Here is a 72,089-nt window from a genome sequence, read left to right as displayed (position 1 = left end):
CGTAGACGGATTGAGACATTACACCCAGGGAGAAAAGTTCGCATGGTGCCTGTTGTATTCAATCCCGATGTAATTTCTGAGTTTCATCAACACTCTGAACGTCTACAGATCACTGGAAGACTCCACATGGGCTTCGGAAACTACTTCTGGTCTCCCAGGTATTTATCAAAAAGTAGACAGTTTGAGACATTAATCCCATGGAGAAAAGTCCGCATGATGCCTGTTGTATTCAATCCCGATGCAATTTCTGTGTTTGATCAATACTCTGAACGTAAGCAGATTACAGGAAGCTTTCAGATGTGCTTCGGAAACTACTACTGGTCTCCCAGGGACGATCAAAGCGTAGACAGTTCGAGACATTACTCCCATGGAGAAAAGTCCGCATTTGGCGTGTTGTATTGAATCCAGATGCAATTTCAGTGTTTGGTCAACACCATGAATGTCCACAGATAACAGAATGATTCCAGTTCTGCATCGGAACCTACTACTGGTCTCCCAGGATTCGACCAAAGTGTAGACAGTTTGAGAAATAACTTCCATTGAGAAAAGTCCGCATGGTGCTTGTTGTATTCAATCCCGATGCAATTTCTGTGTTTCATCAACACTCTGAACGTCCACAGATTACATGAAGCCTCCATATGTGCTACGGAAACTAGTACTGCTCTGCCAGGAATCGATCAATGCGAAGACAGTTTGAGAAATAACTCCCATGGAGATAATTCCGCATGGTGCCTATTATATTCAATCCGATGCAATTTTTGTGTTTCGTCAACTCTCTGAACGTCGACACATTACAGGATGCCTCCAGATGTGCTTCGGAAACTACTACTGGTCTCCCAGGGAACAATCAAAGCTTATACAGTTTGAGACATTAATCCCATGTAGAGAAGTCGGCATGGTGCCTGTTGTATTCAATCCCGATGCAATTTCTGTGTTTCGTTAACACTCTGAACGTCCATAGATTACATGAAGCCTCCAGATGTGCTTCGGAAACTACTACTGGTCTCCCAGGGAACAATCAATGCGTAGTCAGTTTCAGAAATTACTCCCATGAAGAAAAGTCCGCATGGTGCCTATTATATTCAAACAAGATGCAATCTTTGTGTTTAATCAACGCTCTGAACGTCGACAGATTACAGGATGCCTCCAGATGTGCTTCGGAAACTAATACTGGTCTCCCAGGGAACAATCAATGCGTAGACAGTTTGAGACATTACTCCCACAGAGAAAATTCCGCATGGTGCCTTGTGTATTCAATCCCGATGCAATTTCTGTGTTTCATCAACACTCGGAACGTCCGCAGATTATATGAAGCCTCCAGATGTGCTTCGGAAACTACTACACGTCTCCCAGGATTCGATCAAAGCATAGATAGTTTGAGACTTTACTCCCATGGAGACATGTCCGCTTGGTGCCTGTTGTATTCAACCCCGACGCAATTTATGTGTTTCATCAACACTCTGAACGTCCACAGATTACAGAATTCCTCCAGATGTGCTGTGGAAACTACTACTGGTCTCCCAGGGAACATTGAAAGCGTTTCCGAAGCACATCTGGAGGATTCATGTAATCTATGGACGTCCAGAGTGTTAATGAAACACAGAAATTGCATCGGGAATGAATACAACAGGCACCCTGCTTCCTTCTCTACATGGGAGTAATGTCTCAAACTGTCTACGCTTTAGTCGATTCCTGGGAGACAAGTAGTAGTTTCTGCAGCACATCTGGAAGCTTCCTGTAATCTGTGGACGTTCTGAGTGTTGATGAAACACAGAAATTGCATCGGGATTGAATACAACAGGCACCATGCGGACTTTTCTCCATGGGAGTAATGTCTCAAACTATCTACTTTTTGGTCGATACCTGGAATACCAGAAGTAGTTTCCGAAGCGCATCTGGAGTCTTCCTGTGATCTGTGGACGTTCAGAGTGTTAACGAAACACAGAAATTGCATCGGGATTGAATACAACAAGCACCATGCGAACTTTTCTCAATGGAAGTTATTTCTCAAACTGTCTTCGCATTGATCGATTCCTGGCAAAGCAGTACTAGTTTCCGTAGCACATCTGGAGGCTTCATGTAATCTGTGGACGTTCAGTGTGTTGATGAAACACAGAAACTGCATCGGGATTGAATACAACAAGTACCATGCGGACTTTTCTCAATGGGATCGATCAAAAAGGTAGACAGTTTGAGACATTACTAACATGGAGAAAAGTCCGCATGGTGCCAGTTGTATTCAATCCCTATGCAATTTCTGTGTTTGATCAACACTCTGAACGTCCACAGATTACAGGAAGCTTTCAGATGTGCTTCGGAAACTACTACTGGTCTCCCAGGGAACAATCAAAGCGTAGACAGATTGAGACATTACTCCCAGGGAGAAAAGTCAATCCCGATGTAATTTCTGTGTTTCATCAACACTCTGAACGTCCACAGATCACAGGAAGACTCCAGATGCGCTTCGGAAACTACTTCTCGTCTTCCAGGTATCGACTAAAAAGTAGATAGTTTGAGACATTACTCCCATGTAGAGAAGTAAGCAGGGTGCCTGTTGTATTCATTCCTGATGCAATTTCTGTGTTTCATTAACACTCTGGACGTCCATAGATTACATGAAGCCTCCAGATGTGCTTCGGAAACTACTACTGGTCTCCCAGGAATCGACCAATGCGTAGACAGTTTGAGACATTACTCCCATGGAGAAAATTCCGCATGGTGCCTGTTTTATTCAATACCGATGCAATTTTTGCGTTTCATCAACACTCTGAACGTCGACAGATTACAGGATGCCTCCAGATGTGCTTCGGAATCGACTGCTGGTCTCCCAGTAAACGATCAAAGCGTACACAGTTTGAGACATTACTCCCATGGAGAAAAGTCCGCATTTCGCGTGTTGTATTGTATCCAGATGCAATTTCAGTGTTTGATCAACACCATGAATGTCCACAGATAACAGAATGATTCCAGTTGTGCATCGGAACCTACTACTGGTCTCCCAGGATTCGACCAAAGTGTAGACAGTTTGAGAAATAACTTCCATTGAGAAAAGTCCGCATGGTGCTTGTTGTATTCAATCCCGATGCAATTTCTGTGTTCATCAACACTCTGAACGTCCACAGATCACAGGAAGACTCCAGATGCGCTTCGGAAACTACTTCTGGTCTTCCAGGTATCGACCAAAAAGTAGATAGTTTGAGACATTACTCCCATGGAGAAAAGTCCGCATGGTGCCTGTTGTATGTAATCCCGATGCAATTTCTGTGTTTGATCAACACTCTGAACGTCAACAGATTACAGGATTCCTTCAGATGTGCTTCGGAAACTACTACTGTTCTCCCAGGGACGATCAATGCGTAGACGGTTAGAGACATTACTCCCATGGAGAATATTCCGCATGAAGCCTGTTTTATTCAATACCGATGCAATTATTGTGTTTCATCAACACTCTGAACGTCGACAGATAACATGATGCCTCCAGATGTGCTTCGGAAACTACTATTGGTCTCCCAGGGAACAATCAAAGCGTATACACTTTGAGACATTACTCATATGGTGAAAATTCTTCATGGTTCCTGTTGCATTCAATCCAAAAGCAATATCTGTGTTTCATCAACACTCTGAACGTCCAAAGATTACAGAATGCCTCCAGATGTCCATCGGAAACTACTACTTGTCACCCAGGAATCGATCAATGCGTAGACAGTTTGAAAAATAACTCCCTTGGGGAAAATTCCGCATGGTGCCTATTATATTCAATCCCGATGCAATTCTTGTGTTTCATCAACGCTCTGAACTTCGACAGGTTACAGGATGCCTTCAGATTTGCTTCGGAAGCTACTACTGGTTTCCCAGGGAACAATCAAAGCGTAGACAGATTGAGACATTACTCCCAGGGAGAAAAGTCCGCATGGTGCCTGTTGTATTCAATCCCGATGTAATTTCTGAGTTTCATCAACACTCTGAACGTCTACAGATCACTGGAAGACTCCAAAATGGGCTTCGGAAACTACTTCTGGTCTCCCAGGTATTTATCAAAAAGTAGACAGTTTGAGACATTAATCCCATGGAGAAAAGTCCGCATGGTGCCTGTTGTATTCAATCCCGATGCAATTTCTGTGTTTGATCATTACTCTGAACGTAAGCAGATTACAGGAAGCTTTCAGATGTGCTTCGGAAACTACTACTGGTCTCCCAGGGACGATCAAAGCGTAGACAGTTCGAGACATTACTCCCATGGAGAAAAGTCCGCATTTGCGTGTTGTATTGAATCCAGATGCAATTTCAGTGTTTGGTCAACACCATGAATGTCCACAGATAACAGAATGATTCCAGTTGTACATCGGAACCTACTAGATGTCTCCCAGGATTCGACCAAAGTGTAGACAGTTTGAGAAATAACTTCCATTGAGAAAAGTCCGCATGGTGCTTTTTGTATTCAATCCCGATGCAATTTCTGTGTTTCATCAACACTCTGAACGTCCACAGATTACATGAAGCCTCCAGATGTGCTACGGAAACTAGTACTGCTCTGCCAGGAATCGATCAATGCGAAGACAGTTTGAGAAATAACTCCCATGGAGATAATTCCGCATGGTGCCTATTATATTCAATCCCGATGCAATTTTTGTGTTTCTTGAACGCTCTGAACGTCGACACATTACAGGATGCCTCCAGATCTGCTTCGGAAACTACTACTGGTCTCCCAGGGAACAATCAAAACTTATACAGTTTGAGACATTAATCCCATGTAGAGAAGTCGGCATGGTGCCTGTTGTATTCAATCCCGATGCAATTTCTGTGTTTCGTTAACACTCTGAACGTCCATAGATTACACGAAGCCTCCAGATGTGCTTCGGAAACTACTACTGGTCTCCCAGGGAACAATCAATGAGTAGTCAGTTTCAGAAATTACTCCCATGGAGAAAAGTCCGCATGGTGCCTATTATATTCAAACAAGATGCAATCTTTGTGTTTAATCAACGCTCTGAACGTCGACAGATTACAGGATGCCTCCAGATGTGCTTCGGAAACTAATACTTGCCTCCCAGGGAACAACCAATGCGTAGACAGTTTGAGACATTACTCCCACAGAGAAAAGTCCGCATGGTGCCTTGTGTATTCAATCCCGATGCAATTTCTGTGTTTCATCAACACTCGGAACGTCCGCAGATTATATGAAGCCTCCAGATGTGCTTCGGAAACTACTACACGTCTCCCAGGATTCGATCAAAGCATAGATAGTTTGAGACTTTACTCCCATGGAGACATGTCCGCTTGGTGCCTGTTGTATTCAACCCCGACGCAATTTCTGTGTTTCATCAACACTCTGAACGTCCACAGATTACAGAATTCCTCCAGATGTGCTGTGGAAACTACTACTGGTCTCCCAGGGAACATCTAAAGCGTAGACAGTTTCAGACAATACTCCCAGGGAGAAAAGTCCGCATGGTGCCTGGTGTATTCAATCCCGATGCAATTTCTGTGTTACATTAACACTCTGAACGTCCACAGATTACATGAAGCCTCCAAATGTGCTTCGGAAACTACTACTGGTCTCCCAGGGAACAATCAAAGCGTAGACAGTTTGAGACATTACTCCTAGGGGGAAAAATCCGCATGGTGCCTTGTGTATTTAGCCTGATGCAATTTCTGTGTTTCATCAACACTCGGAACTTCCACAAATTACATGAAGCCTCCAGATGAGCTTCGGAAACTAATACTGGTCTCCCGTGATTCGATCAAAGCATAGACAGTTTGAGACATTACTCCCATAGAGAAGAGTCCGCATGGTGCCTGCTGCATTCAATCGCGATGTAATTTCTGTGTTTCATCAACACTCAGAACGTCCACAGATTACAGGAAGTCTCCAGATGTGCTTCGGTAACTACTTCTGGTCTCAAAGGTAACGATCAAAAAGTAGACAGTTTGAGACATTACTCCCATGGAGAGAAGTCCGCATGGTGACTGTTGTATACAATCCCGATGCAATATCTGTGTCTCATCAAAACTCTAAACGCCACAGACTACAGAATGCCCCAAGATGTGCTTCAGAAACTAGTACTGGTCTCCCAGGAATCGATCAAAGCGTAGACAGTTTGAGACATTACTCCCATTGAGCAAAGTCCGCATGGTGCTGCTGTATTCAATCCCAATGCAATTTCTGTGTTTCATCAACACTCTGAAGAACCACAGATTACAGAATGCCTCCAGATGTGCTTCGGAAACTACTACTGGTCTCCCAGTAAACGATCAAAGCGTAGACAGTTTGAGACATTACTCCGATGGAGAAAAGTCCGCATTTTTCGTGTTGTATTGAATCCCGATGCAATATCAGTGTTTGATCAACACTCTGAATGTCCACAGATTACAGAAGGATTCCTGTTGTGCATCGGAACCTACTACTGGTCTCCCAGGATTCGACCAAAGTGTAGACAGTTTGAGACATAACTCCCATTGAGAAAAGTCCGCATGGTACTTGTTGTATTCAATCCCGATGCAGTTTCTGTGTTTCATCAACACACTGAACGTCCACAGATTACATGAAGCCTCCAGATGTGCTACGGAAACTAGTACTGCTCTGCCAGGAATCGATCAATGCGATGACAGTTTGAGAAATAACTCCCATGGAGAAAATCCCGCATGGTGCCTATTATATTTAATCCCGATGCAATTTTTGTGTTTCGTCAACGCTCTGAACGTCGACAGATTACACGATGCCTCCAGATGTGCTTCGGAAACTACTACTGGTCTCCCAGGAACAATCAAAGCGTCTACAGTTTAAGACATTACTCCCATGTAGAGAAGTCGGCATGGTGCCTGTTGTATTCAATCCCGATGCAATTTCTGTGTTTCATTAACACTCCGCACGTCCATAGATTACATGATGCCTCCAGATGTGCTTCGGAAACTACTACTGGTCTCCCAGGGAACAATCAATGCGTAGTCAGTTTGAGACATTACTGTCATTGAGAATAGTCCGCATGGTGCCTATTATAATCAAACAAGATGCAATCTTTGTGTTTCATCATCGCTCTGAACGTCGACTGATTAAAGGATGCCTCCAGATGTGCTTCGGAAACTAATATTGGTCTCCCAGGAAAAAATCAAAGCGTAGACAGTTTGAGAGATTACTCCCATGGAGGAAAGTCAACATGGTGCCTTGTGTATTCAATCCCGATGCAATTTCTGTGTTTCATCAACACTTGGAACGTCCGCAGATTATATTAAGCCTCCAGATGTGCGCCGGAAACTACTACACGTCTCCCAGGAATCGATCAAATCATGGACAGTTTGAGACATTACTCCCATGGAGACATGTCCGCTTGGTGCCTGTTGTATTCAATCCCGATGCAATTTCTGTGTTTCATCAACACTCGGAACGTCCACAGATTACAGAATGCCTCCAGAAGTGCTGTGGAAACTACTACTGGTCTCCCAGGAATCGATCAAAGCGTAGAGAGTTTGAGACATTATTCGATGTGACAAAAGTTCTCATGGTGCCTGTTGTATTAAATCCCGATGCAATTTCTGTGTTTCATCAACACTCTAAACGTCCACATATTACAGAATGAACCAAGATGTGCTTCGGAAACTACTACTGGTCTCCCAGGAATCGATCAAAGCGTAGACAGTTTGAGACATTACTCCCATTGAGCGAAGTCCGCATGGTGCTGTTGTATTCAATCCCAATGCAATTTCTGTGTTTCATCAACACTCTGAAGGTCCACAGATTACAGAATGCCTCCAGATGTGCTTCGGAAACAACTACTGGTCTCCCAGTAAACGATCAAAGCATAGACAGTTTGAGACATTATTCCCATGGAGAAAAGTCCGCCTTTGGCGTGTCGTATTGAAACCAGATGCAATTTCAGTGTTACATCAACACTCGAATGTCCACAAATTACAGAATGATTCCAGTTGTGCTTCGGATCCTACTACTGGTCTCGCAGGAGTCGACCAAAGTGTATACAGTTGAGACACAACTCCCATTGAGAAAAGTCCGCATGGTGCCTGTTGTATTCAATCCCGATGCAATTTCTGTGTTTCATCAACACACTGAACGTCCATAGATTACAGAATTCCTTAAGATGTGCATCGGTAATTACTACTGGTCTCCAAGGAATCGATTAGAGGTTAGAGAGTTTGAGACATTACTCCCTATGACAAAAGTCTTCTTGGTGTCTGTTGTATTCAATCCAGATTAAATTTCTGTGTTTCATCAACACTCAGAACGTCCACAGATTACAGGAAGCTTCCAGATGTGCTGTGGAAAATACTACTGGTCTCTCAAGAATCGATGAAAGCGTAGACAGTTTGAGACATTACTCTGATGTAGAGAAGTCCTCATGGTGCCTGTTGATTTCAATCCCATTGCAAATTCTGTGTTTCATTAACACTCTGAACGTCCATAGATTACATGAAACCTCCAGATGTGCTTCGGAAGCTACTACTGGTCTCCCAGGAATCTATCAAACCGTAGGTAATTTGGGACATTACTCCCATGCAGAAATTTCCGCATGGTGCCTGTTGTATTCAATCCCGATGCAATTTCGGTGTTTCATCAGCACTCTGAACGTCCACAGATTACATGAAGCCTCCAGATGTGCTTCGGAAACTACTACTTGTCACCCAGGAATCGATCAATGCGTAGACAGTTTGAAACATAACTCCCTTGGAGAAAATTCCGCATGGTGCCTATTATATTCAATCCCGATGCAATTCTTGTGTTTTATCAACGCTCTGAACTTCGACAGGTTACAGGATGCCTTCAGATTTGCTTCGGAAGGTACTACTGGTCTCCCAGGGAACAATCAAAGCGTAGACAGATTGAGACATTACTCCCAGGGAGAAAAGTCCGCATGGTGACTGTTGTATTCAATCCCGATGTAATTTCTGGGTTTCATCAACACTCTGAACGTCTACAGATCACTGGAAGACCCCAGATGAGCTTCGGAAACTACTTCTGGTGTCCCAGTTATCGATCAAAAAGTAGACAGGTTGAGACATTACTCCCATGGAGAAAAGTCCGCATTGTGCCTGTTGTATTCAATCCCGATGCAATTTCTGTGTTTGATCAACACTCTGAACGTCCACAGATTACAGGAAGCTTTCAGATGTGCTTCGGAAACTACTACTGGTCTCCCAGGGACGATCAAAGCGTAGACAGTTCGAGACATTACTCCCATGGAGAAAAGTCCGCATGGTGCCTGTTGTATTCAATCCCGATGCAATTTCTGTGTTTCATCAACACTCAGAACGTCCACAGACTACAGGAAGCTTCCAGATGTGCTGCAGAAACTACTACTGGTCTCCCAGGAATCGACCAAAGCGTAGACAGTTTGAGACATTACTCCCATGTAGAGAAGTAAGCAGGGTGCCTGTTGTATTCATTCCCGATGCAATTTCTGTGTTTCATTAACACTCTGGACGTCCATAGATTACATGAAGCCTCCAGATGTGCTTCGGAAACTACTACTGGTCTCCCAGGAATCGACCAACGCGTAGACAGTTTGAGACATTACTCCCATGGGGAAAATTCCGCATGGTGCCTGTTTTATTCAATACCGATGCAATTTTTGCGTTTCATCAACACTCTGAACGTCGACAGATTACATGATGCCTCCAGATGTGCTTCGGAAACTACTATTGGTCTCCCAGGGAACAATCAAAGCGTATACTGTTTGAGACATTACTCATATAGAGAAAATACTTCATGGTGCCTGTTGCATTCAATCCCAAAGCAATATCTGTGTTTCATCAACACTCTGAACGTCCAAAATTACAGAATGCCTACAGATGTGCATCGGAAACTACTACTAAACTCCCAGGAATCGATTAAAGGTTAGGGAGTTTGAGGCATTACTCCCTATGACGAAAGTCTCCTTGGTGTCTGTTGTATTCAATCCCGATTCAATTTCTGTGTTTCATCAACACTCAGAACGTCCACAGATTACATGAAACCTCCAGATGTGCTTTGGAAACTACTACTTGTCACCCAGGAATCGATCAATGCGTAGACAGTTTGAAACATAACTCCCTTGGGGAAAATTCCGCATGGTGCCTATAATATTCAATCCCGATGCAATTCTTGTGTTTCATCAACGCTCTGAACTTCGACAGGTTACAGGATGCCTTCAGATTTGCTTCGGAAGCTACTACTGGTCTCCCAGGGAACAATCAAAGCGTAGACGGATTGAGACATTACTCCCAGGGAGAAAAGTCCGCATGGTGCCTGTTGTATTCAATCCCGATGCAATTTCTGAGTTTCATCAACACTCTGAACGTCGACAGATTACAGGATGCCTCCAGATGTGCTTCGGAATCGACTACTGGTCTCCCAGTAAACGATCAAAGCGTACACAGTTTGAGACATTACTCCCATGGTGAAAAGTCCGCATTTGGCGTGTTGTATTGAATCCAGATGCAATTTCAGTGTTTGATCAACACCATGAATGTCCACAGATAACAGAATGATTCCAGTTGTGCATCTGAACCTACTACTGGTCTCCCAGGATTCGACCAAAGTGTAGACAGTTTGAGAAATAACTTCCATTGAGAAAAGTCCGCATGGTGCTTGTTGTATTCAATCCCGATGCAATTTCTGTGTTTCATCAACACTCTGAACGTCCACAGATCACAGGAAGACTAAAGATGCGCTTCGGAAACTACTTCTGGTCTTCAAGGTATCGACCAAAAGTAGATAGTTTGAGACATTACTCCCATGGAGAAAAGTCCGCATGGTGCCTGTTGTATGTAATCCCGATGCAATTTCTGTGTTTGATCAACACTCTGAACGTCAACAGATTACAGGAAGCCTTCAGATGTGCTTCGGAAACTACTACTGTTCTCCCAGGGACGATCAATGCGTAGACGGTTAGAGACATTACTCCCATGGAGAAAAGTCCGCATGGTGCCTGTTGTATTCAATCCCGATGCAATTTCTGTGTTTCATCAACACTCAGAACGTCCACAGACTACAGGAAACTTCCAGATGTGCTGCAGAAACTACTACTGGTCTCCCAGGAATCGACTAAAGCGTAGACAGTTTGAGACATTACTCCCATATAGAGAAGTAAGCAGGGTGCCTGTTGTATTCATTCCCGATGCAATTTCTGTGTTTCATTAACACTCTGGACGTCCATAGATTACATGAAGCCTCCAAATGTGCTTCGGAAACTACTACTGGTCTACCAGGGAACAATCAAAGCGTAGACAGTTTGAGACATTACTCCTAGGGGGAAAAATCCGCATGGTGCCTTGTGTATTTAAGCCTGATGCAATTTCTGTGTTTCATCAACACTCGGAACTTCCACAAATTACATGAAGCCTCCAGATGTGCTTCGGAAACTACTACTGGTCTCCCAGGGAACAATCAATGCGTAGTCAGTTTGAGACATTACTCTAATTGAGAAAAGTCCGCATGGTGCCTATTATAATCAAACAAGATGCAATCTTTGTGTTTCATCATCGCTCTGAACTTCGACTGATTAAAGGATGCCTCCAGATGTGCTTCGGAAACTAATATTGGTCTCCCAGGGAACAATCAAAGCGTAGACAGTTTGAGACATTACTTCCATGGAGAAAAGTCAACATGGTGCCTTGTGTATTCAATCCCGATGCAATTTCTGTGTTTCATCAACACTTGGAACGTCCGCAGATTATATTAAGCCTCCAGATGTGCTTCGGAAACTACTACACGTCTCCCAGGAATCGATCAAATCATGGACAGTTTGAGACCTTACTCCCATGGAGACATGTCCGCTTGGTGCCTGTTGTATTCAATCCCGATGCAATTTCTGTGTTTCATCAACACTCGGAACGTCCACAGATTACAGAATGCCTCCAGAAGTGCTGTGGAAACTACTACTGGTCTCCCAGGAATCGATCAAAGCGTAGAGAGTTTGAGACATTATTCGATGTGACAAAAGTTCTCATGGTGCCTGTTGTATTAAATCCCGATGCAATATCTGTGTTTCATCAACACTCTAAACGTCCACATATTACAGAATGAACCAAGATGTGCTTCGGAAACTACTACTGGTCTCCCAGGAATCGATCAATGCGTAGACAGTTTGAGACATTACTCCCATTGAGCAAAGGCCGCATGGTGCTGTTGTATTCAATACCAATGCAATTTCTGTGTTTCATCAACACTCTGAAGGTCCACAGATTACAGAATGCCTCCAGATGTGCTTCGGAAGCAACTACTGGTCTCCCAGTAAACGATCAAAGCATAGACAGTTTGAGACATTATTCCCATGGAGAAAAGTCCGCCTTTGGCGTGTCGTATTGAAACCAGATGCAATTTCAGTGTTACATCAACACTCGAATGTCCACAAATTACAGAATGATTCCAGTTGTGCTTCGGATCCTACTACTGGTCTCGCAGGAGTCGACCAAAGTGCAGACAGTTGAGACACAACTCCCATTGAGAAAAGTCCGCATGGTGCCTGTTGTATTCAATCCCGATGCAATTTCTGTGTTTCATCAACACACTGAACGTCCATAGATTACAGAATTCCTTCAGATGTGCATCGGTAATTACTACTGGTCTCCAAGGAATCGATTAGAGGTTAGAGAGTTTGAGACATTACTCCCTATGACAAAAGTCTTCTTGGTGTCTGTTGTATTCAATCCAGATTAAATTTCTGTGTTTCATCAACACTCAGATCGTCCACAGATTACAGGAAGCTTCCAGATGTGCTGTGGAAACTACTACTGGTCTCTCAAGAATCGATGAAAGCGTAGACAGTTTGAGACATTACTCTGATGTAGAGAAGTCCTCATGGTGCCTGTTGATTTCAATCCCATTGCAAATTCTGTGTTTCATTAACACTCTGAACGTCCATAGATTACATGAAACCTCCAGATGTGCTTCGGAAACTACTACTGGTCTCCCAGGAATCTATCAAACCGTAGGTAATTTGGGACATTACTCCCATGCAGAAATTTCCGCATGGTGCCTGTTGTATTCAATCCCGATGCAATTTCGGTGTTTCATCAGCACTCTGAACGTCCACAGATTACATGAAGCTTCCAGATGTGCTTCGGAAACTACTACTTGTCACCCAGGAATCGATCAATGCGTAGACAGTTTGAAACATAACTCCCTTGGAGAAAATTCCGCATGGTTCCTATTATATTCAATCCCGATGCAATTCTTGTGTTTCATCAACGCTCTGAACTTCGACAGGTTACAGGATGCCTCCAGATTTGCTTCGGAAACTACTACTGGTCTCCCAGGGAACAATCAAAGCGTAGACAGATTGAGACATTACTCCCAGGGAGAAAAGTCAATCCAAATGTAATTTCTGTGTTTCATCAACACTCTGAACGTCCACAGATCACAGGAAGACTCCAGATGCGCTTCGGAAACTACTTCTGGTCTTCCAGGTATCGACCAAAAAGTAGATAGTTTGAGACATTACTCCCATGGAGAATATTCCGCATGGTGCCTGTTTTATTCAATACCGATGCAATTTTTGTGTTTCATCAACACTCTGACCGTCGACAGATTACATGATGATTCCAGATGTGCTTCGGAAACTACTATTGGTCTCCCAAGGAACAATCAAAGCGTAGACAGATTGAGACATTACTCCCAGGGAGAAAAGTCCGCATGGTGCCTGTTCTATTCAATCCCGATGTAATTTCTGGGTTTCATCAACACTCTGAACGTCTACAGATCACTGGAAGACTCCAGATGAGCTTCGGAAACTACTTCTGGTCTCCCAGGTATCGATCAAAAAGTAGACAGTTTGAGACTTTACTCCCATGGAGAAAAGTCCGCATGGTGCCTGTTGTATTCAATCCCGATGCAATTTCTGTGTTTGATCAACACTCTGAACGTCCACAGATTACAGGAAGCTTTCAGATGTGCTTCGGAAACTACTACTGGTCTCCCAGGGACGATCAAAGCGTAGACAGTTCGAGACATTACTCCCATGGAGAAAAGTCCGCATGGTGCCTGTTGTATTCAATCCCGATGCAATTTCTGTGTTTGATCAACACTCGGAACTTCCACAAATTACATGAAGCCTCCAGATGTGCTTCGGAAACTACTACTGGTCTCCCAGGGAACAATCAATGCGTAGTCAGTTTGAGACATTACTCTAATTGAGAAAAGTCCGCATGGTGCCTATTATAATCAAACAAGATGCAATCTTTGTGTTTCATCATCGCTCTGAACTTCGACTGATTAAAGGATGCCTCCAGATGTGCTTCGGAAACTAATATTGGTCTCCCAGGGAACAATCAAAGCGTAGACAGTTTGAGACATTACTTCCATGGAGAAAAGTCAACATGGTGCCTTGTGTATTCAATCCCGATGCAATTTCTGTGTTTCATCAACACTTGGAACGTCCGCAGATTATATTAAGCCTCCAGATGTGCTTCGGAAACTACTACACGTCTCCCAGGAATCGATCAAATCATGGACAGTTTGAGACCTTACTCCCATGGAGACATGTCCGCTTGGTGCCTGTTGTATTCAATCCCGATGCAATTTCTGTGTTTCATCAACACTCGGAACGTCCACAGATTACAGAATGCCTCCAGAAGTGCTGTGGAAACTACTACTGGTCTCCCAGGAATCGATCAAAGCGTAGAGAGTTTGAGACATTATTCGATGTGACAAAAGTTCTCATGGTGCCTGTTGTATTAAATCCCGATGCAATATCTGTGTTTCATCAACACTCTAAACGTCCACATATTACAGAATGAACCAAGATGTGCTTCGGAAACTACTACTGGTCTCCCAGGAATCGATCAATGCGTAGACAGTTTGAGACATTACTCCCATTGAGCAAAGGCCGCATGGTGCTGTTGTATTCAATACCAATGCAATTTCTGTGTTTCATCAACACTCTGAAGGTCCACAGATTACAGAATGCCTCCAGATGTGCTTCGGAAGCAACTACTGGTCTCCCAGTAAACGATCAAAGCATAGACAGTTTGAGACATTATTCCCATGGAGAAAAGTCCGCCTTTGGCGTGTCGTATTGAAACCAGATGCAATTTCAGTGTTACATCAACACTCGAATGTCCACAAATTACAGAATGATTCCAGTTGTGCTTCGGATCCTACTACTGGTCTCGCAGGAGTCGACCAAAGTGCAGACAGTTGAGACACAACTCCCATTGAGAAAAGTCCGCATGGTGCCTGTTGTATTCAATCCCGATGCAATTTCTGTGTTTCATCAACACACTGAACGTCCATAGATTACAGAATTCCTTCAGATGTGCATCGGTAATTACTACTGGTCTCCAAGGAATCGATTAGAGGTTAGAGAGTTTGAGACATTACTCCCTATGACAAAAGTCTTCTTGGTGTCTGTTGTATTCAATCCAGATTAAATTTCTGTGTTTCATCAACACTCAGATCGTCCACAGATTACAGGAAGCTTCCAGATGTGCTGTGGAAACTACTACTGGTCTCTCAAGAATCGATGAAAGCGTAGACAGTTTGAGACATTACTCTGATGTAGAGAAGTCCTCATGGTGCCTGTTGATTTCAATCCCATTGCAAATTCTGTGTTTCATTAACACTCTGAACGTCCATAGATTACATGAAACCTCCAGATGTGCTTCGGAAACTACTACTGGTCTCCCAGGAATCTATCAAACCGTAGGTAATTTGGGACATTACTCCCATGCAGAAATTTCCGCATGGTGCCTGTTGTATTCAATCCCGATGCAATTTCGGTGTTTCATCAGCACTCTGAACGTCCACAGATTACATGAAGCTTCCATATGTGCTTCGGAAACTACTACTTGTCACCCAGGAATCGATCAATGCGTAGACAGTTTGAAACATAACTCCCTTGGAGAAAATTCCGCATGGTTCCTATTATATTCAATCCCGATGCAATTCTTGTGTTTCATCAACGCTCTGAACTTCGACAGGTTACAGGATGCCTCCAGATTTGCTTCGGAAACTACTACTGGTCTCCCAGGGAACAATCAAAGCGTAGACAGATTGAGACATTACTCCCAGGGAGAAAAGTCAATCCAAATGTAATTTCTGTGTTTCATCAACACTCTGAACGTCCACAGATCACAGGAAGACTCCAGATGCGCTTCGGAAACTACTTCTGGTCTTCCAGGTATCGACCAAAAAGTAGATAGTTTGAGACATTACTCCCATGGAGAATATTCCGCATGGTGCCTGTTTTATTCAATACCGATGCAATTTTTGTGTTTCATCAACACTCTGACCGTCGACAGATTACATGATGATTCCAGATGTGCTTCGGAAACTACTATTGGTCTCCCAAGGAACAATCAAAGCGTAGACAGATTGAGACATTACTCCCAGGGAGAAAAGTCCGCATGGTGCCTGTTCTATTCAATCCCGATGTAATTTCTGGGTTTCATCAACACTCTGAACGTCTACAGATCACTGGAAGACTCCAGATGAGCTTCGGAAACTACTTCTGGTCTCCCAGGTATCGATCAAAAAGTAGACAGTTTGAGACTTTACTCCCATGGAGAAAAGTCCGCATGGTGCATGTTGTATTCAATCCCGATGCAATTTCTGTGTTTGATCAACACTCTGAACGTCCACAGATTACAGGAAGCTTTCAGATGTGCTTCGGAAACTACTACTGGTCTCCCAGGGACGATCAAAGCGTAGACAGTTCGAGACATTACTCCCATGGAGAAAAGTCCGCATGGTGCCTGTTGTATTCAATCCCGATGCAATTTCTGTGTTTCATCAACACTCAGAACGTCCACAGATTACAGGAAGCTTCCAGATGTGCTGCAGAAACTACTACTGGTCTCCCAGGAATCGACCAAAGCGTAGACAATTTGAGACATTACTCCCATGTAGAGAAGTAAGCAGGGTGCCTGTTGTATTCATTCCCGATGCATTTTCTGTGTTTCATTAACACTCTGGACGTCCATAGATTACATGAAGCCTCCAGATGTGCTTCGGAAACTACTACTGGTCTCCCAGGAATCGACCAATGCGTAGACAGTTTGAGACATTACTCCCATGGGGAAAATTCCGCATGGTGCCTGTTTTATTCAATACCGATGCAATTTTTGCGTTTCATCAACACTCTGAACGTCGACAGATTACATGATGCCTCCAGATGTGCTTCGGAAACTACTATTGGTCTCCCAGGGAACAATCAAAGCGTATACAGTTTGAGACATTACTCATATGGAGAAAATACTTCATGGTGCCTGTTGCATTCAATCCCAAAGCAATATCTGTGTTTCATCAACACTCTGAACGTCCAAAATTACAGAATGCCTACAGATGTGCATCGGAAACTACTACTGGTCTCCCAGGAATCGATTAAAGGGTAGGGAGTTTGAGGCATTACTCCCTATGACGAATGCCTTCTTGGTGTCTGTTGTATTCAATCCCGATTAAATTTCTGTGTTTCATCAACACTCAGAACGTCCACAGATTACATGAAGCCTCCCGATGTGCTACGGAAAGTACTACTGGTCTCCCAGGAATCGATCAATGCGTAGACAGTTTGAGAAATAACTCCCATGGAGAAAATTCCGCATGGTGCCTATTATATTCAATCCCGTACAATTTTTGTGTTTCATCAACGCTCTGAACGTCGACAGATTACAGGATGCCTCCAGATGTGCTTCGGAATCGACTACTGGTCTCCCAGTAAACGAAAAAAAGCTTACACAGTTTGAGACATTACTCCCATGGAGAAAAGTCCGCATTTGGCGTGTTGTATTGAATCCAGATGCAATTTCAGTGTTTGATCAACACCATGAATGTCCACAGATAACAGAATGATTCCAGTTGTGCATCGGAACCTACTACTGGTCTCCCAGGATTCGACCAAAGTGTGGACAGTTGGAGAAATAACTTCCATTGAGAAAAGTCCGCATAGTGCTTGTTGTATTCAATCCCGATGCAATTTCTGTGTTTCATCAACACTCTGAACGTCCACAGATCACAGGAAGACTAAAGATGCGCTTCGGAAACTACTTCTGGTCTTCCAGGTATCGACCAAATGTAGATAGTTTGAGACATTACTCCCATGGAGAAAAGTCCGCATGGTGCCTGTTGTATGTAATCCCGATGCAATTTCTGTGTTTCATTAACACTCTGGAGGTCCACAGATTACATGAAGCCTCCAGATGTGCTTCGGAAACTACTACTTGTCACCCAGGAATCGATCAATGCGTAGACAGTTTGAAACATAACTCCCTTGGGGAAAATTCCGCATGGTGCCTATTATATACAATCCCAATGCAATTCTTGTGTTTCATCAACGCTCTGAACTTCGACAGGTTACAGGATGCCTTCAGATTAGCTTCGGAAGCTACTACTGGTCTCCCAGGGAACAATCAAAGCGTAGACGGATTGAGACATTACACCCAGATAGAAAAGTCCGCATGGTGCCTGTTGTATTCAATCCCGATGTAATTTCTGAGTTTCATCAACACTCTGAACGTCTACAGATCACTGGAAGACTCCAGATGGGCTTCGGAAACTACTTCTGGTCTCCCAGGTATTTATCAAAAAGTAGACAGTGTGAGACATTAATCCCATGGAGAAAAGTCCGCATAGTGCCTGTTGTATTCAATCCCGATGCAATTTCTGTGTTTGATCATTACTCTGAACGTAAGCAGATTACAGGAAGCTTTCATATGTGCTTCGGAAACTACTACTGGTCTCCCAGGGACGATCAAAGCGTAGACAGTTCGAGACATTACTCCCATGGAGAAAAGTCCGCATTTGGCGTGTTGTATTGAATACAGATGCAATTTCAGTGTTTGGTCAACACCATGAATGTCCACAGATAACAGAATGATTCCAGTTGTGCATCGGAACCTACTACTGGTCTCCCAGGATTCGACCAAAGTGTAGACAGTTTGAGAAATAACTTCCATTGAGAAAAGTCCGCATGGTGCTTGTTGTATTCAAACCCGATGCAATTTCTGTGTTTCATCAACACTCTGAACGTCCACAGATTACATGAAGCCTCCAGATGTGCTACGGAAACTAGTACTGCTCTGCCAGGAATCGATCAATGCGAAGACAGTTTGAGAAATAACTCCCATGGAGATAATTCCGCATGGTGCCTATTATATTCAATCCCGATGCAATTTTTGTGTTTCGTCAACGCTCTGAACGTCGACACATTACAGGATGCCTCCAGATGTGCTTCGGAAACTACTACTCGTCTCCCAGGGAACAATCAAAGCTTATACAGTTTGAGACATTAATCCCATGTAGAGAATTCGGCATGGTGCCTGTTGTATTCAATCCCGATGCAATTTCTGTGTTTCGTTAACACTCTGAACGTCCATAGATTACATGAAGCCTCCAGATGTGCTTCGGAAACTACTACTGGTCTCCCAGGGAACAATCAATGCGTAGTCAGTTTCAGAAATTACTCCCATGGAGTAAAGTCCGCATGGTCCCTATTATATTCAAACAAGATGCAATCTTTGTGTTTAATCAACGCTCTGAACGTCGACAGATTACAGGATGCCTCCAGATGTGCTTCGGAAACTAATACTGGTCTCCCAGGGAACAATCAATGCGTAGACAGCTTGAGACATTACTCCCACAGAGAAAAGTCCGCATGGTGCCTTGTGTATTCAATCCCGATGCAATTTCTGTGTTTCATCAACACTCGGAACGTCCGCAGATTATATGAAGCCTCCAGATGTGCTTCGGAAACTACTACACGTCTCCCAGGATTCGATCAAAGCATAGATAGTTTGAGACTTTACTCCCATGGAGACATGTCCGCTTGGTGCCTGTTGTATTCAACCCCGACGCAATTTCTGTGTATCATCAACACTCTGAACGTCCACAGATTACAGAATTCCTCCAGATGTGCTGTGGAAACTACTACTGGTCTCCCAGGAATCGATCAAAGCGTAGAGAGTTTGAGACAGTATTCTATGTGACAAAAGTTTTCATGGTGCCTGTTGTATTAAATCCCAATGCAATTTCTGTGTTTCATCTACACTCTGAAGGTCCACAGATTGCAGAATGCCTCTAGATGTGCTTCGGAAACTACTAGTGGTCTCCCAGGGAAGAATCAAAGCGTAGACAGTTTGAGACATTACTCCCATGGAGAAAAGTCCGAATGGTGACTGTTGTATTCAATCCCGATGCAATATCTGTGTTTCATCAACACTCTAAACGTCCACAGATTACAGAATGCCCCAAGATGTGCTTCTGAAATACTATTGGTCTCCCAGGAATCGAGCAAAGCATAGACAGTTTGAGACATTACTCCCATTGAGCAAAGTCCGCATGGTGCAGTTGTATTCAATCCTAATGCAATTTCTGTGTTTCATCAACACTCTGAAGGTCCACAGATTACAGAATACCTCCCGATGTGCTTCGGAAACTACTTCTGGTCTCCCAGTAAACGATCAAAGCATAGACATTTTGAGACATTATTCCCATGGAGAAAAGTCCGCCTTTGGCGTGTTGTATTGAATCCAGATGCAATTTCAGGGTTTCATCAACACTAGAATGTCCACAGATTACAGAATGCCTCCAGATGTGCTTCGGAAACTACTAGTGGTCTCCCAGGGAAGAATCAAAGCGTAGACAGTTTGAGACATTACTCCCATTGAGAAAAGTCCGCATGGTGCCTGTTGTATTCAATCTCGATGCAATTTCTGTGTTTCATCAACACACTGAACGTCCATAGATTACAGAATGCCATCAGATACGCATCGGTAACTACTACTGGTCTCCCAGGAATCTATTAAAGTGTAGAGAGTTTGAAACATTACTCCCTATGACAAAAGTCTTCTTGGTGTCTGTTGTATTCAATCCCGATTAAATTTCTGTGTTTCATCAAAACTCAGAACGTCCACAGATTACAGGAAGCTTCCAGATGTGATGCGGAAACTACTACTGGTCTCTCAAGAATCGGTGAAAACGTAGACAGTTTGAGACATTACTGCGATGTAGAGAAGTACTCATGGTGCCTGTTGATTTCAATCCCGTTGCAAATTCTGTGTTTCATTAACACTCGAAACGTCCATAGATTACATGAAGCCTCCAGATGTGCTTCGGAAACTACTGCTGGTCTCCCAGGAATCTATCACAGCGTAGACATTTTGGGACATTACTCCCATGCAGAAATTTCCGCATGGTGCCTGTTGTATTTAATCCCGATGCAATTTCGGTGTTTCATCAACACTCTGAACGTCCACAGATTACATGAAGCCTCCAGATGAGCTTCGGAAACTAGTACTGGTCACCCAGGAATCGATCAATGCGTAGACAGTTTGAGACATAACTCCCATGGAGATAATTCCGCATAGTGCATGTTGTATTCAATCCCGATGTAGTTTCTCTGTTTCATCAACACTCTGAGCGTCCACAGATAACAGGAAGACTCCAGATGCGCTTCGGACACTACTTCTGGTCTCCCAGGTATCGATCAAAATGTAGACAGTTTGAGACATTACTCCCAATTAGAAAATTCCGCATGGTGCCTGTTTTATTCAATACCGATGCAATTTTTGTGTTTCATCAACACTCTGAACGTCGGCAGATTACATGATGCCTCCAGATGTGCTTCGGAAACTACTACTGGTCTCCCAATAAACAATCAAAGCGTAGTCAGTTTAAGACATTTCTCCCATGGAGAAAAGTCCGCATGGTGCCTGTTATATTCAATCCCGATGCAATTTTTGTGTTTCATCAACGCTTTGAACGTCGACTGATTACAGGATGCCTCCAGATGTGCCTCGGAAACTACTACTGGTCTCCCGGGGAACAATCAAAGCGTAGACAGTTTGAGACATTACTCATATGGAGAAAATTCTTCATGGTGCCTGTTGCATTCAATCCCAAAGCAATATCTGTATTTCATCAACACTCTGAACGTCCACAGACTACAGAAAGCCTCCAGATGTGCATCGGAAACCACTACTGGTCTCCCACGATTCGATCAAAGCATAGACAGTTTGAGACATTACTCCCATGGAGAAATGTCCACTTGGTGCCTGTTGTATACAATCCTGATGCAATTTCTGTGTTTCATCAACACTCTGAACGTCCACAGATTACAGAATGCCTCCAGATGTGCTGTGGAAACTACTACTGCTCTCCCAGGAATCGATCAAAGCGTAGAGAGTTTGAGACATTATTCTCTATGACAAAATTTTCATGGTGCCTGTTGTATTTAATCCCGATGCAATTTCACTGTTTCATTAACACTATGAACGTCCACAGACTACAGGAAGCCTCTAGATGTGCTTCGGATTCCACTGCTGGTCTCCCAGGGAACGAGCAAAGCGTAGACAGTTTGAGACATTACTCTCATGGAGAAAAGTCTGCATGGTGCCTGTTCTAATCAATGCCGATGCAATTTATGTGATTCATCAACACTCTGAATGTCCACAGATTACAGAATACCTCCAATTGTGCTTCGGAACCTACTAATGGTCTCCCAGGAATCGACCAAAGTGCAGAATGTTTGAGACATAACTCCCATTGAGAAAAGTCCGTATTCAATCCCAATGCAATTTCTGTGTTTCATCAACACACTTAATGTCCATAGAGTACAGAATGCACCCAGATGTTCTTCGGAAACTTCTAGTGGTCTCCCAGGGCACAATCAAAGCGTAGACAGTTTGAGACATTACTCCCATGGAGAAAAGTCCGCATGGTGCCTGTTGATTTCAATCCCGATGCAATTTCTGCGTTTCATTAACACTCTGAACGTCCATAGATTACATGAAGCATCCAGATGTTCTTCGGAAAGTACTACTGGTCTCCCAGGTATCTATCAAAGCGTAGACAGTTTGGGACATTACTCCCATGCAGAAATTTCCGCATGGTGCCTGTTGTATTCAATCCCGACGCAATTTCGGTGTTTCATCAACACTCTGAACGTCCACAGATTACATGAAGCCTCCAGATGTGCTTCGGAAACTACTACTGGTCTCCCAGGAATCGATCAATGCGTAGACAGTTTGAGACATAACTCCCATGGCGAAAATTCCGCATGGTGCCTATCATACTCGGAACGTCCACAGATTACATGAAGCCTCCATATGTGCTTCGGAAACTACTACCGGTCTCCCAGGATTCGATCAAAGCATAGACAGTTTGACATTACTCCCATAGAGAACAGTCCGCATGGTGCCGGTTGTATTCAATCCCGATGTAATTTCTATGTTTCATCAACACTCTGAACGTCCACAGATTAGAGGAAAACTCCAGATGTGCTTCGGAAACTACTTCTGGTCTCTCAGGTATCGATGAAAGCGTAGACAGTTTGAGACATTACCCCCATGGAGAAAAGTCTTCATGGTGCCTGTTGCATTCAATCCCAAAGCAATATCTGTGTTTCATCAACACTCTGAACGTCCACAGATTACAGAATGCCTCCAGATGTGCTGTGGAACTACTACTGGTCTCCCAGGAATCGATCAAAGGATAGACAGTTTGAGACATTACTCGTATAGAGAAGAGTCCGCATGGTGCCTGTTGTATTCAATCCCGATGTAATTTCTGTGATTCATCAACACTCTGAATGTCCACAGATTACAGGAAGCCTCCAGATGTGTTTCGGAAACTACTTCTGGTCTCCCAGGTATCGATCAAAGCGTAGACAGTTTGAGACATTACTCCCATGGAGAAATGTCCGCATGGTGCCTGTTGTATTCAATCCCGATGCAATATCTGTGTTTCATCAACACCCTGAAAATCTACAGATTACAGGAAGCCTTCAGATGTGCTTCGGAAACCACTACTGGTCCCCAGGGACGATCGAAGCGTAGATAGTTAGAGACATTACTCCCATGGAGAAAAGTCCGCATGGTGCTGTTGTATTCAATCCCGATGTAATTTCTGTGTTTCATAAACACTCAGAACGTCCACAGATTACAGGAAGCTTCCAGATGTGCTCTGGAAACTACTACTGGTCTCCCAGCAGTCGATCAAAGCGTAGACAGTTTGAGACATTACTCCCATGTGGAGAAGTCCTTATGGTGCCTGTTGTAATCAATCCCGATGCAATTTCTGTGTATCATTAACACTCTGAACGTCCATAGGTTACATGAAGCCTCCAGATGTGCTTCGGAAACTACTACTGGTCTCCAAGGAATCTATCAAAGCGTAGACAGTTTGGGACACTACTCCCATGCAGAAATTTCCGCATGGTGCCTGTTGTATTCAATCCCGATGCAATTTGTACATCTACATCTACATCCATACTCCGCAAGCCACCTGACGGTGTATGGCGGAGGGTACCCTGAGTACCTCTATCGGTTCTCCCTTCTATTCCAGTCTCGTATTGTACGTGGAAAGAAGGATTGTCGGTATGCTTCTGTGTGGGTTCTAATCTCTCTGATCTTATCCTCATGGTCTCTTCGCGAGATATACGTAGGAGGGAGTAATATACTGCTTGACTCTTCGGTGAAGGTATGTTCTCGAAACCTTAACAAAAGCTCGTACCGAGCTACTGAGCGTCTCTCCTGCAGAGTCTTCCATTGGAGTTTATCTATCATCTGCGTAACGCTTTCGAAGTTACTAAATGATCCTGTAACGAAGCGCGCTGCTCTCCGTTGGAACTTCTCTATCTCTTCTATCAACCCTACCTGGTGCGGTTCCCACACTGTTGAGCAGTATTCAAGCATTGGGCGAACAAGCGTACTGTAACCTACTTCCTTTGTTGTCGGATTGCATTTTCTGAGGATTCTTCCAATGAATCTCAGTCTGGCATCTGCTTTACCGACGATCAACTTTATATGATCATTCCATTTTAAATCACTCTTAATGAGTACTCCCAAATAATTTATGGAATTATTTCTTCCAGTTGCTGACCTGCTATTTTGTAGCTAAATGATAAGGGACCTATCTTTCTTTGTATTCGCATCACATTACACTTGTCTACATTGAGATTCAATTGCCATTCCGTGCACCATCCGTCAATTCGCTGCAGATCCTCCTGCATTTCAGTACAATTTTCCATTGTTGCAACCTCTCGATACACCACAGCATCATCTGCAAAAAGCCTCAGTGAACTTCCGATGTCATCCACCAGGTCATTTATGTATATTGTGAATACCAACGGTCCTATGACACTCCCCTGCGGCACACCTGAAATCACTCTTACTTTGGAAGACTTCTCTCCATTGAGAATGACATGCTGCGTTCTGTTATCTAGGAACTCCTCAATCCAATCACACAATTGATCTGATAGTCCGTATGCTCTTACTATGTTCATTAAACGACTGTGGGGATCTGTGTCAATCGCCTTGCGGAAGTCAGGAAACACGGCATCTACCTGTGAACCCGTGTCTAAGGCCCTCTGAGTCTCATGGACGAATAGCGCGAGCTGGGTTTCACACGACCGTCTTTTTCGAAACCCATGCTGCTTCCTACAGAGTAGATTTCTAGTCTCCAGAAAAGACATTATATTCGAACATAATACGTGTTCCAAAATTCTACAACTGATCGACGTTAGAGATATAGGTCTATAGTTCTGCACGTCTGTTCGACGTCCCTTCTTGAAAACGGGGATGACCTGTGCCCTTTTCCAATCCTTTGGAACGCTTCGCTCTTCTAGAGACCTACGGTACACCGCTGCAAGAAGGGGGGGCAAGTTCCTTCGCGTACTCTGTGTAAAATCGAACTGGTATTCCATCAGGACCAGCGGCCTTTCCTCTTTTGAGCGATTTTAATTGTTTCTCTATCCCTCTGTCGTCTACTTCGATATCTACCATTTTGTCAACTGTGCGACAATCTAGAGAAGGAAGCACAGTGCAGTCTTCCTCTGTGAAACAGCTTTGGAAGAACACATTTCGTAATTCGGCCTTTAGTCTGTCATCCTCTGTTTCAGTACCATTTTGGTCACAGAGTGTCTGGACATTTTGTATTGATCCACCTACCGCTTTGACATAGGACGAAAATTTCTTAGGATTTTCTGCCAAGTCAGTACATAGAACTTTACTTTCGAATTCATTGAAAGCCTCTCGCATAGCCCTCCTCACACTGCATTTCGCTTCAAGTAATTTTTGCTTGTCTGCAAGGCTTTGGCTATGTTTATGTTTGCTGTGAAGTTCCCTTTGCTTCCGCAGCAGTTTTCTAACTCGGTTGTTGTACCACGGTGGCTCTTTCCCATCTCTTACGATCTTGCTTGGCACATACTCATCTAACGCATATTGTACCATGGTTTTGAACTTTGTCCACTGATCCTCAACACTATCTGCACTTGAGACAAAACTTTTGTGTTGAGCCGTCAGGTACTCTGTAATCTGCTTTTTGTCACTTTTGCTAAACAGAAAAATCTTCCTACCTTTTTTAATATTTCTATTTACGGCTGAAATCATCGATGCAGTAACCGCTTTATGATCGCTGATTCCCTGTTCTGCATTAACTGATTCAAATAGTTAGGGTCTGTTTGTCACCAGAAGTTCTAATATGTTATCGCCACGAGTCGGTTTTCTGTTTAACTGCTCAAGGTAGTTTTCAGATAAAGCACTTAAAAATATTTCACTGGATTCTTTGTCCCTGCCACCCGTTATGAACGTTTGAGTCTCCCAGTCTATATCCGGCAAATTAAAATCTCCACCCAGAACTATAACATGGTGGGGAAATCTACTCGAAATATTTTCCAAATTATTCTTCAGGTGCTGAGCCACAACAGCTGCTGAGCCCGGGGGCCTATAGAGACAACCAATTACCATGTCTGAGCCTGCTTTAACCGTGACCTTCACCCAAATCATTTCACAATTCGAATCTCCGTCAATTTCCTTCGTTACTACTGCACTTCTTATCGCTATAAACACGCCTCCCCCTTCACTGTCCAGCCTATCTCTGCGGTATACATTCCAATCCGAGTTTAGGATTTCATTACTGTTTACGTCTGGTTTCAGCCAACTTTTTGTTCCTAGTACTATGTGGGCGTTGTGACCGTTTATTAATGAGAGCAGTTCTGGGACCTTTCTATAGACGCTCCTGCAGTTTACTATAAGCACATTAATATTGTTATTCCTTGTTGCATTTTGCCTACTCCTGCCTTGCCGCGTCTCAGGAGGCGTCTTGCCGGGCCTAGGGAGGGAGTTCTCTAACCTAAAAAAACCCCATGTGCACTCCACACGTACTCCTCTACCCTCGTAGCCGCTTACGGCGTGTAGTGCACGCCTGACCTATTCAGGGGGACCCTACATTTCTCCACCAGATAGCGGAGGTCGAGAAATTTGCACCCCAGCTCTCCGCAGAATCGTCTGAGCCTCTGGTTTAAGCCTTCCAGTCGGCTCCAAACCAGAGGACCGCGATCGGTTCTGGGAACGATACTACAAATAGTTAGCTCTGATTCCACCCCGCGAGCGAGGCTTTCCGCCTTCATCAACTCCGCCAACCGCCTGTACGAACTGAGGATGACCTCTGAACCCAGACGGCAGGAGTCATTGGTGCCGACATGAGCAACAATTTGCAGTCGGGTGCACCCAGTGCTCTCTATCGCCGCCGGTAGGGCCTCCTCCACATCTCGAATGAGACCCCCCGGCAAGCAGACAGAGTGAACACTGGCCTTCTTCCCCGACCTTTCCGCTATTTCCCTAAGGGGCTCGATCACCCGCCTAATGTTGGAGCTCCCAATAACTAATAAACCCCTCCCCCCGTGTACCTGCTCGGACCTGGCTGAAGGAGCGGCCACATGTCCACTCACAGGCAGAGCGGGCGATGCCACACGGCCAGCCTCCACATTGACCCTCGGCCTCGTGCGCCGCGAACGCCGCTGAACCCGCCACTCCCCTTCGGGAGAGGGTGACCAAACCGCGCACGTTGATGAAAGACAAAAATTGCATCGGGATTGAATATAACAGGCACCATGGGTACTTTTCTCCATGGGAGAAATGTCTCAAACTCACTACGCTTTGATTGTTCACTGGGAGACCAGTAGTAGTTTCCGAAGCACATCTGGTGGCATTATGTAATCGGTCTCCCAGGGAACGATCACATCGTAGACAGTTTGAGACATTACTCCCATGGAGAAAAGTCCGCATGGTGCATTGTGTATTCAATCCCGATGCAATTTCTGTGTTTCATCAACACTCGGAACGGTCACAGATTACATGAAGCCTCCAGATGTGCTTCGGAAACTACTACTGGTCTCCCAGGATTGGATCAAAGCATAGACTGTTTGAGACATTACTCCCATACATAAAAGTCCGCATGGTGCCTGTTGTATTCAATCACGATGTAATTTCTGTGTTTCATCAACACTCTGAACGTCCACAGATTACAGGAGGACTACAGATGTGCTTCGGAAACAACTTCTTGTCCAGCAGGTATCGATCAAAGCGTAGACAGTTTGATACATTACTCCCATGGAGAGAAGTCCGCATAGTGCCTGTTGTATTTAATCCCGATGAAATTTCTGTGTTTCATCAACGCTCTGAACGTCCACAGATTACAGGAGGCCTCCGGATGTGGTTCGGAAACTACCACTGGTCTCCCAGGAATCGATCAAACCGTAGACTTTTTTTCAGACTTTACTCAAATGGAGAAAAGTCAGCATTAGCCTTTTATTTTCAATCCCGATGCAATATCTGTGTTTCATCAACATTATAAACGTCCACAGATTACATGAAGCCTCCAGAAGTCCTTCGGAAGCTACTACTGGTGTCCCGGGGAACGATCAAAGCTTAGACAGTTTGAGACATTACTCCCATGTAGAGAAGTCGGCATTGTGCCTGTTGTATTCAATCCCGAAGCAATTTCTGTGTTTCATTTACGCTCTGAACGTCCATAGATTACATGAAGCCACCAGATGTGCTTCGGAAACTACTGCTGGTCTAACAGAAATCGACCAAATTGTAGACAGTTTGAGACATAACTCCCATTGAGAAAAGTCCGCATGGTGCCTGTTGTATTCAATCCCGATACGATTTCTGTGTTTCATCAACACACTGAACGTCCATAGATTACAGAATGCCGCCAGATGTGCATCGGAAACTACTACTGGTCTCCCGGGAATCGATTAAAATGTAGAGAGTTTGAGACATTACTCCCTATGACAAAAGTCTTCTTGGTGTCTGTTGTAATCTATCCCGATTAAATTTCTGTGTTTCATCAATACTCAGAACGTCTACAGATTACAGGATGCTTCCAGATGTGCTGCGGAAACTACTACTGGTCTCCCAGGAATCGATCAAAGCTAAGACAGTTTGAGACATTACTCCCATGTAGAGAAGTCCGCATGGTGCCTGTTGTATTCAATAACGATGCAATTTCTGTGTTTCATTAACACTGTGAACGTCCAAAGGTTACGTGAAGCCTCCAGATGTGCTTCGGAAACTACAACTGGTCTCCCAGGAATCGATTAATGCGTAGACAGTTTGAGACATATCTCCCATGGAGAAAATTCCGCATGGTGCCTGTTTTACTCAATCCCGATGCAATTTTTGTGTTTCATCAACACTCTGAACGTCTACAGAATACTGGATGCCTCCAGATGTGATTCGGAAACTACTACTGGTCTCCCAGGAATCGATTAATGCGTAGACAGTTTGAGACATTTCTTCCATGGAGAAAAGTCCGCATGGTGCCTGTTATATTCAATCCCGATGCAATTTTTGTGTTTAATCAACGGTCTGAACGGCAACAGATTACAGGATTACTCCAGATGTGCTTCGGAAACTACTACTGCACTCACAGTATTCGAACAAGGCATAGAAACTTTGAGACATTACTCCCATAGAGAAAAGTCCGCATGGTGACGGTTGTATTCAATCCCGATGTAATTTTTGTGTTACACCAACCCTCTGAATGTCCACAGATTACAGGAAGCCTCCGGATGTGCTTCGGAAAATACTACTGGTCTCCCAGGAATCGATCAAAGCGTAGACTGTTTTTCAGACATTACTCCCATGGAGAAAAGCCGGCATTTGGCCCTTTGTTTTCAATCCCGAAGCTATTTCTGTGTTTCTTTAATATTCTAAACGTCCACAGATTACAGGAAGCCTCCGGATGTGCTTCGGAAACTACTACTGGTCTCCCAGGGAACAATCAAAGCGTAGTCAGTTTGAGACATTACTCCCATGGAGATTAGTCCGCATAGTGCCTGTTGTATTCAATCCCGATGAAATTTCTGTGTTTCATCAACGCTCTGAACGTCCACAGATTGCAGGAAGCCTCCGGATGTGCTTCTTAAACTACTACTGGTCTCCCAGCTTACGATCAAAGCGTAGACAGTTTGACACATTAATCCCTTTGAGAAAAGTCCGCATGGTGCCTGTTGCATTCAATTCCGATGTAATTTCTGTGTTTCATCAACACTCTGAACGTCCACAGATTACAGGAAGCCTGCGGATGTGCTTCGGAAACTATTACTGGTCTCTCAGGAATCGATCAAAGCGTAGACTGTTTTTCAGACATTACTCCCATGGAGAAAAGCCGTATTTGGCCCTTTGTTTTCAATCCCGATGCAATTTCTGTGTTTCATCAATATTCTAATCGTCCACAGATTACAGGAAGCCTACGCATGTGCTTTGGAAACTACTACTGGTCCCCCAGCAATCGATCAAAGCGTAGACAATTTGAGACATTACTCCCATGGAGAAAATTCCGCATGGTGCCTGTTGTATTCAATCCCGATGCAATTTTTGTGTTTCATCAACACTCTGAACGTCGAAAGATTACAGGATGCCTCCAGATGTGCTTCGAAAACTACTACTGGTATCTCAGGGAACAATCAAAGCGTAGACAGTTTGAGATATTACTCCCATGAAGAATAGTCCGCATGGTGCCTGTTATATACTACCCCGATACAATTTTTTTGTTTCATCAACGCTCTGAACGTCGACAGATTACAGGATGCCTACAGATGTGCTTCGGAAACTACTACTGGTCTCCCAGGGAACAATCAAAGCGTAGACAGTTTGAGACATTACACCCATGGAGAAAAGTCCGCATGGTTCATTGTGTATTCAATCCCGATGCAATTTCTGTGTCTCGTCAACACTCGGAACGGTCACAGATTACATGAAGCTTCCAGATGTGCTTCGGAAACTACTACTGGTCTCCCAGGATTCGATCAAAAGCATAGACTGTTTGAGACATTACTCCCATACATAAAAGCCCGCATGGTGCCTGTTGTATTCAATCCCGATGTAATTTCTGTGTTTCATCAACGCTCTGATCGTCCACATATTACAGGAAGCTTCCGGATGTGCTTCTTAAACTACTACTGGTCTCCCAGCTTACGATCAAAGCGTAGACAGTTTGACACATTACTCCCATTTAGAGAAGTCCGCATGGAGCCTGTTGTATTCAATCCCGATGAAATTTCTGTGTTTCATCGACGCTCTGAACGGACACAGATTACATGAAGCCTCCAGAAGTCCTTCGGAAACTACTACTGGTGTCCCAGGGAACGATCAAAGCGTAGACAGTTTGAGACATTACTCCCATTGAGAAAAGTCCGCATGGTGCCTGTTGTATTCAATCCCGATACAATTTCTGTGTTTCATCAACACACTGAACGTCCATAGTTTACAGAATGCCCCCAGATGTGCATCGGAAACTACTACTGGTCTCCCAGGAATCGATTAAAGTGTAGAGAGTTTGAGACATTACTCCCTACGACAAAAGTCTTCTTGGTGTCTGTTGTAATCAATCCCGATTAAATATCTGTGTTTCATCAACACTCAGAACGTCTACAGATTACAGGATGCTTCCAGATGTGCTGCGGAAAATACTACTGGTCTCCCAGGAATCGATCAAAGCTTAGACAGTTTGAGACATTACTCCCAAGTAGAGAAGTCCGCATGGTGACGGTTGTATTCAATCCCGATGTAATATTTGTGTTATACCAACACTCTGAACGTCCACAGATTACAGGAAGTATTCGGATGTGCTTCGGAAAATACTACTGGTCTCCCAGGAATCGATGAAAGCGTATAGTGTTTTTCAGACATTACACCCATGGAGAAAAGTCGGCATTAGGACCTTTGTTTTCAATCCCGAAGCAATTTCTGTGTTTCATCAATATTCTAAACGTCCACAGATTACAGGAAGCCTCCGGATGTGCTTCGGAATCTACTACTGGTCTCCCAGGGAACAATCAAAGCGTAATCAGTTTGAGATATTACTCCCATGGAGAGAAGTCGGCATAGTGCCTGTTGTATTCAATCATGAAGAAATTTCTGTGTTTCATCAACGCTCTGAACGTCCACAGATTACAGGAAGCCTCCGGATGTGATTCTTAAACTACTCCTGGTCTCCCAGCTTACGATCAAAGCGTAGACAGTTTGACACATTACTCCCATTGAGAAAAGTCCGCATGGTGCCTGTTGCATTCAATCCCGAAGCAATATGTGTGTTTCATCAACACTCAGAACGTCCACAGATTACATGAAGCGTCCGGATGTGCGTCGGAAACTACCACTGGTCTCCCAGGAATCGATCAAACCGTAGACTGGTTTTCAGACATTACTTAAATGGAGAAAAGTCAGCATTTGGCCCTTTGTTTTCAATCCCGATGCAATATCTGTGTTTCATCAATATTTTACACGTCCACAGATTACATGAAGCCTCCAGAAGTCCTTCGGAAACTATTACTTGTGTCCCAGGGAACGATCAAAGCGTAGACAGTTTGAGACATTACTCCCATGTAGAGAAGTCGGCATTGTGCCTGTTGTATTCAATCCCGATGCAATTTCTGTGTTTCATTTATGCTCTGAACGTCCATAGATTACACGAAGCCGCCAGGTGTGCTTCGGAAACTACTACTGGTCGAACAGGAATCGACCAAATTGTACGCAGTTTGAGACATAACACCCATTGAGAAAAGTCCGCATGATGCCTGTTGTATTCAATCCCGATACAATTTCTGTGTTTCATCAACACACTGAACGTCCATAGTTTACGGAATGCCCCCAGATGTGCATCAGAAACTACTACTGGTCTCCCAGGAATCGATTAAAATGTAGAGAGGTTGAGACATTACTCCCTATGACAAAAGTCTTCTTGGTCTCTGTTGTAATCAATCCCGATTAAATATCTGTGTTTGATCAACACTCAGAACTTCTACAGATTACAGGATGCTTCCAGATGTGCTGCGGAAACTACTACTGGTCTCCCAGGAATCGATCAAAGCTTAGACAGTTTGAGACATTACTCCCAAGTAGAGAAGTCCGCATGGTGACGGTTGTATTCAATCCCGATGTAATTTTTGTGTTATACCAACACTCTGAACGTCCACAGATTACAGGAAGTATTCGGATGTGCTTCGGAAAATACTACTGGTCTCCCAGGAATCGATGAAAGCGTATAGTGTTTTTCAGACATTACACCCATGGAGAAAAGTCGGCATTAGGCCCTTTGTTTTCAATCCCGAAGCAATTTCTGTGTTTCATCAATATTCTAAACGTCCACAGATTACAGGAAGCCTCCGGATGTGCTTCGGAATCTACTACTGGTCTCCCAGGGAACAATCAAAGCGTAGTCAGTTTGAGATATTACTCCCATGGAGAGAAGTCGGCATAGTGCCAGTTGTATTCAATCCTGAAGAAATTTCTGTGTTTATCAAAGCTCTGAACGTCCACAGATTACAGGAAGCCTCCGGATGTGATTCTTAAATTACTACTGGTCTCCCAGCTTACGATCAAAGCGTAGACAGTTTGACACATTACTCCCATTGAGAAAAGTCCGCATGGTGCCTGTTGCATTCAATCCCGAAGCAATATGTGTGTTTCATCAACACTCAGAACGTCCACAGATTACATGAAGCGTCCGGATGTGCGTCGGAAACTACCACTGGTCTCCCAGGAATCGATCAAACCGTAGACTGGTTTTCAGACATTACTCAAATGGAGAAAAGTCAGCATTTGGCCCTTTGTTTTCAATCCCGATGCAATATCTGTGTTTCATCAATATTTTACACGTCCACAGATTACATGAAGCTTCCAGAAGTCCTTCGGAAACTACTACTGGTGTCCCAGGGAACGATCAAAGCGTAGACAGTTTGAGACATTACTCCCATGGAAAAAATTGAGCATGGTACCTGTTGTATTCAATCCCGATGTAATATCTGTTATTCAATAACACTCTGTACGTCCACAGATTACACAATGCTTTCAGATGTGCTTCGGAAAGTACTACTGGTCAGCTAGGAATCAATCAAAGCGTAGACAATTTGAGACGTTACTCCCATGTAGAGAAGTCGGCATTGTGCCTGTTGTATTCAATCCTGATACAATTTCTGTGTTTCATCAACACACTAAACGTCCATAGATGACAGAATGCCCCCAGATGTGCATCGTAAACTACTACTGGTCTCCCAGGAATCGATCAAAGCGTAACCTGTTTTTCAGACATTACTCCCATGGAGAAAAGTCGGCATTTGGCCCTTTGTTTTCAATCCCGAAGCAATTTCAGCGTTTCATCAATATTCTAAACGTCCACAGATTACAGGAAGCCTCCGGATGTGCTTCGGAAACTACTGCTGGTCTACCAGGGAACAATCAATGCGTAGTCAGTATGAGACATTACTCCCATGGAGAAAATTCCGCATGGTGCCTGTCGTATTCAATCCCGATGCAATTTCGGTGTTTCATCAACACTCGGAACGTCCTCAGATTACATGAAGCCTCCAGATGTGCTTCGGGATATACTACTGGTCTCCCAGGAATCGATCAAAGAGTAGACAGTTTGATACTTTACTCCAATGGAGAAAAGTCCGCAAGGTGCTGTTGTATTCAATCCCGATGAAATTTCGGTGTTACATCAACACTCTGAACGTCCACAGATTACAGGAAGCCTGCAGATGTGCTTCGGAAACTACTACTGGTCTCCCAGGAATCGATCAAAGCGTAGACAGTTTGAGACATTACTCCCATGGAGAAATTTCCGCATGGTGCCTGTTGTATTCAATCCCGATGCAATTTCTATGCTTCATCAACACTCTGAAAGTCCACAGATTACAGGATGCCTCCAGATGTGCTTCGGTAACACTTACTTGTCTCTCGGGGAACAATCAAACCGTAGACAGTTTGAGATATTACTACCATGAAGAAAAGTCCGCATGGTGACTGTTATATACAATCCCGATGCAATTTTTGGTTTCATCAACGCTCTGAACGTCCACAGATTACATGAAGCCTCCAGAAGTCCTTCGGAAACTACTACTGGTGTCCCAGGGAACGATCAATACGTAGACAGTATGAGACATAACTCCCATGGAGAAAATTCAGCATGGTGCCTGTTTTACTCAATCCCGATGCACTTTTTGTGTTTCATCAACACTCTGAACGTCGACAGATTACTGGATGCCTACAGATGTGCTTCGGAAACTACTACTGGTCTCCCAGGGAACAATCAAAGCGTAGTCAGTTTGAGACATTACTCCCATAGACTAAAGTCCGCATGGTGACTAATGCATTCAATACCGATGCAATATCTGTGTTTCATTAACATTCTGTATGTCCACAGATTACAGGAAGACTCCAGATGTGCCTCAAAAACTACTTCTGGTCTCCCAGGAACCGATCAAAGCGTAGACTGTTTTTCAGACATTACTCCCATGGAGAAAAATCAGCATTTGGCACTTTGTTTTCAATCCCGATGTAATTTCTGTGTTTCAACAATATTCTAAACCTCCACAGATTACATGAAGCCTCCAGGTGTCCTTCGGAAACTACTACTGGTGTCCCAGGGAACGATCAATACGTAGACAGTTTGAGACATAACTCCCATGGAGAAAATTCCGCAAGGTGCCTGTTTTACTCAATCCCGATGCGCTTTTTGTGTTTCATCAACACTCTGAACGTCGACAGATTACTGGATGCCTACAGATGTGCTTCGGAAACTACTACAGGTCTCCCAGGGAACAATCAAATCGTAGTCAGTTTGAGACATTACTCCCATAGACTAAAGTCCGCCTGGTGACTAATGCATTCAATACCGATGCAATATCTGTGTTTCATTAACACTCTGAACGTCCACAGATTACAGGAAGACTCCAGATGTGCCTCGGAAACTACTTCTGGTCTCCCAGGAATCGATCAAAGCGTAGACTGTTTTACAGACATTACTCCCATGGAGAAAAATCAGCATTTGGCCCTTTGTTTTCAATCCCGATGCAATTTCTGTGTTTCAACAATATTCTAAACCTCCACAGATTACAGGAAGCCTACGGATGTGCTTCGGAAACTACTACTGGTCCCCAAGGAATCGATCAAAGCGTAGACAGTTTGAGACATTACTCCCATGAAGAAAATCCCGCATGGTGCCTGTCGTATTCAATCCCGATGCAATTTCTGTGTTTCATCAACACACGGAACGTCCTCAGATTACATGAAACCTCCAGATGTGCTTCGGAAACTACTACTGGTCTCCCAGGAATCGATCAAAGCGTAGACAGTTTGATACATTACTCCCATGGAGAAAAGACCGCAAGGTGCCTGTTGTATTCAATCCCGATGCAAATTTTGTGTTTCATCAACGTTCTGAACGTCGACAGATTACAGGATGCCTCCAGACGTGCTTCGGGAACTACTACTGGTCTCCCAGGGATACAATCAAATCGTAGACAGTTTGAGACATTACTCCCAATTGAGAAAAGTCCGCATGGTGCCTGTTGTATTTATTCCCGATGTAATTTCTGTGTTTCATCAACACTCCGAACGTCCAAAGATTACTGGAAGACTCCAGATGTGCTTCGGAAACTACTTCTGGTCTCCCAGGTATCGATCAAAGCGTAGACAATTTAACACATTACTCCCGAGGAGAGAAGTCCGCATGATGCCTGTTGTATTCAATCCCGATGCAATTTCTGTGCATCATCAACACTCTGAACGTCCACAATTTACAGGAAGTCTTCGGATGTGCTTCGGAAACTACTACTGTTTTCCCAGGGAACGATCAAATCGTAGACAATTACACACGTTACTCCCGTGGGGAAAAGTCCGCATGGTGCCTGTTGTACTCAATCCCGATGCAATTTCTGTGCATCATCACCACTCTCAACGTCCACAGTTTACAGGAAGTCTTCAGATGTGCTTCGGAAACTACTACTGTTCTCCCAGGGATCGATCAAATCGTAGACAATTACACACGTTACTCCCGTGGAGAAAAGTCCGCATGATGACTGTTGTATTCAATCTCGATATAATTTCTGCGTTTCATCAACACTCTGAAAGTCCACAGGTTACAGAATGATTCCAGATGTGCTTCGGAAACTTCAACTGGTCTCCCAGGAATCGATCAAAGCGTAGACAGTTTAAGACATTACTCCCATGCAGAAAATTTCGAGTGGTGCCTGTTGTATTCAATCACGATACAATGTCTGAGCCTCATCAACACTCTGAACGTCCACAGATTACAGGAAGCCTTCAGATGTGCTTCGAAAACTACTACTGGCCTCCCAGGTGTCGCTCAAAGCGTACAGTGTTTGAGACATTACTCCCTATGACAAAAGTCTTATTGGTGCCTGTTCTATTCATTCCGATGCATTTTCTTTGTTTCATTAACACTCAGAACGTCCACAGATCACAGGAAGCCTCCGGATGTGCTTCGGAATCTTCTACTGATCTCCCAGGGAACGATCGAAGCGTAGACAATTTGAGACATAACTCCCGTGGAGAAAAGTCCTCATTTGGCTTGTTGTGTTCATTCCCGATTTAATTTCTGTGTTTCATCAACACTCGGAACGTCCTCAGATTACATGAAGCCTCCAGATGCGCTTCGGAAACTGCTACTGGTCTCCCAGGGAACGATCAAAGGATACACAGTTTGAGACAGTACTCCCATGGAAAAAAGTCCGTATTTATCCTGTTGTATTCAACCCGATGCAATATCTGTGGTTCATCAACAGACTGAGTGTCCACAGATTGCAGAATGCCTCCAGATGTGCTTCGGATACTACTACTGCTCTCCCAGGAATCAATCAAACGTAGACATTTTGAGACATTACCCCCAATGAGCAAAGTCTGCATGGTGGCTGTTGTATTCAATACCGATGCAATTTCTGTGTTTGAGCAACACTCTGAACGTAAACAGATTACATAATGCTTTCAGATGTGCTTCGGAAAGTACTACTGGTCTCCCAGGGAATGATCAAAGCGTAGACAGAATGAGATTTTCATTCGGCAGCTTAGAGTGCGACGATATGAAACTTCCTGGCAGATTAAAACTGTGTTCCCGACCGAGACTCGAACTCGGGACCTTTGCATTTCGTGGGCAAGTGCTCAACCATCACAGTTACCGAAGCACTACTCACGGCCGGTAGTCACAGCTTTACTTCTGCCAGTATCTCGTCTCTTACCTTCCAAAGTTTACAGAAGATCTAATTCTGGAAACATCCCCCAGGCTGTGGCTAAGCCATGTCTCCGCTATATCCTTGCTTTTAGGAGTTCTAGACCTGCAAGTTTTGCTTTAAATCTTCTGTAAAGTTTGGAAGGTAGGAGACGAGATACTGGCAGAAGTAAAGATGTGGGTATCGGGCGTGAATCGTGCTTCGGTAGCTCAGTTGGTAGAGCACTTGCCCGCGAAAGGCAAAGTTGCCGATTTCGTGTCTCGGTCGAGCACACAGTTTTAATCTGCCAGGAAGTTTCAAAGCGTAGACAGTTTGAGACACTATTCCCGTTTAGAAAAGGCCGCATGGTGCCTGTTGTATTCAATCCCGATGCAATTTCTGTGTTTCATCAACACTCTGAAGGTGCACAGATTACGGAATGCCTCCTGATGTACTTCGGAAACTACTACTGGTCTCCCAGGAATCGATCAGAGTGTGGACAGTTTGAGACAATACGACCATTGAGAAAAGTCCACATGGTGCCTGTTGTATAGCATCCCGATGCAATTTCTGTGCATCATCAACACTCTGAACGTCCACAGATTACAGGAAGTCTTCAGATGTGCCTCGGAAACTACTACTGTTCTACCAGGGAACGATCAAATGGTAGACATTTTCTCACATTACTCCCGTGGAGAAAAGTCCGCATGGTGCCTGTTGTATTCAATCCCGATGCAATATCTGTGTTTCATCAACACTCTGAATGTCCACAGATTACAGAATGCCTCCATATGTGCTACGGAAACTATCACTGGTCTCCCAGGAATCGATCAAAGCGTAGACAGTTTAAGACATTACCCCCATGCAGAAAATTCCGAGTTATGCCTGTTGTATTCAATCACGATGCAATTTCTGTGCCACATCAACACTCTGAACGCCCACAGATTACAGGAAGCCTTCAGATATGCTTCGAAAACTACTACTGGTCTCCTAGGGAGCGACCAAAGCGTAGACAGTTTGAGCCATTACTCCCTATGACAAAAGTCCGCATGATGCCTGTTTTATTCAATCCCGACGCAATTTCTGAGATTCATCAACACTCTGAACGTCCACAGATTACAGGAAGCCTCCAGACGTGCTTTCTGAAACTAAACTGGTCGACCAGGGAACGATCAAATCTTAGACAGTTCAAGACATTACTCCCTATGACAAAAGTCCGCATGGTGCCTGTTGTATTCAATCCTGGTGCAATTTCTGTGTTTCATCAATAGTCTGAACGTCCAAAGATCACACGAAGCGTCCAGATGTTCTACGGAAACTATTACTGGTCTCTCAGGGAACGATCAAAGCGTAGACAGTCTTACACATTACTCTCGTGGTGAAAAGTCCGCATTTGGCTTGTTGTATTCAATCCAGATGCAATTTCTGTGCCACATCAACACTCTGAACGTCCACAGGTTACAGAATGCCTCCAGATGTGCTTCGGAAACTACTACTGGTCTCCCAGGAATCGATCAGATCGTAGACATTCTTAGAAAATACACCCATTGAGAAAAGTCCGCATGGTGCCTGTTGTATTCAATCCCGATGCAATTTCTGTGTTTCATCAACACACTGGACGTTCACAGATAACAGGAAACCTTCACATGTGCTTCGGAAACTACTACTAGTCTCCCAGGGTACGATCAAAGCGTAGACAGTTTGAGACATTACTCGCTATGACAAAAGTCCGCATGGTGCCTATTTTATTCAATCCCGGTGAAATTTCTGTGTTTTATTAATACTGTGAACGTCCACAGATTAAAGGAAGCCTCCAAATGTGCTTCGGAAACTACTACTGGTCTCTCAGGGAAAGATCAAAGCGTAGACAGTTTGAGACATTACTCCCATGAAGAAAAGTAAGCATGGTACCAGTTGTATTCAATACCGATGCAACAACTGTGTTTCATCAACACTCTGTACGTCCACAGATTACATGCTTTCAGATGTGCTTCCTAATGTACTACTGGTCTCCCAGGAATCGATCAAAGCGTAGACAATTAGAGACATTACTCATATTGAATAAAGACCGTATGGTGTCTGTTGCATTCAATCCCGATTCAATTTCTGTGCTTCATCAACACTCTGAACGTCCACGTACTACAGGAAGCCTTCAGATGTGCTTCGGAAACTACTACGGGTTTCCCAGGGAATGATCAAAGCGTAGACCGTTTGAGACATTACTCCCTATGACACGAGTCCGCATTGTGCCTGTTGTATTCAATCCCGATGGAATTTCTGTGTTTCATCAACACTCTGAAGGTCCACTGATTACAGGATCCTCCAGATGTGCTTCGGAAACTACTACTGGTCTCCCAGGAATCGATCAGAGCGTAGACAGTTTGTGACAATACACACATTGAGAAAAGTCCGCATGGAGACTGCTGTATTCAATTCCGATGCAATTTCTGTGTTTCATCAACAGTCCGAACGTCCACAGATTACAGGATGCCTTCAGATGTGCTTCGGAAACTACTACTGGTCTCCCAGGGAACGATCAAAGAGTAGACAGTTTGAGACATTACTCCCTTGGAGAGGAGTCCACATGGTGTTTTTTGAATTCAAACCCGATGGAGTTTCTTTGTTTCATCAACACTCTGAAGGTCCACAGATTACGCAATACCTCCTGATGTGCTTCGGAAACTACTACTGGTCTCCCACGAATGGATCAAAGCGTAGACAGATTGAGACATTACTCCCATGAAGAAAAGTCCTAATGGTGCCTGTTGTATTAAATCCCGATGCAATTTCTGTGTTTCATCAACACTTTGAAGGTCCACAGATTAGAGAATGCCTCCTGATGTGCTTCGGAAACTACTACTCGTCTCCAGGGGAACGATCAAAGAGTAGACGGTTTGTGACATTACTCCAATTGAGAAAAGTCCGCATGGTGCCTGTTGTATTCATTACCGATGCAATTTCTGTGTTTCATCAACACTCTGAACGTCCACAGATTATAGGTAGCCTCCAGATCTGCTTCAGAAACTACAACTTGACTCCCACTGATCGATCAAAGCGTAGACAGTTCGAGACATTACTCCCATGGAGAAAAGTCCGCATGATGCCTGTTGTATTCAATGCCGATGCAATTTCTGTGTTTCATCAACACTCTGAACGTCCACAGATTACAGGATGGCTCCAGATGTGCTTTGGAAACTACTGCTTTAGTCTCAGATAACGATCAAAGATTAGACAGTTTGAGACATTACTCCCATGGAGAAATGTGCGCATGGTGAATGTTGTATGCAATGGGGATGCAATTACTTTGTTTCATCAACACTCTGAACGTCCACAGATTACAGGAAGTCTTCAGATGTGCTTCGGAAACTAGTACCGGTTTCCAAGGGAACGATCAAAGCGTAGAAATTTGAAACATTACTCCCATGGAGAAAAGTCCGCATGGTGACTGTTGTATGCAATCCCGATGCAATATCTGTGTTTCATCAACACTCTGAATGTCTACAGACTATATAATGCTTTCAGATGTGCTTCGGAAACTACTACTGGTCCAACAGGAATCGATCAAAGCGTAGACAGTTAGAGACGCTACTCGCATTGAGCAAAGAGCGCATGGTGTCTGTTGCATTCAATCCCGATGAAATTTCTGTGCTTCATCAACACTCTGAACGTCCACAGATTACAGAAAACCTCCAGATGTGCTTCATAAACTACTACTGGTCTCCCAGGAATCGATCAAAGCGTAGACATTTTGAGACATTACCCCCAATGAGCAAAGTCTGCATGGTGCCTGTTGTATTCAATTCCGATGCAATTTCTGTGTTTGATCAAAACCCTGAACGTAAACAGATTACATAATGTTTTCAGATGTGCTTCGGAAAGTACTACTGGTCTCCCAGGAATCGATCAAAGCGTAGACAATTTGATACATTACTCCCATGGAGAGAAGTCCGCATGGTGCCTGTTGTATTCAATCCCGATGCAATTTCTGTGTTTCGTCAACACTCTGAACGTCCACAGATTACAGGAAGCCTCCAGATGTGCTTCTTAAACTACTACTGGTCTCCCTGGGTACGATCAAAGCGTAGGCAGTTTGAGACATTACTCCCTTGGAGAGGAGTCCACAAGGTGTTTTTTGTATTCAAACCCGATGGAATTTCCGTGTTTCATCATCACTCTGAAGGTCCACAGATTACGGAATACCTCCTGATGTGCTTCGGAAACTACTACTGGTCTCCCAGTAATCGATCAGAGTGTTGACAGTTTGAAACAATACACCCATTGAGAAAAGTCCGCATGGTGCCTGTTGTATCGCATCCCGATGCAATTTCTGTGTTTCATCAACACTCTGAACGTCCACAGATTACAGGAAGTCTTCAGATGTTCTTCGGAAACTACTACTGTTCTCCCAAGGAACGATCAAATCGTAGACAATTTAACAAATTACACCCGAGGAGAAAAGTCCGCATGATGCCTGTTGTATTCAATCGCAACGGAGAAAAGTCCACATGGTGCCTGTTGTAATCAATCCCGATGCAATTTCTGTGTTTGATCAACACTCTGAACGTCAACAGGATACAGAAATCCTCATGATGTGCTTCAGAAACTACTACTGGTCTCCCATGGAACGATCAAGTCGTAGACACATTAACACATTACTCCCGTGAAGAAAAGTCCGCATTTAGCCTGTTGTATACAATCCCGATGCAATTATTGTGCATCATTAACACTCTGAGAGTCCACAGATTACAGGAAGCTTCCAGATGTGCTTCAGAAACTACAACTGTTCTCCCAGGAATGGATCAAAGCGTAGACAGATTGAGACATTATTCCCATGGAGAAAAGTCCTAATGGTGCCTGTTGTATTCAATCCCGATGCAATTTCTGCGTTTCATCAACACTCTGAAGGTCCAAAGATTTCAGAATGCCGCCAGATGTGCTTCGGAAACTACTACTGGTCTCCCAGGAAACGATCAAAGCGTAGACAGTTTGAGACATTACTCCTTATGACAAAAGTCCGCATGCTGCATGTTGTATTAAATCCCGATGCAATTTCTGTGTTTCATAAACACTCAGAAATTCCACAGATTACAGGAAGTCTGCAGATGTGCTTTGGAAACTACTACTTTACTCTCAGATAACGCTCGAAACGTAGTCAGTTTGAGACATTACTCCCATGGAGAAGAGTCCGCATGGTATCTGTTGTATTCTATCCCGATGGATCGTCTACACATTACAGAATGCTTTCAGAGGTGCTTCGGAAACTACTACTGGTCCAACAGGAATCGATCGAAGCGTAGACAGTTAGAGACGCTACTCCCATTGAGCAAAGAGTGCATGGTGTCAGTTGCATTCAATCCCTATGAAATTTTTGTGCTTCAACACTCTGAACGTCCACAGATTACAGGAAGTCTTCCAATGAGCTTCGGAAACTACTACTGGTCTCCCAGGGTACGATGAAAGCGTAGACAGTTTGAGACATTACTCCCTATGACAAATGTCTGCATTATGCGTGTTGTATACAATCTCGATGCAATTTCTGTGATTCATCAACACTCTGAACGTTCACAGATTACAGAAAACCTCCTAAGGCGCTTCTTAAACTACTACTGGTCTCCCAGTGTACGATTAAAACGTAGAAAGTTTAGACATTACTCCCTTGGAGAGAAGTCCTCATGGTACAACTGTTCTCCGAGGAATGGATCAAAGCGTAGACAGATTGAGACATTACTCCCATGGAGAAAAGTCCTAATGGTGCCTGTTGTTTTCAATCCCGATGCAATTTCTGCGTTTCATCAACACTCTGAAGGTCCAAAGATTTCAGAATGCCTCCAGATGTGCTTCGGAAACTACTACTGGTCTCCCAGGAAACGATCAAAGCGTAGACAGTTTGAGACATTACTCCCTATGACACGAGTCCGCATTGTGCCTGTTGTATTCAATCCCGATGGAATTTCTGTGTTTCATCAACACTCTGAAGGTACACTGATTACACAATCCTCCAGATGTGCTTTGAAAACTACTCCTGGTCTCCCAGGAATCGATCAGAGCGTAGACAGTTTGAGACAATACACCCATTGAGAGAAGGCTGCATGTTGCCTGTAGTATTCAATCCCGATGCAATTTCTGTGTTTCATCAACACTCCGAACGTCCACAGATTACAGGAAGATTTCAGATGTGCTTCGGAAGCTACTACTGGTCTCCTAGGGAACGATCAAAGAGTAGACAGTTTGAGACATTACTCCCATGGAGAAAAGTCCGTATTTGGCCTGTTGTATTCAACCCGATGCAATATCTGTGATTCATCAACACACTGAGTGTCCACAGATTGCAGAATGCCTCCAGACGTGCTTCGGATACTACTACTGGTCTCCCAGGAATCAATCAAAGCGTAGACATTTTGAGACATTACCCCCAATGAGCAAAGTCTGCATCATGCATGTTGTATTCAATACCGATGCAATTTCTGTGTTTGATCAACACTCTGAACGTAAACGGATTACATAAAGCTTTCAGATGTGCTTCGGAAAGTACTACTGGTCTCCCAGGAATCGATCAAAGCGTAGACAGTTAGAGACATTACTCCCATTGAGCAAAGACCGCGTGGTGTCTGTTGCATTCCATTCCGATGAAATTTCTGTGTTTCATCAACCCTCAGAACTTCCACAAATTACGGGAAGCTTTCAGATGTGCGTCGGAAACCACTACTGGTTTCCCAGGGAATGATCAAAGCGTAGACAGAATGAGATTAACATTCGGCAGCTTAGTGTGCGCTGATATGAAACTTCCTGGCAGATTAAAACTGTGTTCCCGACCGAGACTCGAACTTGGGACCTTTGCATTTCATGGGCAAGTGCTCTACCATCACAGTTACCGAAGCACGACTCACGGCTGTTACTCACAGCTTTACTTCTGCCAGTATCTCGTCTCTTACCTTCCAGACTTTACAGAAGCTGTAATTCTGGAAACATCCCCCAGGCTGTGGCTAAGCCATGTCTCCGCTATATCTTTTCTTTTAGCAGTGCTGGACCTGCAAGTATCGTATTAAATCTTGCCCGCGAAAGGCAAAGGTGCCGATTTCGAGTCTCGGTCGGGCACACAGTTTCAATCTGTCAGGAAGTTTCAAAGCGTCGACAGTTTGAGACATTTTTCCCGTTTAGAAAAGGCCGTATGGGGCCTGTTGTATTCAATCCCGATGCCATTTCTGTGTTTCATCAACACTCTGTACCTCCACAGATTACATGCTTTCAGATGTGCTTCGGAAAGTACTACTGGTCTCCGAGGAATCGATCAAAGCGTAGACAATTAGAGACCTTACTCCCATTGAATAAAGACTGTATGGTGTCTGTTGCATTCAATCCCGATTCAATTTCTGTGCTTCATCAACACTCTGAACGTCCACGTATTACAGGAAGCCTTCAGATGTGCTTCGGAAACTACCACGGGTTTCCCAGGGAGTGATCAAAGCATAGACAGTTTGAGACATTACTCCCTTGGAGAGGAGTCCACATGGTTTTTCTTGTATTCAAACCCTATGGAATTTCTTTGTTTCATCAACACTCTGAAGGTCCACAGATTACGCAATACCTCCTGATGTGCTTCGGAAACTACTACTGGTCTCCCAGGAATCGATCAGAGTGTAGACAGTTTGAGACAATACATCCATTGAGAAAAGTCCACATGTGCCTGTTGTATCGCATCCCGATGCAATTTCTGTGTTTCATCAACACTCTGAACGTCCACAGATTACAGGAAGTCTTCAGATGTGCTTCTTAAACTACTACAGTTCTCCCAGGGAACGATCACGTCGTAGACACATTAACACATTACTCCCGTGAGGAAAAGTCCGCATTTGGCCTGTTGTATTCAATCCCGATCCAATTATTGTGCATCATTTACACTCTGAGAGTCCACAGATAACAGGAAGCTTCCAGATGTGCTACAAAAACTACAACTGTTCTCCCAGGAATGGATCAAATCGTAGACAGTTCGAGACATTACTCCCATGGAGAAAAGTCCGCATGGTGCCTGTTGTATTCAATGCCGATCCAATTTCTGTGTTTCATCAACACTCTGAACGTCCACAGATTACAGGATGACTCCAGATGTGCTTCGGGAACTACTGCTTTACTCTCAGATAACGATCAAAGATTAGACAGTTTGAGACATTACTCACATGGAGAAAAGTGCGCATGGTGAATGTTGTATGCAAAATCAGATGCAATTTCTGTGTTTCATCAACACTCTGAACGTCCACAGATTACAGGAAGCGTACTAATGTGCTTCGGAAACTACTAATGGTCTCCCAGGGAACGATCAAAACGTAGACAGTTTGAGACGTCAATCCCATGGAGAAAAGTCCGTATGGTGCGCGTTGTATTCAGTCTCGATGCAATTTCTGTGTTTCATCAACACTCTGAACGTCCACAGATTATATAATGCTTTCAGATATGCTTCGGAAACTACTACTGGTCCAACAGGAATCGATCAAAGCGTAGATAGTTAGAGACGCTACTACCATTGAGCAAAGAGCGCATGGTGTCTGTTGCATTCAATCCCGATGAAATTTCTGTGCTTCATCAACACTCTGAACGTCCACAGATTACAGAATGCCACCAGATGTGCTTCGGAAACTACTACTGGTCTCCCAGGGAACGATCAAAATCGTAGACAGTTTGAGACATTACTCCCTATAACAAAAGTCCGCATGGTGCATGTTGTATTCAATCCCGATGCAATTTCTGTGTTTCATCAACACTCTGAACGTCCACAGCGTACAGGAAGCCTTCATATGTGCTTCTAAAACTACTACTGGTCTCCCAGGGAGCGATCAAAGCGTAGACAGTTTGAGACATTACTCCCTATGACAAAAGTCCGCATTATGCCTGTTGTATACAATCCCGATGCAATTTCTGTGATTCATCAACCCTCTGAACGTACACAGATTACAGAAAACCTCCAGATGTGCTTCTTAAACTACTACTGGTCTCCCAGTGTACTATCAAAAACGTAGAAAGTTTAGACATTACTCCCTTGGAGAGAAGTCCACATGGTATCTGTTGTATTCAATCCCGATGGAATTTCTGTGTCTCATCAGCACTCTGAATGTCCACAGATTACAGAATCCTCTAGATGTGCTTCGAAAACTACTACTGGTCTCCAAGGGAACGATCAAAGCGTAGACAGTTTGAGACATTGCTCCCTATAACAATAGTCCACATGGTGCATGTTGTATTCAATCCCGATGCAATTTCTGTGTTTCATCAACACTCTGATCGTCCACAGATTACAGGAAGCCTTCAGATGTGCTTCGGAAACTACTACTGGTCTACAAGGGAAAGATCAAATCGTAGACAGTTTGAGACATTACACCCTGTGACAAAAGTCCGCATGGTGCCTGTTGTATTCAATCACGGTGTAATTTCTGTTTTTCATCAATACTTTCAACGTCCACAGATTACATGAAGCCTACAGATGTGCTTTGTAAGTTGCTACTGGTCTCTCAGGGAACAATCAAAGCGTAGACAGAATGAGATTTTCACTCGGCAGCCGAGTGTGCGCTGATATGAAACTTCCTGGCAGATTAAAACTGTGGTCTCGACCGAGACTCGAACTCGGGACCTTTGCCTTTCGTAAGCAAGTGCTCTACCATCACAGTTACCGAAGCACAACTCACGGCCGGTACTCACAGCTTTTCTTTTGCCAGTATCTCTTCTCCTACATTCCAAACTTTACAGAAATTATAATTATTGAAACATCCCCCAGGCTGTGGCTAAGCCATGTCTCCGCTATATCTTTTCTTTCAGGAATATTAGATCTGCAAGTTTCGCATTAAAGCTTCTGTAAAGTTTGGAAGGTAGGAGACGAGATACTGGCAGAAGTAAAGATGTGGGTACCAGGCGTGAATCGTGCTTCGGTAGCTCAGTTGCTAGAGCACTTGCCCACGATAGGCAAAGGTCCCGATTTCGAATCTCGGTCGGGCACACAGTTTTAATCTGCCAGGAAGTTTCAAAGCGTAGACAGTTTGAGACGTTATTCCCGTGGAGAAAAGTCCGCATGGTGCCTGTTGTATTCAATCCCGATGCAATTTCTGTGTTTCATGAACACTCTGAACGACCACAGATTGCAGAATGCCTCCATATGTGCTACGGAAACTATCACTGGTCTCCCAGGAATCGATCAAAGCGTAGACACGTTGAGTCATTACTCCCATGCAGAAATTTCCGCATGGGGTCTGTTGTATTCAATCCCGATGCAATTTCTGTGTTTCATCAACACTCTCAAGATCCACAGATTACGGAATGCCTCCTGATGTGCGTCGGAAACTACTACTGGTCTCCCAGGAATCGATCAGAATGTGGACAGATTGAGACAATACACCCATTGAGAAAAGTCCGCATGGTGCCTGTTGTATCGCATCCCGATGCAATTTCTGTGTTTCATCAACACTCTGAACGTCCACAGATTACAGGAAGCATCCAGGAGTGCATCAGAAACTACTACTGGTCTCCAAGGGAAAGATCAAAGAGTAGACAGTTTGCGACATTACACCCATGGAGAAAAGACCTCATGGTGCAAGTTGTATTCAATCCCGATTGAATTTTTGTGTTTCATCAACACTCTGAACGTCCACAGACTACAGAATGCCTCCAGATGTGCTTCGGAAACCACTACTGGTCTCCCAGGAACGATGAAATAATAAAAGTTTTGAGACATTACTCCCATGGAGAACATTTCGCATGGTGCCTGTTGTATTCAATGCTGATGCAATTTCTGTGTTTCATCAACACTCTGAACGTCCACAGTTTCCAGGAAGCCTCGAGATGTGCTTCGGGAACTGGTACTGGTCTCCCAAGAACGATCAAAGCGTGGACGGTTTGAGACATTACTCCTATGGAGGAAAGTAGGCTTGGTGCCTGTTGTATTCAAAGCCGATGAAATTTCTGTGTTTCATCAACACTCTGAACGTCCAGAGATTACAGGAAGCCTCTGGATGTGCTTCAGAAACTACTACTGGTCTCCCAGGGAACGATCAAAGCGTAGATAGTTTGAGACATTACTCATTATGACAAAAGTTCGCATGGTGCCTTTTCTATTCAATCCCGATTCTATTTCTGTGTTTCATCATCACTCTGAACGTCCAGAGATTACAGGAAGCCTCTGGATGTGCTTCGGAAACTACTATTGGTCTCCCAGGGAACGATCAAAGAGTAGATAGTTTGAGACATTACTCCCTATGACAAAAGTTCGCATGGTGCCTTTTGTATTCAATCCCGCTAATATTTCTGTGCTTCATCAACACTCTGTAAGTCCACAGATTATAGAATGCCTCCAGATGTGCTTCGGAAACTACTACTGGTCTCCCAGGAATCGATAAAATCGTAGACAGTTTGGGACATTACTCCCAAGGAAGAAAGAACGCATGGTGCCTGTTTATTCAATGTCGATGCAATTTCTGTGTTTCATCAACACTCAGAGCGTCCACAGATTACAGGAAGCCTCCAGACGTGCTTTCTGAAACTAAACTGGTCTACCAGGGAACGATCAAAGCGTAGACAGTTCGAGACATTACTCCCTATGACAAAAGTCCGCATGGTGTCTGTTGTATTCAATCCTGGTGCAATTTCTGTGTTTCATCAATACTCTGAACGTCCACAGATTACACGAAGCCTCCAGATCTTCTACGGGAACTACTACTGGTCTCTCAGGGAACGATCAAAGCGTAGACAGTTTGAGACATTACTCCCATGGAGAAATGTCCGCACAGTGACTGTTGTATTCAATCCCGATGTAATATCTGTGTTTCATGAACACTTTGAACGTCCACAGATTACATAATGATTTCAGATGTGCTTCGGAAACTACTACTGGTTTCCAAGGAATCGATCAAAGCGTAGACAATTAGAGACCTTACTCCCATTGAATAAAGACCGTATGGTGTTTGTTGCATTCAATCCCGATTTAATTTCTGTGCTTCATCAACACTCTGAACGTCCACGTATTACAGGAAGCCTTAAGATGTGCTTCGGAAAGTACTACGGGTTTCCCAGGGAGTGATCAAAGCGTAGACAGTTTGAGACATTACTCCCTTGGAGAGGAGTCCACATGGTGTTTCTTGTATTCAAACCCTATATAATTTCTTTGTTTCATCAACACTCTGAAGGTCCACAGATTACGCAATACCTCCAAATGTGCTTCGGAAACTACTACTGGTCTCCCAGGAATCGATCAGAGTGTAGACAGTTTGAGACAATACACCCATTGAGAAAAGTATACATGTGCCTGTTGTATCGCATCCCGATGCAATTTCTGTGTTTCATCAACACTCTGAACGTCCACAGATTACAGGAAGTCTTCAGATGTGCTCCGTAAACTACTATAGTTCTCGCTGGGAACGATCAAGTCGTAGACACATTAACACATTACTCCCATGAGGAAAAGTCCGCATTTGGCCTGTCGTATTCAATCCCGATGCAATAATTGTGCATCATTAACACTCTGAGAGTCCACAGATAACAGGAAGGTTCCAGATGTGCTTCTAAAACTACAACTGTTCTCCCAGGAATGGATCAAAGCGTAGACAGATTGAGACATTACTCCCATGGAAAAAAGTCCTAATGGTGCCTGTTGTATTCAATCCCGATGCAATTTCTGCGTTTCATCAACACTCGGAAGGTCCACAGATTAGAGAATGCCTCCTGATGTGCTTCGGAACTACTACTGGTCTCCAGGGGAACGATCAAAGAGTAGACGGTTTGTGACATTACTCCCATGGAGAAAAGTCCGCATGGTGCCTGTTGTATTGAATTCCGATGCAATCTCGGTGTTTCATCAACACTCTGAACATCCACAGATTATAGGTAGCCTCCAGATCTGCTTCAGAAACTACAACTTGACTCCCAGGGATCGATCAAATCGTAGACAGTTCGAGACATTACTCCCATGGAGAAAAGTCCACATTGGTGCCTGTTGTATTCAATGCCGATCCAATTCCTGTGTTTCATCAACACTCTGAACGTCCACAGGTTACAGGATGGCTCCAGATGTGCTTCGGGAACTACTGCTTTACTCTCAGATAACGATCAAAGAATAGACAGTTTGAGACATTACTCACATGGAGAAAAGTGCGCATGGTGAATGTTGTATGCAATGGAGATGCAATTTCTGTGTTTCATCAACACTCTGAACGTCCACAGATAACAGGAAGCGTACTAATGTGCTTCGGGAACTACTACTGGTCTCCCACTGAACGATCAAAACGTAGACAGTTTGAGACGTCAATCCCATGAAGAAAAGTCCGTATGGTGCGCGTTGTATTCAGTCTCGATGCAATTTCTGTGTTTCATCAACACTCTGAACGTCCACAGATCAAAGAGTAGACGGTTTGTGACATTACTCCCATGGAGAAAAGTCCGCATGGTGCCTGTTGTATTGAATTCCGATGCAATCTCGGTGTTTCATCAACACTCTGAACATCCACAGATTATAGGTAGCCTCCAGATCTGCTTCAGAAACTACAACTTGACTCCCAGGGATCGATCAAATCGTAGACAGTTCGAGACATTACTCCCATGGAGAAAAGTCCACATTGGTGCCTGTTGTATTCAATGCCGATCCAATTCCTGTGTTTCATCAACACTCTGAACGTCCACAGATTACAGGATGGCTCCAGATGTGCTTCGGGAACTACTGCTTTACTCTCAGATAACGATCAAAGAATAGACAGTTTGAGACATTACTCACATGGAGAAAAGTGCGCATGGTGAATGTTGTATGCAATGGAGATGCAATTTCTGTGTTTCATCAACACTCTGAACGTCCACAGATAACAGGAAGCGTACTAATGTGCTTCGGGAACTACTACTGGTCTCCCACTGAACGATCAAAACGTAGACAGTTTGAGACGTCAATCCCATGAAGAAAAGTCCGTATGGTGCGCGTTGTATTCAGTCTCGATGCAATTTCTGTGTTTCATCAACACTCTGAACGTCCACAGATTACATGCTTTCAGATGTGCTTCGGAAAGTACTACTGGTCTCCCAGGAATCGATCAAAGCGTAGACAATTAGAGACCTTACTCCCATTGAATAAAGACCGTATGGTGTTTGTTGCATTCAATCCCGATTCAATTTCTGTGCTTCATCAACACTCTGAACGTCCACGTATTACAGGAAGCCTTAAGATGTGCTTCGGAAACTACTACGGGTTTCCCAGGGAGTGATCAAAATCGTAGACAGTTTGAGACATTACTCCCTATAACAAAAGTCCGCATGGTGCATGTTGTATTCAATCCCGATGCAATTTCTGTGTTTCATCAACACTCTGAACGTCCACAGATTACACGAAGCCTCCAGATCTTCTACGGAAACTACTACTGGTCTCTCAGGGAACGATCAAAGCGTAGACAGTTTGAGTCATTACTACCTATGACAAAAGTCCGCATTATGCCTGTTGTATACAATCCCGATGCAATTTCTGTGATTCATCAACACTCTGAACGTACACAGTTTACAGAAAACCTCCAGATGTGCTTCTTAAACTACTACTGGTCTCCCAGTGTACGATCAAAAACGTAGAAAGTTTAGACATTACTCCCTTGGAGAGAAGTCCACATGGTATCTGTTGTATTCAATCCCGATGGAATTTCTGTGTCTCATCAGCACTCTGAATGTCCACAGATTACAGAATCCTCTAGATGTGCTTCGAAAACTACTACTGATCTCCCAGGGAACGATCAAAGCGTAGACAGTTTGAGACATTGCTCCCTATAACAATAGTCCACATGGTGCATGTTGTATTCAATCCCGATGCAATTTCTGTGTTTCATCAACACTCTGATCGTCCACAGATTACAGGAAGCCTTCAGATGTGCTTCGGAAACTACTACTGGTCTACCAGGGAACGATCAAAGCGTAGACAGTTCGAGACATTACTCCCTATGACAAAAGTCCGCATGGTGCCTTTTGTATTCAATCCTGGTGCAATTTCTGTGTTTCATCAATACTCTGAACGTCCACAGATTACTCGAAGCCTCCAGATCTTCTACGGAAACTACTACTGGTCTCTCAGGGAACGATCAAAGCGTAGACAGTTTGAGACATTACTCCCATGGAGAAATGTCCGCACAGTGACAGTTGTATTCAATCCCGATGTAATATCTGTGTTTCATGAACACTCCGACCGACCAAATATTACAGAATGCCTCCAGATGTGTTTCGAAATCTACTACTGGTCTCCTACGAATCGATCAAAGCGTAAACAGTTTGAGACATTACTCCCAATGAGCAATGTCTGCGTGGCGCCTGTTGTATTCAATTCCGATGCAATTACTGTGTTTCATAAACACTCTGAATGTCCACAGGTCACAGGAAGCCTCCAGTCGTGCTTTCTGAAACTAAACTGGTCTCCCATTGATCGATCAAAGCGTAGACAGTTTTACACATTACTCCCGTGGAGAAAAGTCCGCATTTGGCTTGTTGTATTCAATCCCGATGCAATTTCTGCGCCACATCAACACTCTGAACGTCCGCAGGTTACAGAATGCCTCCAGATGTGCTTCGGAACCTACTACTGGTCTCCCAGGAATCGATCAGTTCGTAGACAGTCTGAGACAATACACCCATTGAGAAAAGTCCGCATGGTGCCTGTTGTATTCAATCCCGATGCAATTTCAGTGTTTCATCAACACTCTGGACGTCCACAGATAACAGGAAACCTTCAGATGTGCTTCGGAAACTACTACTGGTCTCCCAGGGAACGATCAAAGCGTAGACAGTTTGAGACATTACTCCCTATGACAAAAGTCTGCATGGTGCCTATTGTATTTAATCCCGGTGAAATTTCTGTGTGTCATCAATACTCTGAACGTCCGCATATTATAGGAAGCCTCCAAATGTGCTTTGGAAACTACTACTGGTCTCTCAGGGAAAGATCAAAGCGTAGACAGTTTGAGACATTACTCCCATGAAGAAAAGGAAGCATGGTACCTGTTGCATTCAATCCCGATGCAATATCTGTGTTTCATCAACACTCTGTACGTCCACAGATTACATGCTTTCAGATGTGCTTCGGAAAGTACTACTGGTCTCCCAGGAATCGATCAAAGCGTAGACAATTAGAGACCTTACTCCCATTGAATAAAGACCGTATGGTGTTTATTGCATTCAATCCCGATTCAATTTCTGTGCTTCATCAACACTCTGAACGTCCACGTATTACAGGAAGCCTTAAGATGTGCTTCGGAAACTACTACGGGTTTCCCAGGGAGTGATCAAAGCGTAGACAGTTTGAGACATTACTCCCTTGGAGAGGAGTCCCCATGGTGTTTCTTGTATTCAAACCCTATGGAATTTCTTTGTTTCATCAACACTCTGAAGGTCCACAGATTACGCAATACCTCCAGATGTGCTTCGGAAACTCTTACTGGTCTCATAGGAATCGATCAGAGTGTACACAGTTTGAGACAATACACCCATTGAGAAAAGTCTACATGTGCCTGTTGTATCGCATCCCGTTGCAATTTCTGTGTTTCATCAACACTCTGAACGTCCACAGATTACAGGAAGTCTTCAGATGTGCTCCGTAAACTACTATAGTTCTCGCAGGGAACGATCAAGTCGTAGACACATTAACACATTACTCCCGTGAGGAAAAGTCCGCATTTGGCCTGTTGTATTCAATCCCGATGCAATTATTGTGCATCATTAACACTCTGAGAGTCCACAGATAACAGGAAGCTTCCAGATGTGCTTCAAAAACTACAACTGTTCTCCCAGGAATGGATCAAAGCTTAGACAGATTGAGACATTACTCCCATGGAGAAAAGTCCTAATGGTGCCTGTTGTATTCAATCCCGATGCAATTTCTGTGTTTCATCAACACTCTGAACGTCCACAGCGTACAGGAAGCCTTCATATGTGCTTCTAAAACTACTATTGGTCTCCCAGGGAGCGATCAAAGCGTAGACAGTTTGAGTCATTACTCCCTATGACAAAAGTCCGCATTATGCCTGTTGTATACAATCCCGATGCAATTTCTGTGATTCATCAACACTCTGAACGTACACAGATTACAGAAAACCTCCAGATGTGCTTCTAAAACTACTACTGGTCTCCCAGTGTACGATCAAAAACGTAGAAAGTTTAGACATTACTCCCTTGGAGAGAAGTCCACATGGTATCTGTTGTATTCAATCCCGATGGAATTTCTGTGTCTCATCAGCACTCTGAATGTCCACAGATTACAGAATCCTCTAGATGTGCTTCGAAAACTACTACTGGTTTCCCAGGGAACGATCAAAGCGTGGACAGTTTGAGACATTGCTCCCTATAACAATAGTCCACATGGTGCATGTTGTATTCAATCCCGATGCAATTTCTGTGTTTCATCAACACTCTGATCGTCCACAGATTACAGGAAGCCTTCAGATGTGCTTCGGAAACTACTACTGGTCTACCAGGGAAAGATCAAAGCGTAGACAGTTTGAGACATTACTCCCTGTGACAAAAGTCCGCATGGTGCCTGTTGTATTCAATCACGGTGTAATTTCTGTTTTTCATCAATACTTTGAACGTCCACAGTTTACATGAAGCCTACAGATGTGCTTTGTAAGTTGCTACTGGTCTCTCAGGGAACAATCAAAGCGTAGACAGAATGAGATTTTCACTCGGCAGCCGAGTGTGCGCTGATATGAAACTTCCTGGCAGATTAAAACTGTGTTCTCGACCGAGACTCGAACTCGGGACCTTTGCCTTTCGTGAGCAAGTGCTCTAACATCACAGTTACCGAAGCACGATTCACGGCCGGTACTCACAGCTTTCCTTTTGCCAGTATCTCTTCTCCTACATTCCAAACGTTACAGAAATTATAATTATTGAAACATCCCCCAGGCTGTGGCTAAGCCCTGTCTCCGCTATATCTTTTCTTTCAGGAATATTAGATCTGCAAGTTTCGCATTAAAGCTTCTGTAAGGTTTGGAAGGTAGGAGACGAGATACTGGCAGAAGTAAAGATGTGGGTACCAGGCGTGAATCGTGCTTCGGTAGCTCAGTTGCTAGAGCACTTGCCCGCGAAAGGCAAAGGTCCCGATTTCGAATCTCGGTCGGGCACACAGTTTTAATCTGCCAGGAAGTTTCAAAGCGTAGTCAGTTTGAGACGTTATTCCCGTGGAGAAAAGTCCGCATGGAGCCTGTTGTATTCAATCCCGATGCAATTTCTGTGTTTCATTAACACTCTTAATGTCCAAAGGTTACAGGAAGCTTACAGATGTGCTTCGGAAAGTACTACTGCTCTCCCAGAAATCGATCAATGCGTAGACAGTTTGAGACATTACTCCCATGGAGAAAAGTCCACATTGCGCTGTTGTACTCAATATCCATGCAATTTCTGTGTTTCATCAACACTCAGCAGGTCCACATATTACAGAATGCCTCCAGATGTGCTTCGGAAACTACTACTGGTCTCCCAGGAATCGATCAAAGCGTAGACAGTTTGAGACATTACTCCCATTGAGCAAAGTCCGCATGGTGCCTGTTGTATTCAATCTCGATATAATTTCTGCGTTTCATCAACACTCTGAACGTCCACAGATTACAGGAAGCTTGCAGATGTGCTTCAGAAACTACTGCTGGTCTCCAAGGAATCGATCAAAGCGTAGACACATTGAGACATTACTCCCATGGAGAAAAGTCCGCATGGTGCCTCTTGTATTCAGTACTGATGCAATTTCTGTGTTTTATCAACACTCTTAACGTCCACAGAATACAGTAAGCCTCCAGATGTGCTTCAGAAACTACTACTGGTCTCCTAGGGAACGATCATTGCGTAGACACTTTGAGACATTACTCGCATTGATCAATGTCCGCATGGTGCCTGTTGTATTCAATCTCGATATAATTTCTGCGTTTCATCAACACTCTGAAAGTCCAGATGTGCTTCGGAAACTTCAACTGGCCTCTCAGGGAACGATCAAAGCGTAGACAGATTGAGACATTACTCCCATGAAGAAAAGTCCGCATGGTGTTTGTTGTATTCAATCCCGATTGCAACTTCTGTCTTTCATCAACACTCTGAATGTCCACAGATTACAAAATGCCTCCAGATGTGCTTCGAAAACTACTACTGGTCTCCCAGGGAACGATCAAAGCGTAGACAGTTTGAGACATAACTCCCATGGAGAAAAGTATGCATGGTGCCAGTTGCATTCAATCCCGATGCAATTCATATGTTTCATCAACTCTCTGAACGTGGACATATTGTAGGAGGCCTCCAGATGTGCTTCGGAAACTACTACATTTCTGTTAGGGAACAATCAAAGCGTAGAGAGTGTGAGACATTACTCCCATGAAGAAATGTTCGCATGGTGATGTTGTATTCAATCCCGATGCAATTTCTGCGTTTCATCAACACTCTGAAAGTCCACAGATTACAGGATGCCTCCAGATGTTCTTCGGAAACTACTACTGGTCTCCCAGAAATCGATCAAAGCGTAGACAGTTTGAGACATTACTCCCATTGAACAAAGTCCGCATGGTGCCTGCTGTATTCAATCCCGATGCAATTTCTTTGTTTAATTAACACTCTGATTGTCCAAAGATTACAGGAATTTTCCAGATGTGCTTCGGAAACTATGACTTCTGTTCCAGGAATCGATCGAAACGTAGACAGTTTGAGACATTACTCCCATGTAGAAAAGTCCGCATGGTGCCTGTTGTATTCAATCCCGACGCATTTTCTGTGTTTCATCAACACTCTGAACGTCCACAGATTACGGAAAGACTCCAGATGTGCTTCTTAAACTACTACTGGTCTCCCAGTGAACGATTAAAGCGTATACAGTTTGAGACATTACACCCATGGAGAAAAGTCTTCATGGTGCCTTTTGTATTCAATCGCGATGGAATTTCAATGTCTCATCAACACACTGAACGTCCACAGATTACAGAATGCCACCAGATGTGCTTCGGAAACTACTACTGGTCTGCCAGGTATCGATCAAAGCGTAGACGGTTTGAGACATTACTCCTATGGAGGAAAGTCCGCATGGTGCCTGTTGTATTCAATGCCGATGCAGTTTCTGTGTTATATCAACACACGGAACGTCCACAGATTAAAGGAAGCTTCCAAATGTGCTTCGGAAACTACTACTGGTCTCAAAGTAATCGATCAAAGCGTAGACAGTTTGACACATTACTCCCATGGAGAAAAGTCCGAACTGTGCATGTTGTATTCTATCCCAATACAATTACAGTTTTTCATCAACACTCTGAACGTCCACCGATTACAGAATTCTTCCAGATGTGCTTCGGAAACTACTACTGGTCTCCCAGGAATCGATAATAGCGTAGACAGATTGGGACATTACTCCCTATGACAAAAGACCTCATCGTGACTGTTCTGTTCAATCCCGATGCAATTTCAGTGTTTTATCAACACTCTGAAAGTTCACAGATTACAGGAAGCTTGCAGACGTGCTTCGGAAACTACTACTGGCCTCCGAGGAATCGATCAAAGTGTAGACTGAATGAGACATTACACCCATGGAGAAAATTCCGCATGGTGCCTGTTGTATTCAGTCCCGATGCAATTTCTGTGTTTCATCAACACTATGAACGTCCACAGATTACGGAAAGACTATAGACGTGCTTCTTAAACTACTACTGGTCTCCCAGGGAACGATTAAAGCGTAGACGGTTGGAGACGTTACACCCATGGAGAAAAGTCCTCATGGTGTCTGTTGCATTCAATTCCGATGAAATTTCTGTGCTTCATCAACACTCTGAACGTCCACAGATTACAGAATGCCACCAGATGTGCATCGGAAACTACTACTGGTCTCCCAGGGAACGATCAAAATCGTAGACAGTTTGAGACATTACTCCCTATAACAAAAGTCCGCATGGTGCATGTTGTATTCATCCCGATGCAATTTCTGTGTTTCATCAACACTCTGAACGTCCACAGCGTACAGGAAGCCTTCATATGTGCTTCGAAAACTACTACTGGTCTCCCAGGGAGCGATCAAAAACGTAGACAGTTTGAGTCATTACTCCCTATGACAAAAGTCCGCATTATGCCTGTTGTATACAATCCCGATGCAATTTCTGTGATTCATCAACACTCTGATCGTCCACAGATTACAGGAAGCCTTCAGATGTGCTTCGGAAACTACTACTGGTCTACCAGGGAAAGATCAAAGCGTAGACAGTTTGAGACATTACTCCCTGTGACAAAAGTCCGCATGGTGCCTGTTGTATTCAATCACGGTGTAATTTCTGTTTTTCATCAATACTTTGAACGTCCACAGTTTACATGAAGCCTACAGATGTGCATTGTAAGTTGCTACTGGTCTCTCAGGGAACAATCAAAGCGTAGACAGAATGAGATTTTCACTCTGCAGCCGAGTGTGCGCTGATATGAAACTTCCTGGCAGATTAAAACTGTGTTCTCGACCGAGACTCGAACTCGGGACCTTTGCCTTTCGTGAGCAAGTGCTCTAACATCACAGTTACCGAAGCACGATTCACGGCCGGTACTCACAGCTTTCTTTTTGCCAGTATCTCTTCTCCTACATTCCAAACTTTACAGAAATTATAATTATTGAAACATCCCCCAGGCTGTGGCTAAGCCCTGTCTCCGCTATATCTTTTCTTTCAGGAATATTAGATCTGCAAGTTTCGCATTAAAGCTTCTGTAAAGTTTGGAAGGTAGGAGACGAGATACTGGCAGAAGTAAAGATGTGGGTACCAGACGTGAATCGTGCTTCGGTAGCTCAGTTGCTAGAGCACTTGCCCGCGAAAGGCAAAGGTCCCGATTTCGAATCTCGGTCGGGCACACAATTTTAATCTGCCAGGAAGTTTCAAAGCGTAGTCAGTTTGAGACGTTATTCCCGTGGAGAAAAGTCCGCATGGAGCCTGTTGTATTCAATCCCGATGCAATTTCTATGTTTCATGAACACTCTGAACGACCACAGATTGCAGAATGCCTCCATATGTGCTACGGAAACTATCACTGGTCTCCCAGGAATCGATCAAAGCGTAGACACGTTGAGTCATTACTCCCATGCAGAAATTTCCGCATGGGGTATGTTGTATTCAATCCCAATGCAATTTCCGTGTTTCATCAACACTCTCAAGGTCCACAGATTACGGAATGCCTCCTGATGTGCGTCGGAAACTACTACTGGTCTCCCAGGATCGATCAAAGCGTAGACTCTTTGAGACATTACTCCCATTGAGTAAAGTTCGCATGGTGCCTTATGTATTCAATCCCGATTCAATTTCTGTGTTTCATCAACACTCTGAAGGTCCTCTGATTATAGGATGCCTCCAGATGTGATTCGGCAACTGCTACAGTTCTCCCAGGAATCGATAAAAGCGAAGACAGTTTGAGACATTACTCACATGGAGAAAAGTCTGCATGGTGCCTGTTGTATTCAATCCCGTTGCAATTTCTGTGTTTCACCAACACACTGAAGGTCCACAGATTACAGAATGACTCCAGATGTGCTTCGAAAACTACTACTGGTTTCCCAGAAATCGAACAAAGCGTAGACTGTTTCAGACATTACTCACATGGAGGAAAGATCGCATTGTGCTTGTTGTATTCAGTCCTGATACAGTTTCTGTGTTTCATCAACACTCTGAACGTCCACAGATTACAGGAAGCCTCCTGATGTCCTTCGAAAACTACTACTGGTTTCCCAGGAATCGATCCAAGTGTAGACTGTTTGAGACATTACTCACATGGAGAAAAGTCCGCATGGTGCCTGTTGTATTCAATCCCGATGCAATTTCTGTGTTTCAACAACACTCTGAACTTCCACAGATTACAGAAAGCCTCCAGATGTCCTTCGGAAACTACTACTCGTCTCCCAGGGAACGATCAAAGCGTAGACGGTTTGAGACATTACTCCTATGCAGAAAAGTCCGCATGGTGCCGGTTGCATTCAATGCCGATGCAGTTTCTGTGTTTCATCAACACTCTGAACGTCCACAGATTACAGGAAGCCTCCAGATGTGCTTCGAAAACTACTACTGGTTTCACCGGAATCGATCAAAGCGTAGACTGTTTGAGACATTACTCACATGGAGAAAAGTCCGCATGGTGCCTGTTGTAATCAATCCCGATGCAATTTCTGTGTTTCATTAACACTCTTAATGTCCAAAGGTTACAGGAAGCTTACAGATGTGCTTCGGAAAGTACTACTGCTCTCCCAGGAATCGATCAATGCGTAGACAGTTTGAGACATTACTCCCATGGAGAAAAGTCCACATGGCGCTGTTGTACTCAATATCCATGCAATTTCTGTGTTTCATCAACACTCAGCAGGTCCACATATTACAGAATGCCTCCAGATGTGCTACGGAAACTACTACTGGTCTCCCAGGAATCGATCAAAGCGTAGACAGTTTGAGACATTACTCCCATTGAGCAAAGTCCGCATGGTGCCTGTTGTATTCAATCTCGATATAATTTCTGCGTTTCATCAACACTCTGAACGTCCACAGATTACAGGAAGCTTGCAGATGTGCTTCAGAAACTACTGCTGGTCTCCAAGGAATCGATCAAAGCGTAGACACATTGAGACATTACTCCCATGGAGAAAAGTCCGCATGGTGCCTCTTGTATTCAGTACTGATGCTATTTCTGTGTTTTATCAACACTCTTAACGTCCACAGAATACAGTAAGCCTCCAGATGTGCTTCAGAAACTACTACTGGTCTCCTAGGGAACGATAATTGCGTAGACACTTTGAGACATTACTCGCATTGATCAATGTCCGCATGGTGCCTGTTGTATTCAATCTCGATATAATTTCTGCGTTTCATCAACACTCTGAAAGTCCACAGGTTACAGAATGATTCCAGATGTGCTTCGGAAACTTCAACTGGCCTCTCAGGGAACGATCAAAGCGTAGACAGATTGAGACATTACTCCCATGAAGAAAAGTCCGCATGGTGCTTGTTGTATTCAATCCCGATTGCAATTTCTGTCTTTCATCAACACTCTGAATGTCCACAGATTACAAAATGCCTCCAGATGTGCTTCGAAAACTACTACTGGTCTCCCAGGGAACGATCAAAGCGTAGACAGTTTGAGACATTACTCCCATTGAGCAAAGTCCGCATGGTGCCTGTTGTATTCAATCTCGATATAATTTCTGCGTTTCATCAACACTCTGAAAGTCCACAGATTACAGGATGCCTCCAGATGTGCTTCGGAAACTACTACTGGTCTCCCAGAAATCGATCAAAGCGTAGACAGTTTGAGACATTACTCCCAATGAGCAAGGTCTGCATGTCGCCTGTTGTATTCAATGCCGATGCAATGTCTGTGTTTGATCAACACTCTGAACGTCCACAGATTACAGAAAGTTTCCAGATGTGCTTCGGAAACTACAACTGGTCTCCCAGGGAACGATCAAAGCGTAGACTGTTTCACACATTACTCCAATTGACCAAAGTCCGCATGTTGTATGCTGTATTCAATCTCGATGCAATTTCTGTGTTGCATCAACACTCTGATCGTCCACAGATTAAAGGAAGCTTCCAGACGTGATTCGGAATCTACTACTGGGGTCTCAGGGAACGATTAAAGCGTAGACAGTTTGAGACATTACTCCCATTGAACAAAGTCCGCATGGTGCCTGCTGTATTCAATCCCGATGCAATTTCTTTGTTTAATTAACACTCTGATTGTCCAAAGATTACAGGAATTTTCCAGATGTGCTTCGGAAACTATGACTTCTGTTCCAGGAATCGATTGAAACGTAGACAGTTTGAGACATTACTCCCATGTAGAAAAGTCCGCATGGTGCCTGTTGTATTCAATCCCGACGCATTTTCTGTGTTTCATCAACACTCTGAACGTCCACAGATTACGGAAAGACTCCAGATGTGCTTCTTAAACTACTACTGGTCTCCCAGTGAACGATTAAAGCGTATACAGTTTGAGACATTACACCCATGGAGAAAAGTCTTCATGGTGCCTTTTGTATTCAATCGCGATGGAATTTCAATGTCTCATCAACACACTGAACGTCCACAGATTACAGAATGCCACCAGATGTGCTTCGGAAACTACTACTGGTCTGCCAGGTATCGATCAAAGCGTAGACGGTTTGAGACATTACTCCTATGGAGGAAAGTCCGCATGGTGCCTGTTGTATTCAATGCCGATGCAGTTTCTGTGTTATATCAACACACGGAACGTCCACAGATTAAAGGAAGCTTCCAAATGTGCTTCGGAAACTACTACTGGTCTCAAAGGAATCGATCAAAGCGTAGACAGTTTGACACATTACTCCCATGGAGAAAAGTCCGAACTGTGCATGTTGTATTCTATCCCTATACAATTACTGTTTTTCATCAACACTCTGAACGTCCACCGATTACAGAATTCTTCCAGATGTGCTTCGGAAACTACTACTGGTCTCCCAGGAATCGATAATAGAGTAGACAGATTGGGACATTACTCCCTATGACAAAAGACCTCATCGTGACTGTTCTGTTCAATCCCGATGCAATTTCAGTGTTTTATCAACACTCTGAAAGTTCACAGATTACAGGAAGCTTGCAGACGTGCTTCGGAAACTACTACTGGCCTCCGAGGAATCGATCAAAGTGTAGACTGAATGAGACATTACACCCATGGAGAAAATTCCGCATGGTGCCTGTTGTATTCAGTCCCGATGCAATTTCTGTGTTTCATCAACACTATGAACGTCCACAGATTACGGAAAGACTATAGACGTGCTTCTTAAACTACTACTGGTCTCCCAGGGAACGATTAAAGCGTAGACGGTTGGAGACATTACACCCATGGAGAAAAGTCCTCATGGTGGCTGTTGAATTCAATCGCGATGGAATTTCTTTGTTTCATCAACACCCTGAACGTCAACAGATTACGGATGCCACCAGATGTTCTTCGGAAACTACTGCTGGTCTCCCATTGAACGATCAAATCGTAGACGGTTTGAGACATTAACCACATGGAGAAAAGTCCGCATGGTGCCTGTTGTATTCAATGCCGATGCAATATCTGTGTTTCCTCAACACTCTGAACGTCCACAGATTACAGAAAGCCTCCAGATGTCCTTCGGAAACTACAGCTGGTCTCCCAGGGATCGATCAAAGCGTAGACGGTTTGAGACAGTACTCCAATGCAGAAAAGTCCGCTTGGTGCCTGTTGTATTCAATGCCGATGCAATTTGTGTGTTTCATCAACACTCTGAACGTCCACAGATTACAGGGAGCCTCTGGATTGGCTTCGGAAACTACTACTGGTCTCCCAGTGAACGATCGAAGCATAGACAGTATGAGACATTACTCCAATGGAGAAAAGTCCGAACTGTGCATGTTGTATTCAATCCCGATGCAATTACTGTGTTTCATCAACACTCTGAGTGTCCACCGATTACATAATGCTTTCAGATGTGCTTCGGAAACTGCTACTGATCTCCTAGGGAACAATCAAAGCGTACACAGTGTGAGACGTTTCTCCCATGGAGAAAAGTCCGCATTGTGCCTGTTGTATTCAATCCCGATAAATTTCTATGTTTCATTAACACTCTGAACGTCCACAGATTACAGGAAGCCTCCAGATGCGCTTCGGAAACTACTACTGGTCTCCCAGGGAACGATTAAAACGTAGACAGTTTGAGACATTACTCCCATTTAGAAAAGTCCGCATGGTGCCTGTTGTACTCAATCCCGATGCAATTTCTGTGTTTCATCAACACTCTGAACGTCCATTGATTACAGAATGCTTCCAGATGTGCTTCGGAAACTACTACTGGTCTCCCAGGAATCGATCATAGCGTAGACAGATTGGGACATTACTCCCTATGACAAAAGACCGCATCGTGCCTGTTCTATTCAATCCCGATGCAATTTCTGTGTTTCATCAACACTCTGAACGTTCACAGAATAGAGGAAGCCTGCAGATGTGCTTCGGAAACTACTACTGGTCTCAAAGGAGTCGATCAAAGTGTAGACATATTGAGACATTACTCTCATGGAGAAAATTCCGCATGTTGCCTGTTGTATTCAGTCCCGATGCAATTTCTGTGTTTCATCAACACTCTGAACGTCCACAGATTACAGAATGCCACCAGATGTGCTTCGGAAACTACTACTGGTCTCTCAGGGAACGATCAAATCGTAGACGGTTTGTGACATTACTACCATGGAGAAAAGTCCGCATGGTGCCTGTTGTATTCAATCGCGATGCAATATCTGTGTTTCATCAACACTCTGAACGTCCACAGATTACAGGAAGCCTCCAGATGTCCTTCGCAAACTACTACTGGTCTCCCATGGAACGATCAAAGCGTAGATGGTTTGAGTCGTTACTGCTATGCAGAAAAGTCCGCATGGTGCCTGTTGTATTCAATGCCGATGCAATTTCTGTGTTCATCAACACTCTGAACTGCGACAGATTTTATGAAGCCTCCAGATGTGCTTCGGAAACTACTACTGGTTTCCTAGGGAACAATCAAAGCGTAAACAGTGTGAGACATTACTCCCATGGAGAAAATTTCGGATGGTGCCTATTGTATTCAATGCCGATGCAATGTCTGTGTTTGATCAAAACTCTGAACGTCCACAGATTACGGAAAGACTCCAGATGTGCTTCTTAAAATACTACTGGCCCCCCAGGGAACGACTAAAGCGTAGACAGTTTGAGACATTATTCCCATTGAACAAAGTCCGCATGGTGACTGTTGTATTCAATCCCGATATAATTTCCGTGTTTCATTAACACTCTGTACGTCCAAATGTAACAGGAAGCTTCCAGATGTGCTTCGGATACTACTACTGCTCTCCCAGGAATCGATTAAAGCGTAGACAGTTTGAGAGATTATTCCCATTGAACAAAGTCCGCATGGTGCCTGTTGTACTCAATACCGATGAAATTTCTGTGTTTCATCAACAGTCAGAAGGTCCATAGATTACAGAATGCCTCCAGATGTGCTTCGGAAACTAATATTGGTCTCCCAGGAATCGATTAGAACGTAAACTGTTTGAGACATTACTCCCATAAAAAAAAGGGCACATGGTGCCTGTTGTATTCAATCTCGATGCAATTTCTGTGTTTCATCAACACTCTGAACGCCCGCAGATTACAGGAAGCTTCCAAATGTGCTTCGGAAACTACTACTGGTCTCCCAGGAATCGATCAAAGCGTAGACATTATGAGACATTACTCCCATGGAGAGAAGTCCGAACTGTTCATATTGTATTCAATCCCGATGCAATTACTGTGTTTCATCAACACTCTGAACGTCCACCAATTACAGTGTGATCCCAGATGTGCTTCGGAAATTACTACTGGTCTCCCAGGAATCGATCATAGCGTAGGCAGATTGGGACATTGCTCCCTATAACAAAAGACCGCATCGCGCCTGTTCTAATCAATCCCGATTAAATTTCTGTGTTTCATCAACACTCTGAACGTCCACCGATTACAGAATGCTTCCAGATGTGCTTCGGAAACTACTACTGGTCTCCCAGGAATCGATCATAGCGTAGACAGATTGGTACATTACTCCCTATGACAAAAGACCGCATCGTGCCTGATCTATTCAATCCCGATGCAATTTCTGTGTTTCATCAACACTCTGAACGTCCACAGATTACAGAATGCCACCAGGTGTGCTTCGGAAACTACTACTGGTCTCCCAGGGAACGATCAAAGCGTAGACGGTTTGAGACATTACTCACATGGAGAAAAGTCCGCATGGTGCCTGTTGTATTCAATGCCGATGCAATTTCTGTGTTTCATCAACACTCTGAACGTCGACAGAGTTTAGGAAGCCTCCAGATGTGCTTCGGAAACTACTACTGGTTTCCTAGGGAACAATCAAAGAATAAACAGTGTGAGACATTACTCCTATGGAGAAAAATTCGGATGGTGACTGTTGTATTCAATCCCGACGCAATAGCTGTGTTTCGTCAACACTCTGAACGTCCACAGATTACAGAATGCCTCCACATGTCCTTCGGCAACTACTACTGGTCTCCCAATAATCGATCAAAGCGTAGACAGTTAGAGACATTACTCCCAATGTGCAAAGTCTTCATGGTGCCTGTTGTATTTATTCCCGATAGAACTCTTGTGTTTCATCAACATTCTGAACGTCCACAGATTACAGAATGATTCCAGATTTGCTTCGGAAACTACTACTGGTCTCACAGGGAACGTTCAAAGCGTAGACGGTTTGGGACATTACTCCCATGGAGAAGAGTCCGCATGGTGCCTGTTGTATTAAATGTCGATGCAATTACTGTTTTTCATAATCCCTCTGAACGTCCACAGTTTACATAATGATTTCAGATGTGCTTCGGAAACTACTACTGGTCTCCCAGGAATAGATCAAATCGTAGACAGTTTGAGACATTACTCCCATTAAGTAAAGTCCGCATAGTGCCTGTTGTATTCAATCTCGACGCAATTTCTGTGTTTCATCAACACTCTGAACGTCCACAGATTACAGGAAGCTTCCAAATGTGCTTCGGAAACTACTACTGGTCTCACAGGAATCGATCAAAACGTAGACAGATTGAGACATTACTCCCATGGAGAAAAGTCCGCATGGTGCCTGTTGTATATAATCACGATGCAATTTCTGTGTTTCATCAACGCTCTGAACGTCCACAGATTACAGGCAGCCTCCAGATGTCCTTCGGAAACTACTACTGGTCTCCCAGGAATCGATCAAAGAGTAGACAGATTGAGACATTACTCCTATGGAGAAAAATCCGCATATTGTCTGTTGTATTCAGTACCGATGCAATTTCTATGCTTCATCAACACTCTGAAAGTCCACAGATTACAGGAAGCCTCCAGATGTGCTTCGGAAACTACTACTGGTGTCCCAGGGAACTATCAAAGCGTATACAGTTTCAGACATTACTCCTGTGGAGGAAAGACCGCATGGTGCCTCTTGTATTCAATCGCGATGGAAATTCATGGTTTCATCAACACTCTGAACGTCCACATTTTACAGAATGCCTCCAGATGTGCATCGGAACTTCCTACTGGTCTCAAAGGGGACGATCAAAGCGTAAACGGTTTGAGACATTACTCCTATGGAGTTAAGTCCACATGGTGCCTGTTGCATTCAAGGCCGATGCAATTTCTGTGTTATATCATAATTCTAAACGTCCATAGATTGCAGGAAGCCTCCAGATGTGCTTCGGAAACTACTTCTGGTTTCCCAGGAGTCGATCAGAGCGTAGACAGTATGAGACATTACTCCCATTGAAAAAAAAACCGAACTGTGAATGTTGTATTCAATCCCGATGCAATTACTGTGTTTCATCAACACTATGAACGTCCACCGATTACAGAATGCTTCCAGATGTGCTGCGGAAACTACTACTGGTCTCCCAGCAATCGATCATAGCGTAGCCAGATTGGGACATTACTCCCTATGACAAAAGAAAGCATCGTGCCTGTTCTATTCAATCCCGATGCAATTTCTGTGTTTCATCAACACTCTGAACGTTTACAGATTAGAGGAAGCCTGCAGATGTGCTTCTGAAACTACTACTGGTCCCCCAGGAGTCGATCAAAGTGTAGACATATTGAGACATTACTCCTATGGAGAAAATTCCTCATGTTACCTGTTGTATTCAGTCCCGTTGCAATCTCTGTGTTTCATCAACACTCTGAACGTCCACAGATTACAGAATGCCACCAGATGTGCTTCGGAAACTACTACCGGTCTCCCAGGGAACAATCAAAGCGTAGACGGTTTGAGACATTACTCCTATGGAGGAAAGTCCGCATGGTGCCTGTTGTATTCAATGCCGATGCAGTTTCTGTGTTATATCAACACACGGAACGTCCACAGATTAAAGGAAGCTTCCAAATGTGCTTCGGAAACTACTACTGGTCTCAAAGGAATCGATCAAAGCGTAGACAGTTTGACACATTACTCCCATGGAGAAAAGTCCGAACTGTGCATGTTGTATTCTATCCCAATATAATTACTGTTTTTCATCAACACTCTGAACGTCCACCGATTACAGAATTCTTCCAGATGTGCTTCGGAAACTACTACTGGTCTCCCAGGAATCGATAATAGCGTAGACAGATTGGGACATTACTCCCTATGACAAAAGACCTCATCGTGACTGTTCTGTTCAATCCCGATGCAATTTCAGTGTTTTATCAACACTCTGAAAGTTCACAGATTACAGGAAGCTTGCAGACGTGCTTCGGAAACTACTACTGGCCTCCGAGGAATCGATCAAAGTGTAGACTGAATGAGACATTACACCCATGGAGAAAATTCCGCATGGTGCCTGTTGTATTCAGTCCCGATGCAATTTCTGTGTTTCATCAACACTATGAACGTCCACAGATTACGGAAAGACTATAGACGTGCTTCTTAAACTACTACTGGTCTCCCAGGGAACGATTAAAGCGTAGACGGTTGGAGACGTTACACCCATGGAGAAAAGTCCTCATGGTGTCTGTTGCATTCAATCCCGATGAAATTTCTGTGCTTCATCAACACTCTGAACGTCCACAGATTACAGAATGCCACCAGATGTGCATCGGAAACTACTACTGGTCTCCCAGGGAACGATCAAAATCGTAGACAGTTTGAGACATTACTCCCTATAACAAAAGTCCGCATGGTGCATGTTGTATTCATCCCGATGCAATTTCTGTGTTTCATCAACACTCTGAACGTCCACAGCGTACAGGAAGCCTTCATATGTGCTTCGAAAACTACTACTGGTCTCCCAGGGAGCGATCAAAAACGTAGACAGTTTGAGTCATTACTCCCTATGACAAAAGTCCGCATTATGCCTGTTGTATACAATCCCGATGCAATTTCTGTGATTCATCAACACTCTGAACGTACACAGATTACAGAAAACCTCCAGATGTGCTTCTTAAACTACTACTGGTCTCCCAGTGTACGATCAAAAACGTAGAAAGTTTAGACATTACTCCCTTGGAGAGAAGTCCACATGGTATCTGTTGTATTCAATCCCGATGGAATTTCTGTGTCTCATCAGCACTCTGAATGTCCACAGATTACAGAATCCTCTAGATGTGATGCGAAAACTACTACTGGTTTCCCAGGGAACGATCAAAGCGTGGACAGTTTGAGACATTGCTCCCTATAACAATAGTCCACATGGTGCATGTTGTATTCAATCCCGATGCAATTTCTGTGTTTCATCAACACTCTGATCGTCCACAGATTACAGGAAGCCTTCAGATGTGCTTCGGAAACTACTACTGGTCTACCAGGGAAAGATCAAAGCGTAGACAGTTTGAGACATTACTCCCTGTGACAAAAGTCCGCATGGTGCCTGTTGTATTCAATCACGGTGTAATTTCTGTTTTTCATCAATACTTTGAACGTCCACAGTTTACATGAAGCCTACAGATGTGCTTTGTAAGTTGCTACTGGTCTCTCAGGGAACAATCAAAGCGTAGACAGAATGAGATTTTCACTCGGCAGCCGAGTGTGCACTGATATGAAACTTCCTGGCAGATTAAAACTGTGTTCTCGACCGAGACTCGAACTCGGGACCTTTGCCTTTCGTGAGCAAGTGCTCTAACATCACAGTTACCGAAGCACGATTCACGGCCGGTACTCACAGCTTTCCTTTTGCCAGTATCTCTTCTCCTACATTCCAAACTTTACAGAAATTATAATTATTGAAACATCCCCCAGGCTGTGGCTAAGCCATGTCTCCGCTATATCTTTTCTTTCAGGAATATTAGATCTGCAAGTTTCGCATTAAAGCTTCTGTAAAGTTTGGAAGGTAGGAGACGAGATACTGGCAGAAGTAAAGATGTGGGTACCAGGCGTGAATCGTGCTTCGGTAGCTCAGTTGCTAGAGCACTTGCCCGCGAAAGGCAAAGGTCCCGATTTCGAATCTCGGTCGGGCACACAGTTTTAATCTGCCAGGAAGTTTCAAAGCGTAGTCAGTTTGAGACGTTATTCCCGTGGAGAAAAGTCCGCATGGAGCCTGTTGTATTCAATCCCGATGGAATTTCTGTGTTTCATGAACACTCTGAACGACCACAGATTGCAGAATGCCTCCATATGTGCTACGGAAACTATCACTGGTCTCCCAGGAATCGATCAAAGCGTAGACACGTTGAGTCATTACTCCCATGCAGAAATTTCCGCATGGGGTATGTTGTATTCAATCCCAATGCAATTTCTGTGTTTCATCAACACTCTCAAGGTCCACAGATTACGGAATGCCTCCTGATGTGCGTCGGAAACTACTACTGGTCTCCCAGGAATCGATCAAAGCGTAGACATTATGAGACATTACTCCCATGGAGAGAAGTCCGAACTGTTCATATTGTATTCAATCCCGATGCAATTACTGTGTTTCATCAACACTCTGAACGTCTACCAATTACAGTGTGATCCCAGATGTGCTTCGGAAATTACTACTGGTCTCCCAGGAATCGATCATAGCGTAGGCAGATTGGGACATTGCTCCCTATGACAAAAGACCGCATCGCGCCTGTTCTAATCAATCCCGATTAAATTTCTGTGTTTCATCAACACTCTGAACGTCCACCGATTACAGAATGCTTCCAGATGCGCTTCGGAAACTACTACTGGTCTCCCAGGAATCGATCATAGCGTAGACAGATTGGTACATTACTCCCTATGACAAAAGACCGCATCGTGCCTGATCTATTCAATCCCGATGCAATTTCTGTGTTTCATCAACACTCTGAACGTCCACAGATTACAGAATGCCACCAGGTGTGCTTCGGAAACTACTACTGGTCTCCCAGGGAACGATCAAAGCGTAGACGGTTTGAGACATTACTCACATGGAGAAAAGTCCGCATGGTGCCTGTTGTATTCAA

Source organism: Schistocerca gregaria, chromosome 3, assembly GCF_023897955.1.
Source record: "Schistocerca gregaria isolate iqSchGreg1 chromosome 3, iqSchGreg1.2, whole genome shotgun sequence".
Classification (NCBI taxonomy): domain Eukaryota; kingdom Metazoa; phylum Arthropoda; class Insecta; order Orthoptera; family Acrididae; genus Schistocerca; species Schistocerca gregaria.
This window is presented reverse-complemented; position numbering follows the sequence as displayed.